At 44.1% G+C, this 66,405-nt stretch overlaps 2 protein-coding genes and 1 long non-coding RNA gene across 5 annotated transcripts; 1 reads left to right on the forward strand and 2 right to left on the reverse strand.

Annotated features, from left to right (window-relative positions):
- Positions 1–2,203: 2,203 nt before the first annotated feature.
- Positions 2,204–30,586, reverse strand: ASB7 (ankyrin repeat and SOCS box containing 7). The gene is made up of 4 exons (XM_081124520.1): positions 30,497–30,586; positions 28,059–28,320; positions 18,719–19,324; positions 2,204–5,463 (listed from the first exon to the last, which is right to left on the reverse strand). The coding sequence occupies exons 2-4, from the start codon at positions 28,267–28,269 to the stop codon at positions 5,324–5,326; spliced, it is 957 nt and encodes a 318-aa protein (XP_080980646.1). The 5' UTR covers positions 28,270–28,320; positions 30,497–30,586; the 3' UTR covers positions 2,204–5,323.
- Positions 30,587–30,593: 7 nt separating this feature from the next.
- LOC308550568 lies at positions 30,594–38,133 on the reverse strand. The gene is made up of 3 exons (XR_013997925.1): positions 38,047–38,133; positions 37,814–37,886; positions 30,594–30,618 (listed from the first exon to the last, which is right to left on the reverse strand). It is a non-coding gene; the product is annotated as an uncharacterized lncRNA (long non-coding RNA).
- A 754-nt stretch (positions 38,134–38,887) lies between these two features.
- On the forward strand, positions 38,888–55,700 carry LINS1 (lines homolog 1). Of its 3 annotated transcripts, none has more exons than XM_081124604.1 (7): positions 38,888–38,979; positions 47,297–47,779; positions 47,894–47,983; positions 48,764–48,905; positions 49,371–49,961; positions 51,146–51,317; positions 53,363–55,700. In XM_081124604.1, exons 2-7 carry the CDS (start codon positions 47,399–47,401, stop codon positions 54,246–54,248), a joined length of 2,262 nt encoding a protein of 753 aa, XP_080980730.1. In that variant the 5' UTR covers positions 38,888–38,979; positions 47,297–47,398; the 3' UTR covers positions 54,249–55,700. The 3 variants fall into 3 exon arrangements, with proteins under 3 accessions (XP_080980730.1, XP_080980731.1, XP_080980732.1); XM_081124605.1 differs by having other exon boundaries at positions 38,918–39,677; XM_081124606.1 differs by lacking the exon at positions 38,888–38,979 and adding an exon at positions 46,138–46,244.
- The last annotated feature ends 10,705 nt before the right edge of the window (positions 55,701–66,405 follow it).

Here is a 66,405-nt window from a genome sequence, read left to right on the forward strand (position 1 = left end):
TTTTTTGGGTTTTTTTTTTTGTAAAGGAAAAGAAAACAGCAGTGACCTGACCCAAAACACTTAGAGGAGGAAGGAACATTAGCTCAAGACTGAGCAGCAAGGAAAATATAAGTCCCTTTGCCAGATAAAATAGGAAACCTCTGCAGCTGGCTACCTCCATGTCAGTCACGTCACCGCGTTTCTCAACTTCAACTGAGTCCCATTGTCCAAAGGAAGCCATCTCTTTTCTGATTCACAAAAGACTGTTTCACAGAGAGCTCAATCACTTCATCACAACTTAATGAAACACAATGAAAACGACATTTATATTCATTTAAAACCATTTCCCAAATAAAAGGAAACCTTAAGAAGGTTCTATGTGGGATGTTTAAGGTGCTGGGAGAAACCAATATTTAACTTAAGATACGTTTATAATAACTACAAAAGATTTCATGATTTTTTTTAAAAGGTCATCTGATTTTTTTTAGGGGTTTTACCTGCAACAGAAGAGAAACAATTTGCGTTACTCTGATTTTTTTCTCCTAATGGTTTAAGGGTCTTCAGAATTGATCGATCTGGACGTCCAGCAGGAGGCACTCTGGGCACCGCTGAATGAACGAACCTGCAGAACCCATCTCAGGACTTAGTGTAAGAAACCCCTTCAGGACAAGAGATCAGACAGGGTTTCATTAGCACCCTGATGATCCCTTATGGAACCTTCCAGAAATCCACTCCCTCTTTCCAAATAGGATTCAGAATATTAACTGTCACTCAGGAATCCGTGTTCTTTTGGAAGATCATGAGACAGCTATAAAACAGACCACGATCTTAGAGAAATATACTACAAAATTCTGAAGACAAGGAAAGGCATGAGATCATATACGGCCACATGATGGCTGGCCCTTTGTTTTGATTACCTAAGACTTAAGAGACCTTCCTAATGACAGCGTAGTGCTCAAGACCAATTACCTTTGCATCTGAGGAATCTGCATCAGCTCAGGCCTAAGTATCAGTACCTGGCAGTGGCTACTTAAAATCTTTATTGGTACTTAAGCTACTATAAACTGTAACATCAAAATTTGTAAGACCTGTTAAGAGAACACAGGGTAACATTGTTACATAAATACAGGCAGAGGATCCAGATCCATTTCCTTTCATCTTGGAAGCCCAACTACATGAGATGGGGAATTGTTTTCCTTTATCAAGTAGATAATCTGTTTTATCAATAGCTACTCAGCCACTTTTGTAAATTGTCTTTCAGCTGAAAAAACAATACCCTACTTACATCATATTGGAAAAGGAATGACCTCACGAGCTCCAAGCAACACAACTATTTTTCACATCTGAACTCCCCTGCTGATCATTAGGAATAGTTTCAAATGTCCCATTCTTGGCCTCCGCTTGTGCCAAACCCCGGACAAGTCTGCAACAAGATTAGAGTTGCAAAACATCGAATTTCTGCGTGAAGTGCTAAATCCTGTCTCCCTTTTCCTCGGCACGCCATCACTCATGTCAGTCTGAGGTCTCTCCTGAATCGAGCTATGCTGATGTTACACAGAGGAAGTGTGAAAGCAAAGTTGTTTTGCTTTTATCTCCTGCAGCCTAAGAAACGACCTCAAACTCACTGTTTTAGCTGCATTGCTGTTCTGTGCTTAGAAACGCTGTGGCCCAAACTCTGTCCTCAGTCAAGGTGTGGCAGGCACGGGCCAGAGGTGGGCGCAGCCCCAAAGGCTGGCCATTAGAGCAACACATTTAAGGATGTGATAGCCATTTGTTGGCTGATATTTGCAAAATGCATTAAAAAACAACAATAGTGGTGGTAAGCACCGCCTCATCTGATCTAAAATCGTTCTATTTTCTGTATTACATTCTTACACGGTTCCCAATTATCTAAAATGTTGATGAGCCCTGGCCAAGGGCTCAGTGGGTTGGGCATCACACTGTGCCCTGAAAGGTCGCTGGCTCGATTCCTGGTCAGGGCACATGCCCGGGTTTCGGGCTCAATCCCTGGTAGGGGGTGTGCAGGAGGCAGCCAGCCAATCAATGTTTCACTCTCACATTGATGTTTCTCTCTCTCCCTTCCTCTCTCTCTAAAAAATCAATTAAAAAATAAAAAAAAAATAAAAAAATAAAGCTGATGAAGATTAGATTTTTGTTCTCTTTCACCAAAGAGCAGGGAAATGTTAAATCATTAAGGCAGCCTAGAAATAAAACACGATTCCAGTAAGTTTTAAACCAGATTTAGTCTTTTTTTTTGTTGTTGTTTTTTTTTTAATTCAAATTGACCCAAAGCAAAACAAACTTACATTACAAAGAAAGAACAAAATACATTATGATAGAACACACTAGGAATTACAGGAAAGCTAAATTTGGGGGCAAAGGGCCTCATCCAGATCACATTCTGGCCTACTGAGCAATTCGGCAGGAAGGTTAGAATCTCGATTTTCATATGGTCCACTCTGATCGTTAAACTACACACTCTCGTCGCTTAGGGTGTGCGCCTGACAGACGGTGCTAGCTCCCTCGTGTTCCGCGTGTCCTCTGGCCACTGCCAGGACACTGAATTCTCTAGTGGAAATGCTGTTCCAAGCATGACTGATCATGAATTAAACGAAACGGTCAAGTCGTCCAAACGAACAAGCGCGGGGTTATTCTGTAGTAAATAGTTTAGAAATATGGGAATTAAATAATCTAAAAACCACTCTTGCTCTGCTGTACATTTATGAACACAAATATTTACACGGGGGGAAAAAAAAATCTTGGTTTCAAAAGATGAGGTTGGCAGTTCATGGATGATCATAATCTTTTAGGAGCTGGTCTCTTTGGTGTACTTGCCAAATATATTTTTATAAAGGTTTAGTCAGAGGCTTAAATAATAACTTTCGAAAGAAACAGGAAGGACCAGTAACAAATTTGATATGACTCTGAACATCTCAGTCAAGATTCTGGAAAAACCAAATAGTTGATTTTCTGAAAATACTTGTTTTCTCTACACATTATGTGGCCACGGGATGCTTCTCAGACAATTAGATTCAAATTCGGACCCGCACATTTATCCCTACATTCCACGGATTACCGATTTCGAGACATTTTAGTTACTGTGAAATATGATATGTGATTGGGATTTTTATTAACAAAAATAAAACATTCTCTTTAAGTGTCCAGATAAATCAAACCTCAAACAATAAATAATGGAATTATACACATCTTCATTAAATAGAAATTTCAATTCCGGAAGGAGCTCTCATAATTTTTTTTCTGAAGTCGCAGCAGCAATACAGAACGAAGAATTTACCTTAATCTGATCTTTGTACTTGGAATTCCCTGACTCAAACTCAGTGGCTTGGTTTGGACACCTTGGAATAGTTGGGGGAAGAAAATAATTTAAATTAACCGATTAAATTAATACAGGTATAGGAAGAAAACAGCCGTGTGGGAATTGTCACTGACATTCGCCCTCCCATGTCCTCACCTCCTGGGGGCTGGGGGAGAACTGAAGCTCAATTCATTCCTGGCTGTGACACGTCTGGGCTGCTGCTGCTGCTGCGTCTTAGCTCTGAACTGAGTATTAGTTTAGAGAATCAGAACACAGCTGGGCTCCCAATTTCACAGGGGACTCTCTCTCGGAAGCTAACTTTCTGGAGATGTTTTTGTGGGGAAAAGAACAGACCACCTATTTCTAGCCACCAGGCTGCGGTTACAGTTTGGGGATGGTGACAATGCTGGCCACACGCTCATTAGCTCCCTACAAAACATCCTATGTCCCCCATCGGTGACCCCCGAATCATCTTCTTCCCAAAGTGACAAGCGAGCAGATGCCCAATTCCGCTGTTAAACTCTTCAGGTGAAACAGTTTCATACTTAATGACATAGAACTAGCAACTCAGACAAGAGAAGCCCCTTTATTGCGGAAATTTATTACCAGTGCGTTAACTACTCTGAAATTTCCCAAAGCACTAAGAACAATCCTGGGATATTTGAAAAGGTTTTTGGGAAACTAAACGGTGACAATTCAAGCTCAGCACCCATTTCCAAGGGCACCACCACAGACCCTACAGCTTCCGGGAGCTTTTCCATCATTACAGACACATTATCAGATCCGTTTTTACGCTGCAAGCGTGGGCCCCATCAACCCTGAAAATCACTGTCCCGAGGAGCTTCCCTGTGTCTAGCCTTAAATTGGACAGGAAATGTTTCATTAGCATATTAGGCGTTAATCAGACCTACAAATGTGCACCCATTAGAAGTTTTACCCTTCGGAGGTTTTTCTTAACTGGGGAGGAAAAACCACCACCACCATGGAACCACCCCGTATTATTTAGCCTTTAGAGCCAAATGGTTTAACAATATTTGGGGCTATTTTTCGGGAATGTTCTACCACCAGGATATGAAATTTTCTGCTCCCAGTGGAGTCAAGGACGAAACTTAAAATGGAAATTGCAACCGAGATACTATGGTCCTGCAATGAAAATGAGAGTGGCAGTTCCTGTTCTCACGGGCATGTCAAAGCCGGCTGTGGAATGAGGACCATCACATGAAATAAGGTATAAAATACACCAGAAAAAGTATTGCACTGGAGGCGTTTTAAAAACAGAATACAGTGTGGCTTTAGAAAGTGATTTTCTTTCTCATTAAATTTTTTTAAAAGCACTATTCAAACAGAGACAAGTTGAGGCCCCCTGTCTCTGGGTAGTGTACTGCAGTTGCTAAAAAAAAAAAAAAAATTAAAAAAAATAAGTTAAAAACAAGAGCACGCCGATGGGAAAACAGAGGTACCGGATTTATGTCCCCCGAAAGCGACAGTAATTAGGAAAGGAACAGTTTGAAAACAGCCGATTTGTATTCATTAAAAATGAATGAGGTGACAGCAGGACTTAAAAAATTTCTTCGGGCATTTTCCAGTAGAGCCCAGGACCCCCCTGGGTGAGACTACGACCCCCAACTTCAACATGTGCTCTGCTGGATTATAGTAACATGCACGCCAATGAAACCGGACTTTTGCGAAGGGAAAAATTCTCCACTCCAAACCTGCCTGCATCGTTTTGGAAAAACAATTTTTTGTAAATGCAATATTGTATAGAAAGCTTGGACCTCTGAAACCTGGACCAAGAAACCAAATTAAGACCTTCAAGCATGTGGTGTGTTTATATATATATATATATAAAAAAAACCCTCCCCTACAATGAAAACCAAACAAACAAATGAACAAAAATAAACCTAAAAGTGTATACCTGCTTTCTGACCTCACAGCAAATCAGAAATTGCATAGGATATACTTTGTGCAAGGCCAAAAGCCTTTTAAGTATCTGGAATAGAACTCATCTTGCTCACAGTTCTGTGTCTATCAGATATCATCAAATTTGTGTTTTAAGTAGTCTTTTATGACCTTGGCAATTGGTAGTTCATCAAGTAGCTTTAGGTTTTGAAGGCCTATACATTGTCGAATTTTAATTCGGCACAGGTCCTGCAAGTTTCTGGGCTGCCCTAAAAAGACAGAAAAAAGAGAGTGTTACAAAGCTACAAAGCAGAATAGGTAAGGCAGGCTTTTCGGTTCTGAAAATCACTATTTCACTGGCAAGTGTCTCTCTATGGACTCAACATGCACATGAGTACAGAAACCTCTACTAAGAGACTGTTCCCTGGGCACCACCTTGAGATTTCTCATCCAATCGACCTTGGGATGGTCAATACTTTCACCTCCGTTTTAAATATCAGGGATTTCAGGACACGGATCAACGTTAGACGACCAATTCAGGCTTTCGGACCAAGACTGAAACTGGTCCTGATTCTGAGCCCGGTGTCCTTTCCATGACAAGTCAGAATGCCGGTTCTCATCCTGGCTGGGCCTCTAATGTGCTGGGGGAGCCTGTGTGAGCAAATCGCTCCCCGGGCTTCAGGTTCTCATTCGAAAAGCAAGGGGACCAAATGGGAGCCTAGACACATGACAGCTTCTGGGGAGGTTTCCCAAACACCACCAGCCCACCTGTCCACCGTGACCCTGAGCACAGCAGACCTTGGCTGCGGGGATAAGGTGTGGACTGGAAAGGCAGAGGGGGAGGTAGGGAAAGTACCCCAAGCAGTTCTGAATTTATGTCTCTTCCAACCTCACACTCGGACCACTGACCAATAAAGACCTCCGCTAAAACCCAACTCAGAAGAAAATGGCAAAACCCTATCTCTTTCCCTTCCGAATACTGTGTTTTACCAAAGCAATACGACCCCAAACGTAAGCAAAAATTCTTAGCTTCGGTAGTGGGTGGATTTCCCTAAATTCTGCTTTCACATTAAATGCTGATGATAATGGAAGCCGACACACGTAGCACTGCCTACTCTGTGCCATGGATTCTTATAAACCCACACACACCAGCTCCTTTAATCCTTTTATGAGGGAAGGACTCTGAACATCACCCCATTTTACAGACTCCTTGTGTCTGAGAGATTAAGTAACAAACTCCAAGTCAAGTAAAAAGCTCTATTTCAGGGGTTCTCAAAGTCCTCAGTCTCCATGTGCCTTTACACTTTTAAAAATGACCAGGGAATGAAAAGAACTGTTCTGACGTGGGTTATAGCCATCGATAATTACCATACAGAAGCTAAAAGAGAGATTTCAGAAGTACTTACTAATTCAGTAAGAAACAACAGAAAGAAACTTATTCCACGCTAACATAAATGACAATGTTATGAACATAATAAAATTTCCCAAAGCTTTGCAACGTCTGGCTGGACTCTCACCTACGCTTCTGCATCCAATCCGCTGGGATGAAATCACATCCTCCAGTCTCTCGAAAGGCCCCGTTACACGCACGAAAGAAGGAATGTGAAAAAGGCGAAGCATGACGTGGCGTTATTATGAACATCACTTTGACCTCAGATATCCTGGAAGGGTCTCGGGGAGGCCCAGAGGTCCCCAGGCCACACGTGGAGGACCAATGCCCTGCTTGGTACTTAAACCCTTACTTGAACTGAACTTGTTTGTCTTCAGTGATGAGCATTATTTGAAAGGAATCCTTCCTAAATAAAAAAGGCTCTTTAAAACTCAGACCTCTGCTCTGGGAGGCCTGTGGGAACAAGTGTTTTCCAAGAGTTACTTCATACATTTAAGGGCCCTTAAGAGAAACACAGCAGAAGCTACTGATTCCCTAGAAATGTCTGCAAATGAGGAGCATGAGCGTGTCCAGAGGTCTGCACGAGGATCTGAGCGTGGCTGTGGCCCTCACGCCCACGCGTCTCCCGGATCCCTGCTCAAAGGGCTCCATCAGGGGAGAGGAGGTCAGGCTCCCCAGCAGACACTCTCGGAGCGCCTTTGGTGTTTAACGAGGCTGTGATCTGACAGCAGCTGGCATGACCCACCAATGCCCATCTTCCTCACTCCACGACATGCTCCGCGAGGACCGCTCTGGCTGCCCGTGTAAGCCCAACGCCCGGCGCAGTACGCCACAAATACCAACAGAATGAATGAATGCTCAACAGGCTTGTCCGTAAAGCAGAAACCAGCCAGCTCATTGCGAAACACACCCGTGTCAACAGCAAATCATTTTCTAAGCTGTTCTGAGTGATTTTTCATCGCCATTCAGCGGTGACCGCTAGGAAGAGACAAAGTGATCACTGTCATTTTTTGATAAATGCTTCTACGACATTTGATCTGCACGTGCAAACCAGAATATGAATTAGATGGGAAGCTCCTTTTTTTGAAAGCAAAGAATCTGATTTTCCTAATAGATGGCAGGTTCTTTTCAAAGTACAATATTAATAAAAAAAATAACCTCAATGTATTCAGGCAAAAAGCTGACATATAGAGGTCTGCATGCATACTTAAATGAAGACATGCCATCCAACCAAGTGGAAAAACTATAGTATTGGAACTGCTAAATTACTGGCAATAAAGAAGAGATTGAGACAAAAGGTTCTGTAATGGGACACCTTCAGATCGTCTCATATTGCAGCACACGGCACTCTCCAACGATGACCACAGTATGTCCTATGCCCCATGCTGTTTCTACAGTGTGACTGAATGAGCCCATGAGTAAGAGAGGGGAGTCCAGGTGCCCTCTCCTTGAGACTGGGTGGGCTTGTGACGATAGTGGAAGGGACGCCATGGGACGTCTATGGCTAAGTCATAAGAGGAGACATGGCTTTCACCTCGCCTTGGGACACTCACTCTTAGAACACAGCCACCACCACGCCACAAAGCAGTCTGGGCAGTCTATAAAAAGGTCAGGGCCTGATGGTCCTGGGTGAGCTCCCAGGCACCTGAGTGAGCGGCTTTGGAAAGAAAAGGCCCCAGCCGAGGGACACCAGGTGACACTGTGTGGAGCAGAGAAGTAAAATCATCGACGATCGCTGTTTTAAGCCTCTCCATTTCTCAGCATTAGATGACCCTGTGAGATTCTGGGCCCTGGAAGTAGGGGGCTACCATAAAAAAATCTCAGATCTCAAAGTTTGTGTCATGGGGCTTCAAGGAGGCCAGGATCAGGGCTGAAAGGAAAATTTGGAGACACTGTCACATGCGGTAATGTAGCAAACAGGAAACAGCCTAATGACCTAGTTAAGAAGACTCCCCAGGCAGAACACTGGAAGTGTCGTGGCTCTCTTCTCATCTATGATAAATGCTAGAGGGCAAAGATGAGCTAGCAACTCTCGATCAAGGGACACAGCTACACAAACACTACCGTCCTCAGGAGTTAGCTCCGTGTGGGCCTTTCCAAGGGAAAAAGGAACTTTCTGTGCGTAAATATGGGAAAGCTTTGCTCAGTTTGCCACTGATTTTTCTTTATTGTAAGCAGCAGGTTGTGGCAACCTTTTACTATTTTGGGAGAATCTCATTTAAAAAATATATATTTTTATTGACTTTTCAGAGAGGAAGGGAGAGGGAGAGAGAGAAACATTGATGTGAGAGCATAACATCAACAGCCTGCCTCCTGCACGCCCCCTACTGGGGATTGAGCCCCAAACCCGGGCACGTGCCCTGACCAGGAATTCAACTGGCAACTCTTGCGTGCACCGATGATGCTCAACCAACTGAGCGACACCAGCCAGGGAGAGAATCTGATTTTTTAAGGATTTCCTGACCATGTGTGATTCCTGTCTGCAGAATGACCTTTATGACAGAGGCACACACACCCTGGGTAGTGGCTAAGGCATCAAGGCCAGAGCCAGACTCCCTGGGTTGGACTCCTGGCTCACCACTTGCAGCCTGTGTGTCTTAGGTGAGTCACTCAGCCTTCGGCCTCAGCGTCCTCACCTATGAACTGAGGACACCACCGCCTACGTCACAGGCTTGACAGGCGTAAAAAGAGTTAATTTTGGTCAAGTGCTTAGAATAGAACTAGGCACACAGGAAGAGCTATATAAGTATTAAGTAAATAGAAGTTAAAATAGTAATATTTAAGTACTTGTAAAAATAATGTTTGCTTCTCCTTCCTGGAAAAGGAGACGGCTCCTTCTTGGGAGCTGAAGTGCCTGTCCTCCTGGTGTTAAGGGTAAGAAAACTAGTCAATGGCTCACAGTAAAGGAGCCATGGGTAATCCACTGCTGGGAACCAGTCCTGGGCAAATGGATGGAGATCACTGGAAATCGCCACATGGCTGGGTCAGGGAGAGACGTGAGAACGCTCACTGTATAAAAGGATGTGCAGGGTCCGGCCGGTGTGGCTCAGCGGTTGAGCACTGACCTAAGATCCAGGCGATCACGGTTTGATTCCCGGTCAGGGCACAGGCCTGGGGTGTGGGCTCGATCCCCAGCAGCGGGTGTGCGGGAGGCAGCCGACCAATGACTCTCTCTCATTGATGTCTCTCTCTCCCCCTCTCTCTGAAATCAATAAAGATATATTTTAATAAATAAATAAAAGAATGCACCGTGACCAAGTGAGGCGTATCGGTACCCCGCCGCTCCATGTGCGCAGACATTACCCACCTTGCCAGGTAGTAGCCCTGGGGTATTTTTTCTTTTCGGGAATATCATTGTGGGAATAGAAGGTTATATGCTCAAAAACACACTGTCCCAAAGATTAAAGGGGGGGGGGAGGGAGGCAGTAGCAGAGGGAAAGAAAGCTGAAAAAAGAGAAAAAAGGGACGGAAGGAAAAAACTCGACACACACGTGCACAATGTTTACGAGGTGTCTTAGAAAATTATCCCTACCCTGTTATATAACAACATGGGTTTGCCACAGGGGGCTGTCTCTGGGGGGACATCACACAAAAGAGTGTAATTTAAGGAATTATAACACTTTGGGGATGCATAAAAACTACAAGGTATTCATACTAATGAACTACAATGGAATTACGTAACAGTTCAAAGGGTTGTTAGTCTTTCCATTTGGGAAAGAAGCCCATCATTAGTAATAATTGGGCTGGTATAAAATAGGAAATCGGCTTTTGAAGGGTCTCATCTAGTATAAATTACAAAACCAGGGCAGCAGCGTAATTTGGAAAATCAAACATCCTAAACTCCCTCCTTTTGACATCGCCATTATTGTAGTTAAGATTAGACTAAACTTATTTGGATACAATATTTGTAAAAGTACACAGAGAGGCAAAACATTTTTACATAACCAAATTGAACAAAATAAAAGTAAAATAGGTTTATCTTTGGAGAACAGGTGGGTAGAGACTGGAGGTGGAGGTGAGGGTGTAAAAAAAACCCACCAAAGAAAACCCAAAGAGAAAGACTTAGCCCCTCTGGATGGCTCCGCACGATCTGACTCTTCCTTCCAGCACCTCCCCGTCTTAGGTCAACATCTGGAGTGGGTTTCCAATACCTCTTTCTTTGTTTTATCTCAGCTTTCCATTTTAAAATCCCATTATAAGCACCTTTTCTTTTGTTCCTCTTGCCTCTGAATTCCCTTCACAGGGACTTAGTACAAAATTTGTGAAATAAGTCTTACTTTATAAAACAAAGGCAGTTTCTAGCTTGCCTTAAAATATAAATCATGGGCCTGGCTGCTGTGGTTCGGTTTGCTGGGCATGTCCCATGCACCCGGAGGTTGCTGGTTTGATTCCCGGTCAGGGCACATGCCAGGGTTGCAAGCTCGATCCCCAGTAGGGGGCACGCAGGAGGCAACCGATTGATGTTTCTCTCCCCCCCCTCCCTTCTTCTCTCTCTAAAACCAATAAAACATACTAAAAAACAACATTCAAATCAAAATACAACCCAGTCCTACCTTTTACACACTACTTGTCTTCAAAACCAATTTGAATAAATCTGTTTTACCCCCATAACATCTGATAGAACCACAATTATAGACACAACTCAGCAATTATGGATCTCTACAGATCCTAAGTAATAAATATGCTGGCACAGGGCAAGCAGCCATTTAAAATATTTCACTTTATCCACAGAATGCAACTACCAACAGAAATACATCACAGACTGATCAAATTCTAAAACACTCGGCTAACAGGGTGTCCTTAAAAATTTGAATGTAGAAATGGCACAACACCTGGTGACAACGTTTTAGTTTTGGGACCTCTTTGCATTCTTAAAATTAGAGGACCTCAAAGAATTTTGGTTTCTGTGGGTTTATATCTGTATTTACCATATTTAGAAATTTAAAAATATTAATTCATTGAAAAATAACAGTAGTAACAGCAGTTCAAATACACGTTTATGAAAATAAAAAAGCTGGTTTCCAAAACAAAAAGGATCTCAAGAGTGGCAATGTTTTATATTGTTTTGCAAATATCTCCTAAGGTCTGGATTCACAGATCTGCTTTTGTATCCCATCTGCTGCACTGGCTCTCTTGACTGAAATGTGGAGAAAATACAGCTTCACTTGCATTTATGTGGTTGGAAAAGGAAGGAATATTTTAATAGTCTTTTCAGATCATCGTGGATGTTCTTTGATACTCCACCAAAACTCGACAAGTAGTGTGTTTTTTAAAGGCTACTTGCCATATGGGATCTAAAACCAAGTCAGTGAACTTCCTGTTCTCTTTCATGTTAAAACCCTCTGGTCCACCTTGCCCTATGAACGGATGTTTTACCCATGTGTGATTTTGTGACATTGTGCATTGGTTGTCTGGTTCAGTGGGATACGCAGATCTTCCAAATGTTGAGCCATTTCTTTACGATATCAAAAAATCACTTTAATACCTCCACTGATCTCAAAAAAAGCCTACATACTGCGAAACTGTCAATGTCACAGTGGCAAATACAAGATGTTCAAAATTCTGACTTTCACTTGAAACCTCAAGTTTTATGACTTGCCATAAATACTCTCAGTTGTTTTCCTTAAGATGCCAAGTGAACTTTATTCATTTTTAGGAAAATGTATGCCAAACACCCAAGACTGAAGAGCTATGGTTTTACTGTCAATCCTTCAGGTAACAATGGTACCACGGAAGAAGCTGCTGGTTCAGCTCAAACAAATCGCAGGAGTGCTTTCCTCCATTCCGTCGCCTCAGTGTGCAGTAAGAACACTTTCAGATTCCATCCCACAGAATATTTAAAAAGATACACGTTCAAAGGGTAAAACCTAATGAAATTATTAGGAACCAGAATACTCTGTCTGGGATTGCCTGGTGGTGGAGAACAGGATGACTACTGTACCCTCTGGGGCCACAGCCCTGTTGATGCTGAGGGGCCACTGTCACCACCACTGCGCCTTTCAGCATCAGTGCAAATGTCAGGGCAGTGAAAAGGCAAATAAATCTTCATATAAATCAGTGTTGACCTCACGGGCACCTAAAACAGTCCTGAGAACCCTTAAGAGTCCATACTGAGAAAACCACTGTTTTACATGAATCCAAAACCATCAACTCCGATCACATCACAAAAGCAGGTAATTGTCCCCTGGAAGAGCAGTTATTGGTAAGTTTTACAAAGAGAGGGACCCCAGCGACTACAGTGTGACTCCCCATCTTTCAGAGGGGGAAACTGAGACCCACAGGGCAGGGTGAGGGGAAGCCGCCTGTCCAATTTATTAGGCAGGTCAGACACCGGGTCTAGAGCCCACTGGCCACTCTCTCCACCACCGGACTCAGCTGACTTGGCTGCACCTCTGGGCTCATCAGGATGTTGCACAGGGGATGTGTGCCTCTGAAGCCCAGTGGGCAAAAGGACCACAGAGGGGATGTTCTTCATATTTTAAATAAAATGATAGAGCTAACGAATAGACTTCCAGTTTCAGCTCCAGCACGTAAGACCTTGGAAGTCATCACTTCCATCCTTACAAAGAGAAAGAGCTGAACAGACTAAAAATCCCAGAGTGAGATTTAGTTAAGACTACAGATCACTGGCCTACCCCACACCTGACCAGCACACCAACAGGGCAACAGTGAGAGTGCTGTAGGGCACAGATCCGCTGAGGACTGAGGGAAGCCCAAGGTCAAGAGCCCACGACCAAGGCCACCGGAGGAGCCTGAAGGCTCTGGCACCTACGGCTACAGCAAACATGACACACACAGCCCAGCCCCAAGCCAGGTTAACATAAAACCTGACATTAAAGGCCTATTTATCTCAGTTCCTATTACCTAATACATGTCTGGCTTCAATAAAAAATTACAAGACATGCTAAAAGGCAAGAAAAAACACAGTCGGATGAGACAACGCAAGCATCGCACCAGACTTAGATACGACACAGATGTTGGAACGATCAGACAGGCAATTTAAAAGAACTAGGATTACCATGTTAAAACTAAGGAAAATATTAGACGGTAACAGTAATATCTTGCCCATCAGGTGCCTTAATGAAGTAGCTTCTACAGAGGCAGTTTCCATACACAGTGAGGACAGAGGAGGATGTCACTGGCAGAGGTGACAAGCCGATGCCTCCAACAGCCTTGGACCTGGCTGCTTGTACAAGGTCTTTGAGCCCACTTGGCCTTTAGGTCATTTTCCTCTCCCCCACAAAGGGCAAAGCCTCCCAGTGAAGGGATTTCCTAGGCGGGCAGCACAGCGCGGCACCTCTTCTGCAAATGAGCTCGCCCATCAAACGTGGAAGCGGCCTCCTCCCCAGCACCGTCCTCCAGCAGGAGAAGCTCTGACCTGTGTTCTCTAAAATTTTCCTCTGGCTCCCACACCACGTGCACGAGGCCCTGCAGGTAGCCTGCCGCGGGCACGCTTTGCGCATGAGCACTCGGAAGTGGGCTTCCTCCCCAACTGCAGGTTCGGCACCACTTCTCTCTGAACAAAACTCCAGGCATGCAGATGATTAAAATCTCCCCCTTTTTTTCTCTTTTCCCCATAAGGTGAAAAGTTCTTCCTAGTCAATGCCTGAGGTTCTGCTTTCTCTGGAATTTTTCTTTCTTTCTGAAAAGATTTCACATTCTGCGTAACTTCATCCATTGCTGACTAGGAGAGTTTACATTGTGGAGCAGAGAGATGGTAAGGGAAAAAGCACTAAATTATAATCTGAGTCCACAGGGTGAGTTCCATCATTAGTTTTTTAAACATATCTTTATTGATTTTTTTAGAGCGAGAAGAAGGGAGAGGGAGAGAAACATCAATGTGAGAGGGGAACATTCACTTCAGCTGCCTCCTGCAAGCTCCCTACTGGGGATCCAGCCCGAAACCCGGGCATGTGCCCTGACTGGGAATCGAACCTGCAACCTTTTGGTGCACAGGACAACCCAACCCACTGAGCCGCACCGGCCAGGGCAGAGTTCCATCGTCATTTCAACCATATCCTCGGGCTAAGCTGGATTTCTGGAACAGTCTACCAGGAATCCTTACTGTTTTCTTGCGCTTGCCTTTTTCTTGGGCACAAATGTAGACTTTCTCGTCTGAAACGGGCCCACATTCCTATGATCTTTTGCTCTTGACCTTCGCTAGAGAATGTGCACCCCAGCCCTACACGCCAGAGCGTCCGTGATCCTCTTAGCTCCGTGGTGGTGTGCGTGCAGAAGCTCTGTACAAATTACTCGGTTTTCATGAACCATGTGCACGTGCACAACCCTGAGAATAGCACCTCCTGAAATTGTGTGTCCTACACACCTCACCTGCCTCACCTGAGCCCTGGGCCTGGTGCAAGAAGCTGTTTACCTCCCGACCCGGAGCCTTGGCCCTCAATGGACCTCCATCAGAACGTCCGCTCCTGTGTCCTCACTGCCATTTCTGTCATCGATCAGGCCTTCGCTGTTCTCTGTTGTCTCTTTATTGTATTTGTTCCACTTTTTTTTTTTCCTTTCAAGGAAAACCACTAAAAGAACAGAAAGTGGCTTTTTATGGACGCCACCAACTAAGCAGGAAACATCTTCCCTTCTGCAGACAATCCTCATTCTTTGGGTATGATCCTTGGCTCAGTTAGCTGGGCTCATTGTTCCTGGGCACAAAGGAGCTGCTCCTCCACTTGGCCGGCTTGCTGGAGGAATTCCAGCCCTTCTGGAAGGCAGAGGTTGTCAGAAGTCTGGCTGTAGGTGAGCAGAGAGCAGCTCTTCATGGCTCCTCCCTCCGTTCACGATCAACAAGACACCAGAAGACACTACTTTATAACTAAGTCACTTGTTCTGCCCTTTTTATGCAATGTTTTTACAGCAAGTTTTCTAAAAACCCCCAGTAGCTTTTAAATTTCCGGATTATGATTTTCTTGGGCTCTTCCAATTTAAACAGCCTGCTTCTAGTTGAATGGTGCAATGAACAGCAAAATGGCCCTGAATAAAGTCCACTTCTGCCGTCCTTGTGCCTCCGGAGCTGGAGTCCTCAGATCAGAAGCCAAGAGCCTGGTGCCTGGAGCTTAGACCTCGGTGGTGTCGGAGGCTGGAGGGAGCTCACAGGTTGGACTAAATGCTCCGACTACCCTACCTTCCTCCACTCCGGCTTTCTGTAGACAGCTCTCCAAAGACAGCCAGCTACAGTGGGTCCTCCTAGCACGTAATTATTCACCAGCCAGAGAACTCGTAATAAATACTGCACCAGTGAAGCGGAAATACTTTGCTTTTGGCAAGAGACACCACCGGAGAGTCAAGGAGTAGTGAGTTATGCCGAGGCACCTGAAGATGGTGACTAACTGCAGCCTTCAAGAGACACAGGGTCCTTCTGCCACACGGGGTTTGCTTGGCTGCCACCTTTCTGAGATCCAGTCACTCAGCCAACCCACACTCACCAAGAGCAACACGGTGCCCGCTCCGTCTTGTGCAGGGGAGACCTCAAGCACCAAGAGACATCCCTGTTGGTTTTTCTACTTGCCCAGAATTTCAAAGGTCCATGTGAACCTCTTTTAAAAAAAGATTTTTTTATTGATTTTCAGAGCAAGAGGAAGGGAGAGGGAAAGAGAGAAACACTGATGTGAGAGGGAAACATCAATCAGCTGCCTCCTGCTCGCAGCCTACCGAGGATCAAACTTGCAACCTGGGCATGTGCCTTGACCGGGAATTAAACCAGCAACCTTTCGATGCCTGGGACGCTGCCCAACCAACCGAGCCGCACCAGCCGGGGCCATGTGAACTTGTTTTTTACCTCAACATTCTTGCTCTCCAGAATCATTGAGGACTGGGGACGAAGGGGCAGCTCCCACCTCCCCACTGGCTGTGTCTCCATACGCAGACTACACACAGTCTATAGAGTTGAAAATAAGAGGCCCGGGTAAAATGAGACCCAAAGGGGTTCACTCTGCTGGTAGCAGCTCTTGCTGTCCACCCAATCTCCTTTAATTAAATGTCTTATTTTAAAAAACCCCGACACATATAGCACTTAAAATGTACCGGGCCCTGTTTTAAGTGAATTATAAATACGAACTCGTTTAATCTTCACAGTAAGCCTATGTATAGATACAATTATCCTAATTTTAAGATGAGGGCACAGGCACAGAGCAGTCAGGTAACCTGCCCAAGGTCACGACTAATATGTGGCAGTTAGGGGCCTGAGCTTGCACGGCCTAGCTCTAGTCTATGCTGTTAACCAGGAAGCAAAATGGTTGTTTTTAATACATCTTTATTGATTTCAGAGAGAGGAAAGGAGAGGGGGAGAGAGAGAGAGAAATGTCAATGATGAGAGTCATTGATCGGCTGCCTCCTGCACGCCCCTGACTGGGGATCGAGCCCACAACCCGGGCATGTGCCCCGACTGGGAATCGAACCCTGATCGCCTGGATCCCAGGTTGATGCTCAACCGCTGAGCCACGCCCGGCCGGGCGAGGGAGCAAAATATTTAACAAAAGGGGTGGAGATGTTTACATACGTAGCATGCCTTCCCAAAGGCAGCCACACTAATTCAACCAAGCGTCTCTAGTGTAGAAGCTAAAACAACAACAAAAAGACACCCAGAACTTATAATGAAAGATACACTTCACAGGCTGTAATTCCACGGCAGAATCTGCACCTCAAGTTCAAGAGCAAAAATCTGATCCTTCACGGCACCAACACCCCTACCAGTCCATCACGAAGACTGCTAGAAAATGCATCGAGAATCAACACTTGAGATTTTACTGCGATCTCTTCCTAAAATGCAGCCTGGGTATTAACAGTCAGGGAGAGCTTTCTACAAGGAATCACCTACCCGACGGCCCAAAACACCTCCCCAGGCAGGCAGACCTGTGCCCCGCACTAGGCACCTGCAGCCACTTCAACTTCAACAGATACAGTGAAAATTCAGTCTCTTGGTGGCATGAACCACATAACAAGTGCTCAGCAGCCACACGGGGCTAGTGGCCACCATACTGGATGGCGCGGAGAGAGACCATCTCCAATAACACGAAGTTCTAGTGCCCGGGGCAAGCCGGGTCCTGAGTGTGACTTCTTGTATGCTTTAGTCTGGAGACACTTAGTCGTAATAATGTCACCTTTTCTTCCTTCTAAATACACAAAATTCAAACTAATTTCATTTCTTCGAAAGAGTTTTAGTCCCAAGTTCAGTTTCAAGGAAGAGAGCCGGTTATTTATAAACAGGTCAAGTATACCCCTTACCCCCAAGCACCTGGCATCCAGAGTGTGTTTCCTGAATGGTAAAAATCGGGAGGAAAGGGGGATTCAGTAACAAGCACAGCAGAGAGCAAACTCTAACATTTTTTTAAACAGACTTTGGCTTTATGTTGGATGTTAAGTTCGGAGACACGCACTCGCCTAGTCGCAAGGGAGCCGGGTAAGAGGATGGCTCCGTCCACACACACTAATGCCCCTATCAGGAGAGCATGACAGACCCGTGCACCGCGACACAGGTGGGGCAGACGCTTCCAGGCTTTTTAATGGAAAAACCAAAACAAGCACCTGCACAAAAACAGGTCGGGTACAATGGGAAGCCAGCACCGGATTTTCCACTGGTAGCGAATCTCTCCTCATGACAATTTCTAGCATCCTGCACCTGCTTTACTGGGCTACCTAGGAGAGTAACACTGCCGTCCCCTGCCACGTGGGTTCACACTGTGAACGGCAAATGTGAACAACAGCTTAGCAATAAAAAAGGCACAGAACCCAGGCGGCTTCCACAGGTAGGGCATCTAAGGTCCAAATGTCCCCTAATTGCTCCACCTGAAGTCCACCGCAGCCTGAAAATTGTGTTGATGCCCAGCAGGAACCACCCTGTTCTAACACAGATCTTCGTGGATGAAAAAAATCCTTTCTGTCTTTTTTTCAATTTCTTCTCACCCTGACTTCCTGCTCATATTACTTTCAGTAACACAACGGGGTTTCTACGCACTCTTGTGATGGCGAGCCCTCTTTTTATTTCCGACAACTGAGGTATTACTTACCAAGCAGGGCTAGTAGGAATCACGAATGCCTGGTTATTTTTAGTTGCAAAAAAACACCTTAAATCCCTCAGAAGGTGCGACTTTAAGAAATGCGATAATAGGAATAACTGTGTTACCTACTTGTGACTTCCTGTAAGAAATCCAAACACGGTCGACCATTTCCAGAAATACTTAATGAAACAGCCAATGGGGTCTGTCCTTCATAGTTCCTCGTGTTCGTGTCTGCTCCGTAATTATACAACATCCGTGCACACAGCACATCGTCTCTAAGGGCAGACAAATGCAAGGGAGTCTGTCCGTCTTCCAAGCGCCCCAAGTTGGTGTCCGCTCCCCTCTGCAGGAACATTCGGCAGTAGGAGTGGTTGCTCTTGATCACGGCGTAGCGCAGCAGGAAGCCGTTCTGGATGTCGATGTTGGCGTTGTGGTCCAGGAGGATCTTCACGCAGCTCGACCGCTCCCGGATGATGGCGAGCTGAAGCGGGGTCGTACCTTTGTCGCTGAGCGGGTCAACCTCGGCCTTGAACTCCAGCAGCAGCCGGACGAACGAGTCCCTGCCGTAGTGCGCAGCCACGTGCAGGGGAGTCCAGCCGTCATTGCTTTTCGCGTTGATGATGTCGCCCCTGTAGTCAGACTCGAGCATCAGGCGTGCGATGCGGGCCCGGCCGTGCATGGCCGCGTAGTGAAGAGCAGTGAAGCCTCCGATTAAGTCCTTAACCGTGGGGTCAGCTGGAGTGAAAACCAAAAGGGGACCGTGAGCAGGCTCTGAGACTAAAACGTCGAGCCCTTACCGCGGCACAGCACGCTTTAGCCAATTCTCATATAAAATGTGAAATGATTCAACACTGCAACGAACATCAAGCGCCTCTTTACTCAGTTGTACTGAAGTTTTAACGCAAAATGAAGTTTAGTAGAAAGCCGTGAACTCGGGCTAACAGAGTATTTAAAAGATAGACACGAAAAACAGAGTTGAGGCCACCACGTCCAGTCCTTGCTAACTGAACCAACTGCTTTGGCTGCTCAAGCCCCCCCATCTCTGTATTGTTTCGTGTTTCTCTTGGGCTTTAACTTTTTGTTTTATTTTCTCTTGTGCTTCTTGGTTTTAAGGAGAAGCATGTGTAGCAACATCTGCTGTTCTAAATTACGGATGTTCTGTGGTCTGGCAGACTGTGTTGTTTTAGGGTGTATTAAGGGAAAAAAAAAAAAAGGTTTCTCTGTGGTCTGTAAAAATTCCAAAGCATGTAAGATATATGTTAAGTGATCTGGATGAATCAGGTTTTCATAAGATAAAGGTCTATTCCGAATGCTGAGTTTTACAAGAACTTCAGAATCTATAAGAATTCAACAGTACGTTGTGTGAAAAATTGGAAGGAACCTCAGCACTGTGTAAATATTATTTTCTACAGCAGTTCCAAACCCTGTCCTAAACAGACTGATTTCGGGGGGGTGAAGGGGGAAGAGAAAGAAAGAAACAGAAACGACAGTGATTTCTCTGCTATGTCACTCCTCAGTCATGAACTTTGTCACCTGCCCCACCTCCTTCCTGAGCCATGGGGTAGGTTCTAAGTAGCTCTCATCCCACGGGCCTTCCCGGGCACTGTCTCCCATACTATGTAGGTCACTTCCTGGAGGCCTGCAATTCCTTGTGAAGATAAATCGGTCCGACCTAACTACCTAGGATTAAAAGGCTTTCTTCTTATAAAAGTCACGCTTAATTTCTGGTTTGGTCATGAAAGAGAAAAATTCATGAGTGTTTTTTTTCAAACAAATAAACAAAAGGCCTCCAAAGCTGTGTGATTAAACATTTGTGTATTGTTTAGTGAAATGTTATTTACTTCTAAAACGCGACAGCTGGGTCTTTCAGAAAAGTCTCTGAGGCAGAAAGCTCCATGTAAAATAATAATACTATGGACAATGAAAGTTTCAATTAGGAAGTAGCTGCTAACAAAATCTGTATAAAGTTAACATTTTAAAAAATAATCTACATCAATTAAATTTCTAAAATCATTAAATTTAAACTAACAGTACACAACAGAAATATTACTTGTATCTATTTAAAGAAAATAAGGGTATGATACCTACCTTGGTCTTTGCTAAAAGAAAACTATATAGTAACTATCTACTATGTGACTTAAAAAAAAAAAAAGAAAGAAAAGAAAAAGGCAAGAATATTTTAACAAAGCATTTTGCTGCCACCTGCTGGTACGTCCTGAACATGAGCTACTGACGCTCCCATTTTGACCGGATGCTGAGCCCTCCATCCTGTTCCTCACACCTCGCTTACCTAAAGCAGACTAAGCGAAAACAGGCATAAAATCAAAAAGAAGCCCTTCTATTCAAATGAAACAGTAAATGTTGCCAAGACGTCCGTTTCTAATCTATTCCTGACCAATCAACTGCTTGCAAACATTCTCTTGTGATCTGTTAAGTGAAACTTGAAGAATATCTGCTTTCACCTTTCCCACCGCTCATCCGCCAGGGTGGCTTTAAATTCCCAGCCAGCATTCTTATGTGCATCCATTTTCACTTTATTTAGTAAAATTAAAATCACATTACGTGAAACTGCACTTGCGTCCTGGTTTCCCCCTTTAGGTCTTTTCCAGGTTTTACTTACGCTTTGGTGTTACGCCGAGCTAGGAAAAACAATGATTAACGCATACGTGCAGCAATGATCCGCTGAGCCTCAGTCAAAAACATCAAAACACACTCGCTGCGCACACGCTGTGAGCAGCACAAAATAAAGAGCTTTAGGCACCAAGGCATAAAATCTGCAGAGTTACTGTCCTTGGGGAATTAACAAAGGGGATGGAGATCTAAGACAGAGGAAGATGTAAACAAAAATGAATTTAAGGATTATTAGCCAATGCAGTATGAAAAAGATCTCGTTTGTAAAAGCAACAGAAACTACAAGAACACCTAGATATAAATTCAGTAGGAAATGAGCAAGGCACAGAGGGAGACTTTTACCGAAGTGAACTCACTCCATCTGTGTCTGCTCAGATGTCCCTCATCAGAAAGGCTTTCTCTGAACACTAATGGCAACTCGCTGCTTTGTCCCATTAGCAAGCTTTTTTATTTCCATGGGGGCAAACTATTTCAAATGTAGCATAGTCTCAAGACACCCACTGAAATCTACTGAAAAATTTGAGAGTATACGTAAATAAAAGCAAGTAAACATCTCCTACCGATATGGTTTCTTTTCTTCTAACGGCTTTACTGAGGTGCAATAAAATTCACCGATTTTGAAGCGTACAGGTTGGTGAACTTGGACAAACTGTATACAGTCACATGTAACCACCACAATAAAAATACTCCAATCATCTCAAGAAGTTCCTTCCCGCCTCTTTATCGTCAATCCTCTGCCCAGACTCGGGGCCCCAGGCAGCCACTGAGGTTTCGGCCTTTCTAGAATTTCATTTAAATGAAATCAGAGTATGTTGAATTTGTGTCTTATTTCATTTAGCATGATGAATCTTAAAATCATCCATGATGTTGTGTGTGTTGAAAACTCATTCCCTTATATTATGGAGTTGTCCAATAATATGGATCTTCAATTATTTATCTATTCACCAGCAGCTAGGTTATTTCCAGTTTGAGGCCATTACCAACAAAGGTACTGTGAACATCCATATACAAGTCTACGTATAGGTATGTTTCCATCTCACTTGGGTAAATTACCTACAACTGTTTTGGGTTGTATGTTTTACGTACATTTAAGAAGCTGCCAAACTATTTTTTCTAGTGGCCACACAATTATTACATCCCCACCAGCAACACAGGGTGGGCAAAGGTAGGTTTACAGTAGTGAGTATGGGAGTTTATTCTCGTATTATTATTAAATTATTGCATTATTTTCCATACAAACAACTGGAAACCTCCTTTTGCCCCACCCTGTGGATGAATTTGTTTTCCCCAGTACACTTGGCATCGCTAGTCATTTTAACTTTACCCATTCTAGAGGATAAGTTATGGGAACTTAATTTTTATTTCCCTGATGAGTTAGTGATACTGAGCTTATTCATCTTTTGTTTTGTGAAGTGTCTGTTGAAATCACTAACCTATTTTTACTGGGTTGTTTTTCTCACTGAGTTTATGACTCAGTTGTGTATATATTATGGATACAAGCCCTTTGTCAGATGTGTTTTGTAAATACTTTCTCATCTGTCTCTGCCTTTTCATTTTCTATAGTGTCTTTTAAAGAAAAAAAAAATTGAATCTTGATGAGGTCAAATATTCTTTTCTTTCATGGTTTGTACTTTTCGTGTCCTGTTTAAGAAATCTTTGCCCAACGTGATGTCACGTGGATTTTCTGTTTTCTTCTAGAAGTTTTATACTTTTACCTCTTATGTTTGGAGCAATGATCCACAGCTAGTTAATTTCTGTGCCCAGTGTGAGGTCAGATCATTACATCCCATATAAATACCAGTTGTTCCAGCAAAATCTGTTGAAAACAGTGTCTTTTCCCCAGTTATTTATCCTGCTGTCTTTGTTAAAAATCAATTAACCACACAAGTGTGGGTCTATTTCTGAACTCTGTTCCATTCCATTGATCTAGAAGTCTATGCATGTCGTCGTGAGAGCAGGGACTGTATGTCCTTAACCTTCTTCCAGACTGTTCTGGCCAACAAATCAACTTGTCAATTTTTTCAAACAAGCCTCCTGGAATTTTAACTGTAACTCCGCCAACTCTGTTTGTTCCTCAGACTAGATAATGTCTGTTGCTCAACTTTCAAGGTCACTGATTCCATCTTCTGCCAGCTCAAATCTGCTATTAACCACTTTAGTAAATTCTTCATTATAGTTATTGTGCTTTTGAACTCTAAATTCATATTTGAGGATATATATTATAATATATGCATAAATTCTATTTCTTTATTGATAGTCTCTATTTGATGAGTCAGCGCCATGGTATTTTTAATTCTTTGACCATGGTTTCCTTAGTACTTTGAACACATTTATAATGGCTGCTCTGAAGTTTCATTCCTTTTGCTGGTATGGGTCTTGCCCCAGCAATATCAAAGATCACTGATCACAGATCACCATAACTATATTGAAAAAGTCTGAACTATCATGAGAATTACCAAAAGTGACACAGAGACACCAAGTGAGCCGATGCTATTGGAAAAATGGTGCTGACAGACTTGCTCCATGCGGGCTTGCCCTGAACCTTCAATTTGTAAAAAAACCCCATAATATTCGTGAAGTGCAATAAAATGAAGTGTGCTTGTATTTTTTTTTTTTTTAACTGGTTACTAAGGATTGGAATATACACAATATCCTGGTCAAAAACATTGCCAGGATTTGCACAGAGGTACTGTTATGTGCACCCCACTTGTGTTTAGAGCTTGGATGCTTTGGGCATTATAAACCCTAAAAGCAGGGAAGTAAGATTTTATAAAATATATGTATAAGAATTGTATCCTAGTATAAGTACATACTATACCTAGTATATAGAATACGTACGTATACTATACACTTACAAAAATGCATGTATAGTGAACTGCACCCTAGTTCACTTACTCAAGTGATTATAATAGTTTTTAAAGTTCTGGAAAGCACCAGCGCAATGAGCTAAGTTACACAGGCACTGCACAAGGCCTAAAATGCAGTTATACATTGTGCTATGAATATTCACATAGAAAAGACACGCAGCAATAAAAAAGGGGGGGAAATCTAGACGAATGTCTAAAAATGCTAATAATTCACCACAGAATAAAGAGCTGGGATGTCATATGGCATATAATATTTCCAAAAAGGATCTCCCCCAGATTTACTACTTTTTCATTAATGAAAAATTAGAAGTGTAGAAAAGCAGCAAGGCACGAGAAACTGCATTCCCTAGTAACTACTGTCAATATTGATGACACTTTCAGCTTCTCTTTTATACATTGTTAAAAATTATACCTCATTGCTCGGCCAGCGTAGCATCGACCTATGAACCAGGAGATGGGGTTCGATCCCCAGGCAGGGCACAGGCCTGGGTTGTGGGCTCGATCCCCAGGCAGGGACATGCAGGAGGCAGCCAATCAATGACTCTCTCATCATTGATGTTTTTCTCTCTCTCTCTCCCTCTTCCTTCCTCTCTCTGAAATCAATAAAGACATATTTAAAACAAGAGAAATTATATATCATTGTTATCATAGTCTAATTACTTAACCTTTTCTCCATATCTGGGCACTGAGAATGTCTCCATTTTTGGAATTATATGTAATGAGGGGTAAAATTTTCATACAGAAAAAATTCCTGCCTTCCAGACTGCTTCCTTGGGATGAATTTATAAAAGTCGACTTATTGGGCAAAAAGATCTCCCATTTCTGACGGTCTAATACATAGGACTAAACTGCTTGCCACAGTGCTTCAAAAATTCCTATAATCAATGACGGTCTCATCACATTTGGGATTATCACTTGCAAAATCCTTCATTTTTGAGGAGCTGAAAAGAATGTCTCACCCCTCTGCTATGGATTTCTTTAATTAATCCCTGATGTCACCCCTCATTTTCATGTTTCACCAAGAGGATTTTCCTGCCGTATCAAGAAAAGACCTGGGATGCTTTTCCAAGGCTCTTCTGGTAATTTGCTTTATGGATTTAACTTCTGGACCTTCAGCTGACTGCCCTCCAGGTCAGTTTGCATAAATACTGAGCCTGAAGATAAATAAATGCACTAAGATAGGGTATTTTAATGTTACTTTCATAAAATGCCCAGCATAGTCTTAGTACTTTTAGGAACATTCAAATGTGAAAATGAAAATAGTAATAATAATGGATTTCTTATCATTGCTGCACTTACAATACTCTTGCCCATAACTCCAACAGCACACTGACCTAGATTTGTACAGAGGTACCATTATATGCTTCACATATGCGTTCAGAAATGCTACTACTTTTCGATGTTATCAAACCCTAGGTATTCACCATTTCGAAGCTGGATGTTTGAAAGTAAAGCAGCTAAATGTCATTTATCTGCACAGGTCATTGGTTTAAGTCTCTGAAGTCCAATATGGTAGCTACTAGTCACACATGATTGTTGAGCATTTAAAACATACCTAGTGACAGCAATTTAATTTTCAATTTAACTTAAATGTAAATAGCCACAAGGGCTGTGGACAGCACAGGTTTAGATTAAACAAGAAATGGAGCCTCACTTTTTTTCCTTCTGGAATATTGACAGTATTGGTGACCCAAGTCCAACTTGCTTGTTTTCTCAATGAAACTAGGTTTCTCTCGCAGAAGCAGCAGCAGCAAGTATGGCTGCACAGAGCTGCTCCCGACTGGGCTTCCATCTGTGGTCGCAACACTGTCATCGCAGCCCAGTCACTGGCAGCCTCTCAGCTCTGAGATCACTCGCTGGTGGTCTTACTGTGCAGATGTACAGACTTAACAGTGGTAAGAGCTGATCCTTTAATATGCTTGAGGTAAAAAATTTCTCATCCAGTGAGTGGCTTGTATTAAACATCCATGTCCTGTTTTTATAAATTGCATTTGGCTAACCTTCCTCTGCTCGTTCAATAAATTGCAATTCTTTTCTTCCATAGCCTCAGGCCCAAAAGCCTAGTTATTCTGGATTTCTTTGACTTTCACCTCATATCCAATATATCAGCAGATCCTGTGGGCTCCACTTTCAAAAATATCCAGTATCTTACCATTTCTCAACACATCCAAAGCAATGCCAGAACTTTAAGTGTTCTGATCCTACACCCACCTTTCTGTTTGTCTCAGATCTTTCTCCTGGCATACCTATCCCCTTCATTAACAGGTCACGGGATGGCTGGGTTGTGTCAAGGGTTAACTATTTCAAGAATATAGTTCCTATTTCAGGGTCCATGGGATGTGAGACCACAGCTAGTGTCAGGTTTAGCACTGTCTTGCAATTAGTCCAGGCTCACAGTCTTCATATTCCTCTCTCGTTTTCTTTAAAAAGAGGAAAGGACAGGGGGGAGAGAGAACCATCGATGTGAGGGCGAAACATTGATGGTCTGCCTCCTGTGCATCCCCTACCGGAGATTGAGCCCACAATCCAGGAATGTGCCCTGAGCAGGAATCAAACAGGCAACCTTTCAGTGCACAGGACAACACCCAATCAACTGAGCCACACCGGCCGGGGCTATTCCTGGCTTCACAAAATTCCCTTGACCCTCATGAGAGCTGTGAGACTTCTGACATTTGCTGTATGTGAAGTAAGTTTGAAAATTTGACTAGTTTTGTAAGAAAGTATACCTTAAAAATGAAAAAAAATGCTGTTAATGAGCAACTCAGGCCCTAGAATGGCACATGTGGAACCTAAGTCCCAACCAAGCTATTTTACAAAGATAGTATGGGTACAAATGATAAAGTACACATAATCTACCTTTAGAAAAATAAAGTGGAAATTCAACTGGAGAAAAAAGTATATTAGTTGAGGACAATTATTAGTTATTATTAATAATAGGAATTATTAATTATGGTAATGGACAGTTTTTCAAAGCAAAAACAAAATGTCAAATGTAGTTTCCAACCGCATAGATTTATACAGAATTCTGGAAAAGGCAAGTAAGTGCTCTAAAACAGTAATAAAAGCATCCAAAAAACTTTTTTTTTTTTTAATTAATACATCTTTATTGATTTCAGAGAGAGGAAAGAAGAGGGAGAGAGATAGAAACATCAATGATGAGAGAGTCATTGATTGAGCCCACAACTTGGGCATGTGCCCTCACCAGGAATCGAACCCCGATCACCTGCATCCTAGGTCGACGCTCAGCTGCTGAGCCCCAACTGGCCGGGCGCAAAAAATTTTTAAAGAGGTAAATTCAAAACATAGGGTAGGTCTAGTTGGTGTGTATCAGCCTATGATCCAGGAGATCAAGGCTTGATTCTGGGTCAGGGCACATGCCTGGGTTGCTGGCTCAGAGGCAGCAAATCAATGACTCCCTCATCACTATGTTTCTCTCTCTCTCCCCCCCTTCTCTGAGATCAATAAAGACATATTTTAAAAAGAAAAAAATAATAAAGTTAGCCCTTTAAAAAACAAACAACTAAAAAACATAGGGTAGCATTAGGTAATGATATTTAAAGGGGCCTGTGCTGGGCATGTCTGCTTGAGCAATCGTCAACCGGGGAAGTGTGTGCAATGCTCTAGCTGCAGGTACATCAGCCACTTCCGCCCCTGAAACACGAGCCACTGGACAACGTGAAGAAGGTTTGCTTTTAGTTCAAATAACCTGCACAAACCTGGCTGTATATAAACTACAGTTACAGGGGGAAAAGCACATTCACCAAACTGATCTTTTAGACAATCTGGTTGTAAACAAAACTCAGCATAATTGTAACAGATCTTCACATAGGAGGGAAAATAAGAAGCTGAACATTTACAAAAGAGAGGCATTAAAAATTATATACACGTGCACTCAGATGTTTCAAATTAAATATAGTCTCATTTTTTAAGTTTCTCCTTTGGGAAAAGAGATTTGCTTCTACTAAACTCACCTCCGTGTTCTAGAAAGACACGAACACATCTTTCCTTTCCTCTTGCTGCTGAGAAGTGGAGCAGGGTCCAGCCATTCGCATCCCGGCCATTCGGAGAATAGCCTTGTTCTAGCATCTTCCGTACCGTGTGAACATCCCCGGCAGCCACCGCAGCCTGAATCTGCAACTCTTCCTGGAGCTCAGGATTCCTTCGACAATGGTGGTGTAACATCCTAGCTGAGTCCACTTGTTACAAAGGATTCATTAGGTCACAGGGATCAGCCTTTAAGGGTGGGCAGAAAACACGAAATTTAGGATTCTCGGCTCCTGACATTGGGGCCGTGAAATGTCACAGAATTTTCCTGTGCTAACTCAGCCGCACCTTAGTTGCTGACAGTTCATGCTACTACAACTGATTAACGCGTATCTGCTAAGACCAAAACTTACAGCGATTTTCCTAAGATGACAAAAGATTTCAAGAAGAAATCCAGAGAAAAGCCCTAAATGGCTGAAACAGGAAATTTCCTCTGCAGCCTTCTGAAAACTCAGAGCAAACATCCTATGATGGAACAGCAGGATTCTGGGTAAAATGGAAGGTGATGCTGGGCAGCCGGAAAACAGGAGCCAGATGAGCACTTGTCTTAGGAGTTCAGATTTACCTGATGCACGCGGAGGTGGTTTAAGTTAGGATCCATTCAAGGATTCCATCACAAACCGTGAGTAAATACAAAGTCTCAAACAGCCGATTCGTAGACCATGAAGGCTAAAGTACCTTTAATTATGAGAAGCAGTTAAAAAAAAAAAAAGTGCAAAAACCTTCAGGCTGGTTTTCTAAAGTATTTTAACACTATTTTCTTTTAGCCCCAAAAGATGGAAGGTTGGGGGGAAGGAGAAATGGGTGGGGTTAAGTGATTTAGAGTAAAATGTGTAGATTATATTTACTTCCCTTTGTTTATTTCTTTCTTTTCCTATCCTTCCCTCTTCATGTTACTTGATGCTCCTTTCTCTGCATATCCTTTACATTTTTCCTATTTCAGTTTTCCAGAAGTTTCATTCTATAAGTACTCCAAGTATCGAAGTCGTACAAAATATTTAAAAACCGCAAGAATCTAAACCACCTGTTTATTAACCAGATGAAAAAAATATTGTAAAAGAAAAGTAGTATACTGAATCCCCACACTCTCTAATAATCACAAATGTGAGTAGTCAAACTCAGTATACAATGAGAAACAGAAAAGTCCAAATTGAATTGGTGAAAAGTTGCATCTTATATGTGTGCGCGGAGAAACTTTTTTGGAGTATTTTTAAGCTTTTAAAAGACATACAGAAACTTAAACTAACATTCTTCTAGGAGGCCATTTCATCTGGGCTAGTTTTAAGGAATAGATCATAATAGTAGACTTCCATTTCTAAAAATAAAAAAATTATGTGATAAAGTTCTTTAAAGACACTTTGGTCTATTACGTAGGTTAGACACCTTGGGATAATCTTGTTGCCAGTAATAATTTATTGTGTAAAACTACTTATTATAACCCTGGCCAGTGCGGCTCAGTTGGTTGAGGTCGCTCCATGCACCAAAAGGTCGCTGGTTTGATTCCCAGTCAGGGCACCAGAAAAACCCCCCACAAAAACAAAACTTATTATAGATTGTACAAAGGTAAACTTAAGCCCAACTTAGGCAACATCACCACAACCTAAGAGTATAATCAAATATCCTATGTTATCTTATACGCAGAAAATGGTTTTTTACAAACTCCTAAGTATCGTTACTAAGTACTGTCATTTAAAAATATCAGGTTAGCGCAGCCGGGCATGGCTCAGCGGTTGAGCATCGACCTGGGATCCAGGCGATCGGGGTTCGATTCCCGGTCAGGGCACATGCCCAGTTGCAGGCTCAATCAATGACTCTCTCATCATTGATGTTTCTATCTCTCTCTCTCCCTCTCCTTTCCTCTCTCTGAAATCAATAAAGATATAAAATATATATATCAGGCTACTTCTACAAAGAGCCATTTCCTCAGGAAAACTGGAAATGAGAAATTTCAAGACAACTTATTTTCTTAAAAACACGATTTCCCTCCCACCTCTTCACTTAATTACTTTTTTCAACTGACGCTAAAATCAAGTCTCTTGTTTTAGAAATTTTAAAACCAAAAATCCTTTTCAAGTACGTTTTTGTGTGCTATTAGAGATTTAAGAGATGTTGAAAACCATGAATCTGTGCTCAAAACAACCATCTTTAACAGATTTAAAAAAAAAATTTTTTTATGGGATGATTACCTTGGCACTCAAGTGAGGGCTACTCTGCAAGAAAGTCAAACAATGTAAAAAAAAAACTTGGATTTTCTTGTGGCAAGTGCCGTGTTTAATATACACGAGCTGATTGGAGGGAGAAAAGTAAAAGCCAGAGGGGTTTCCCCCAGAACAGTATAGATGACCACTGACCTGCTGTCACTTACCTTCCAGAAGAATGTCCCTTTTCCTGATAGGTGGGTTGCCTAATAACCATTGTGCACATACAGCATCTTGGGGAGGGGACTCAGAGTGTGTCCAGATTATGGTGAGGATCAGCTTTCTTTACCTAAAAACAAATAACAATCATGGGGAAACCCCTAAAAATAATAAGGAATTATGGCTGCCTGCACCGTCTACCTTTTGATGAACTTAAAATTTCAACACTTTACAGAGTAGAGAACGAATGCAGGTCAAGCCTTGACAAAATGATTCTGAGACCTATATTCATCTCCACGGTGGCACAAAATAATTTATATGCAGGAAATTTTCCCTAAAAAGGCAGTTTTTAAATTTTTGCTTTAAAGAATAAAAAAAATAATAAAGCATGCATTTGGAATTGGGCTGCAAACGAAGGTTCTTCTTTTTCTCCATTCAGAATGCATTTTCAGACTTGCTTTATTTGAATTACTTTTTTAAAAAATCCCCACCCGAGAATATGTTTTTTATTGATTTTAGAGAGGAAGGGAGAGAGAGAGAGAAACATCAATCAGTTGCCTCCCGTACACCCTGGACCAAGGATCGAACCCGAAGCCTAGGAATGTGCCCTGACTGGGAATCAAACCCCAAACCTTTTTGGTGTCTAGGACGACGCTCCAACCAACTGAGCCACCTGGCTGGGGCTAAATTACTTTTTAGCTGACACTGTTAGTCACTCGTTTTTTCTAAACAGGACTAAAATGAGAGAATATGTGTATTCAATACAGTAGGTAGCAGAGCCAAAATGGAATTTATGACAAGTAAAAGGAGATCATGTCTTTAACTGCTGGTTCTTCTTACATCCAAAAGACATCATTTTGAGACTTACTCCTTTTTGCATGCACCGAAACAGGTAAACGATCAACAACAGTCTTGCTGGCTTCCTCATATGAATTCTGAAAAAATTCCCTCTGCAACTAAAAGAAAAGGGATCTTTCTCCACATCAATCAAATCCTAGGTCTGTGAATTCCACTAAGGTTCAGAACACATGCAAAGTGACTTCCACACTCTAGGCCAGAATCACTCCAGGAATTTCTCATTGGGAGAACTGCCACCCATCCCCGTGGGGTGAGTGTGCTAAAACCTTCTGTCACTTCAACATGAAAAGGCTGGGCCACCTGGGAAACTGATGTGCTTCAGCGAGAGGTGGTGGTCACAGGTGCTGCTGGCTGCCCACTACAATTGTCAAGCAATCCAAATGAGTCCAGTCCACTTGGACCCTTTCCTCTTTCCACACCTGGTTTTTTCTCGTTAAACATCTTCAAGGAAGACCAAAGACTGTGCCAACATGCACTTGGAAATCATATTTGATTTAAAACTCTGCCCATTATTTCTAAATGAATGATTTTTTTTTTTTTAGACATCAGAACAACTACAAGGAGTTGTAAAAAAATGCAGAACTATCCTTACACAAATGCTGATTCTGAGACTGGTGCAGGAAATATACAAGATGAGCCTCAAGCATCTTACAGGAAGGAAGTGATCAAAAACAGTGCAATGATGGGGGATGTCAAAGGGACACAGGAGACAACTAAAGAGCTCTCAATAGCCAAGATGGAACAAGAAAAAGGGCTACTGGATTCTAACCCAAAGTATAGAATAAATAACTGATTGACTCAATAAACAAAGGGGGGGGACCTCCTGTGCAAAAATCCAAATAATTTGTGTAGACTCTCCCCTTTCAAGAAGGTGGAGTGTCACCCCCTACTCCGTAAGTGTGTGCCATGCATATATGATGACTGCCTTCCAAAGAGGACAGTAGGGAATGGGGTAGGGTGGGGAATGCAAGAGAAAAACACTGCTTCATCCAGGTGTTCATGCTCAACATCAATGGCACCAAGTCATGTTAGCATGATGTGATACATGATATATGATATGCTAGAAACCTCACTCTAGTCATGAGAAAAACATCACACAAATTGCAAATGAGAGACATTCTACAAAATACCTGACCAATGCTCCCCCCATAATGTCAAGGTCATCAAAAGATAGGGAAGTCTGAGAAAGTGTCACAGCCAAGAGGAGCCTAAGGAGACAAGATGACTAAATGGAATGGGGTGTCCTGGATGGGATCCTGGGACAGAAAAAGGGTATTAGGTAAAATCTAACAAAATCTAAATACAGTATGGATTTTAGTTAATAATAATGGTCATTACTGGTTCATTCATTGTGACGAATGTATCTACTAATGTAAGGGGTTAACGGGAAATTGGGTGTGGAGCATGTGGGGATTCTGTACTACTTTACAAGTTTTCTGTAAACCTAAAACTATATTAAAATAAAAAATTTAGCTCTGGCCAGTGTGGCTCAGTTGGTTGGAGTGTCATTCCATACACCAAAGGTGGTATGTTCGATTCCTGATCAGGACACATATCCAGGTTGTGGGTTCGATCCCTGGTTGAGGTGTGTGTGGGAGGCAACTGATCGATGTTTCTCTCTCACACTGATGTCTCTCTCTCTCTCTCTCTCTCTTCCCCCTCCTCTCTCTAAAAAATCAATAAAATATAAATAAAATAAAATGGATTTATTTAAAAAATACAAACCAATGTCTCCAATAATAAGCCTCCACTATTTCCACAAATGAACAGGTAATTCTTTCCCCGGTGAGCTACACCTACATTTCAGCAATGAACAGCACTGGATGCCTCACTTCTAAGTAGGTCCTCGGCACATCCTGCCTCCCGAGGGAAGTGGAGGTGACCCTCCATTGTTTCCATCACTTAAGAATCCTTGCTACTGTTGTTGCCGCCCATCTATCCATCACCACTTCCATGGAGGCAGTGGGGGTAGTGGACATGAGGATGAGGGAGGTGCGAGTTAAGAACAGGAATTGATTGACTGATTGATTAAAATGATCAAGAAAAGCCTTTGTGTTAAAAGAGGAAGTAACTAAATTATTTCTCTCAATAAGAAAGGGGCCCAAACAACAATACCTTGTGATAATCCCATATGGGCTATTTCAATCAGACAACAAAGGTCTACTGAGTGCATGGCATGAACTTGGCCCACTATTAGGCCTTGGCCACTGGGACTACCCCTGGACAGAACTTTGATAGTTCTGCCTACTTAAAATGAAATCAGATGGTCTTAGAAACGTTATATTATTTTTCCCTTTTCTCACAATACCAATCACTATAAATAATAACCATAGGTTAAAACCCAAAAAGCACTCTTTAGGTGCACTGATTATCACATGGACACACATATCATGCACACATGATCCCTGGCAGCTGCATCCCTTAAATTATGAAGGACAGTGACTCATTACCAAATGTCCTAATAGTCTGAAGCATCAAACAAGCAATTAATTTTATCTTGGTGCTATTTTATGGGAGTTTGCACTTAACAGAGTACAGCTATCCATGTGTATATAAATAAAGAAAAAGAGAGGATTGAACTTAAAAAGTAAATACAATATCCAGTGGTAAAAGTGCCTATTAAAAACCACAGAGGAAGTACAGAAATGAGAAGGGGAAAAGAGTCTATTTCCCCTCAAGGAGTACAAGTTTGAAAATCTGACAGCTCATGGAAACCACCTATAAAATAAAAGAATATGGCATGGGAGGCAAGTTTCTAAATAAGTATACGTACAATGCAAGGTGTTTTAAACTAATAATGACTCAGAATGACTAAAACTCTGAGAGTGCAATCTCAGAAATTCTACTCGAGGTTTCAGTTAGAAAAAAAGAAAGAAAAACATACCAACAAGGAAGACTTCAGAATTACATACTAAATGAGCCACTTCCCGGATGTATCTTTTTATACAAGAGTTTGTTGCCCAAGGTTAATACTATGTTTAAATTTGATGAATTCATCTTTTCTATTCCACACGGGGTCAAAAGATAACAAAATAGGCCTCCAAGCTTTGATACTGTTGACCTTATTAGAAACTATAAATTTACAAATTAAATGTTACCATCTAATTTCCATATGGATGCCAAGTAAACTTCATTAAGTTAAAATCAAAACTTCTTGCTTTGTATAATTAAAAAAAAAAAGGTCTATATCCATAGAATGGCATGAAGAATAACTATAAAACAAAATATATTTAAGACCTGTCTAAAATTATATAACTTTCACATTTGCCCACATGTCCTCAATTTCCTTTCTCATACGTGATTAGTCATTAATGGCTTTTTGCATATTATTTTCACTGGAAGTCCACACATTTTTTGATTAAGTGACACAAATTAGAGCTGTGCTTTCAGATTTCACACAAGCTAGGAACAAGATAACAGCTTGCTACTCAAAAAAAGAAATGAGCCTTTCTTTGCAGAGTAAATAGAGACACAGGCTGGTAAGGAAATAAAATCAGCAACTCCAAAGATATTGGCTCTGAGAAAAAAAAAACAAACCACCAATGGCTCACAAGTCCTAAAAGGGGAGATGGACGCAGAAATCCTATAGGGCCCAAAGTGTGGAACATGGCTGAGATGTATGTTGGTGAGTTCAACTGATATGATCAAGAGCCTGGGACCCCAAATAAAGCAGAAGTGTGATGTTAGTATCACTCAACATAGCATGTTCTAAAACAAGTAAGGCCCAATTCCTGGACCTCCATATAACACAAGGATTTATTATCATGCCCAACTTGTCTATAACTCTCCTAAGTTCATGGAGAAACACCAACGATTTTCATGAAATGGGGATGAGGCACTAGAGGCAATGTGATAATTCACTTATGCAGATCCAACTCAAAGTTTAAATCGCAAGAATGAGAAATGATGAGGTCCTGTCGATACCATCTTAGGAGCCCATGCCTGGCATTATCATCTCAGTAGCCTCATGTCAGTACCTAGAAAGTTTGCAAGAAAGGAGATGAGTATTCTACTTAAGGATGCCTTCAGTTGAGAATAAAAAGAGAGGCCGAAAGTCAGGTATTAGATATGCTTATATAAACTTCATCTGACTTTAGACTTTTTAAGGAGAGTATGTACTTCTGTTACCAAAGTTAAATGTGAACAAAATAAAGAGATATTGTATGTGTCATAACATTAAATAACTGTGACTGGCATCACTTTAGGTATAAAGAAAAGAAGTACTGACCAGAGATACTCAAGGTGCATCACTGAATATTTTCAGTTAAAATCAGTTATTTCCCCTATGTGATTATGCATCTTTAGCGTGTCCCAATAAATGTATACGCACTTTGAATAATTATTAATTCCAGTGCGTTAAATCTGAAAAGAAAGAAACATCAACTGAGCTATCAGAAAAAAGTGTGTATATGTTTTTAGTTTATATTTGGTTATCAAATAAATCAGGTGTTTTTTGATTTCTTTTTCCTTTCAAAACCACGTAACTGGCAATAGAATACAAAATTAACTACCAGGCCGAAAAAATTAAACCACTTAACTGGTCATTTTGGTAAGTAAGTACCCAAATTAAACATTTCAAACATTTGGCATAACCTAGACCAACTACTTTCAATCATGCTAATTAATATTAGGAACAGATGCTGACCATTTCGACGTACTCTCTAATCTTAGAAAAACCATTAAAAGTCATGGGATCAATGAAATATCATTTAAAAAGCAATGAGAATGAACTGGCTGAGAAAAAGCAGTGTCCTCTCTTTACCTTATATGTCTGACTTATCTCAGGTGATCACACCTCTCAGAAAGGAAAACATGCTGGAGTTAAGTCTAAAGCAGAAAAAAATACTTAACTGAGAAGGCCTAAATAGAAAATACATAGTTCATTTTTACCTCAAAAACATACTTCAAGTATTTTAGCATTTTTTAGAAATCCTAATTACTAGGCATCTCTCTGGTGGTTCGCACACCTAAATAACAGAAATTGCCTCTAACTTCACAGACTTCTCGGCCCAGCTTTTACTGAAAAGAAGCGGAGCCTACACACTTAGACACACTTACAAAGGCTGCCCTAAATGCTCGCCACGGAACAGTCATCGGAAGAAACTGATTCTAAATCCCATTCTGTTGCGCACACTCTCCCTTGGTCTCACGGCTATGCAAACCCTCAGAGCCCCTTAAAATTCTCTCTAGCTACATCTTTAACAACTGAAGAACCAAGGAAGACATTAACTTCTTTTTGTGGAAGGGAGAAAGTCCCGCGGGACAGAGTAAATCAAAGACGTCCTAACAACTTTCTGCTATTTTAAGGACGTCTTCCTACCTAAAATTCCCTAGACAGTCTGAGACGTTAAAATAACTCCGAAATTAACACGTCGCTCGACGCTCACGTTCCTAAAGATGCTAGAAAAGTCATTCCCTTGGCTAATTTCTGAACTGACTCAGATGATTTCCCTGATCATAGCCACACACACGCACACACAGACTTTGGGAATGACACGGGGCGTCCTCAACATACCTTGAGCGCATTTTCCAGAGGCAGCAACAACCCAGAGCCGCAGAAATGCTCACGTTTCAATGTAACACATCGTCTGCGAGGGTTTCGGAAATGAATCTCATTCAGGGAGCGCGCGAAAATAATAATAATAATAAAATAAAAAGCCCTAGGTTCTAAACCTGCCAAAAGATGCCTTTGTTTTTAAGTCCTGGGGTGTCCAACGACTCACGAGACGTCAAGTTTTATAAGCTTGCAGAAAAGCCGAGGTGTAACAAGTGCTCGTGACTGTGTTCACAACAGGTTGGGGGGCCCGGGCACACCTGCCGCAGGGACACAGGCAGCAGCCTGCAGAGTTCACGCCGCCTTCACGTGGGTCCCTGCCCTGGGAGGCAGGCGCACGGGCTGGGCAACAGTCGCATTATTTTCTGAAACTGATACATTTCAAGCCACTACGGTAGGAGCTGCCCCTACAGCAAACCAAGGCACTCAAAAGCTTCTCTGATGGGAAAGTGGGAGAGAGGCGAGAGGGAGGCACGAAGGGAAAGCAGGTTTCATTAGGAAGAAGGCTCCTTGAGGATGAAACAAGCAATTCACAAGGAATTGAGGAATTCCTAGGAAATCAGGGGTGACGGGGTGAAGGGGGGACAGGGCTACAAAATAATAATAAAAAAAAAAGGTCTCCACGTCTCAGAGCAGGGTCAATGGCACAGTCACCAGAAGATAACGCACGACACGGAAACGCCAGGCGGAGAGGAGGGGAGGGGGGAGGGGGAGAGGCGTCCAGGGAGCAGGAAAAGTTGTTACAAATGTTAAGGAGCAGGGCAGGAGCAGGGTTTTCGTCTATGCTGGGGCACGGGGGAGGGGGGGGGTCCAAGGCAAGAGCTGCAGCCCCAGGCGGTCACCCCTGCAAAGGCCGGCGGTGCCCAGCCAGAGGGGCCGGAATCAACAATGGGGGAGGGGCGGCGGCTCGTACCTGCGCCGAGGATGCTGCTCCGGGCGCCCGGCGCTCCCAGGTGGGCGCGCAGGCCGCGTCCCGCTCCGCAGACCTGGAAACCAGAAGCCGGTGAGAGGCGCGGCGGGCCCGGGGCGAGCGGGGAAGGGGGCTCCGGCCGAGGGGGCAGCGGCGGGGCGGTGCAGGGATGCTGCTCCCCCCCCGGCGGGCCCCCCCCCGCCCCCGGCCCTTTCGGGGAAGGTAACCGACTTTACCTGTCTCCTCAGCTGCTGCCTCTCTGCCTCCTCTCAGCCTCCTCCACACTCACCAACTTCTCCATTGAAGAAAATACCTCAGGCAGGGCCGGCCGCGGGTGTTGGGGAGCCTCCTCGGAGCCTCCCGGCCCCGGCCCGGCGAGCATCCACCCCGCCGAGCAGACGCTGGGCGGCGGTCCTGGCCGCGGGGCAGCCTCGGGGCAAGGGGTGCAGGGAGGAAGTCCCGGCTCGGGGGCGGGAGGGGGGGCGGGGGAGTCCCGGTCTGAGGGCTCGGAGCAGGGGGGCTGCCGCGCGCCGGGCCGGAGGCTCCCAGCTGCGGGGCGGACGCGGGAGCTCTGGGGGCCGCGGGGGCTCGGGGCGCCTGGGGTCCTAAGTGCCAGCCGCCGGGGCTCCAGTCAGGGGGCTTTCTGGATGCACTTTGCACTGGGCCACCCCCGCCCCCTCCCTCCAGCACTTTGGGGTCACTGGGATGGGACCAAGCCTTCAGCAGCCAATCAGCGGCCGCACTCGAGCCCGAGCCCGGAGCCGTAAACCAGGTCCGGGGTGGGTGGCGGTGGGGGGTGGGGGCGACTTGGTTGGCTGGTGGCTTCCTTCTCTCCTCCTCAGCCCCAGCAGCCCCACCCCTTGCCTGCCGTAAAGCCGACTGCGCACTCGCGACAGTTAGAGGAGGCGGGGCGAGCGGAGCTGGGACTCGTCTCTGATTGGCCTTCGCTCGTTCACCCCGCGGCTTCCCCGCTGCGGCTTCCAATGCCCCGCCCCTAGCGCTGGGACTCAAAGCGGTTGCTAAGAGACACGGTACGCCGACTGGGGCCTCTGCGCATGCGGGAGGCGGGGCCGGCTTGGACTTTCTGTGAACTACGGTGGCCCGGAGGGGGCCGGGGTTCGCTGGAATGGCGATGCGGAGGCAGAGGGGCTGGAGCTGCATCCTGACAGGTACCTCAGAGCGGCCGCTGAGCGCGGCGGGCAGGGGAGCCGTGTGTGCGGCCGGCTGAGAGGCTGGCCCGAGGGGTTCAGGTGGGGGAGGCGGCAGTCCCCGGAAGCGAAGAGGGGGGCGCCTTTCGGCCTCGAGCGCCTCGTCCCCTAGGCCCCGTTAGCTCCAGGCTGAGCCTAATGGCGGTGACGCGTCCAGGGCTTTTTCCCACAAGGAGAGCGAGCCTTACGATTGCCGTGAACGAAGGAGAGAAGAGACTAGAAAACGTGCGAGAGGGACGTGTTTGTTTAAAGTGCATGTGTTCATTGAGCGAGTGTTTCCTGGCCGGGCGCTGTTCCCGCCGTTAAGAGAAACTGCGGTGAACCCGACAGACGCGTCGACCTGCCCCCTCCCCCGGCGCTTTCCCTTCAGCGGCGGAGACAGAAAGGCGCGAAACGGACCGACTCCGGGAGAATATGTGAAAGAAAACCCAGCCGGATAACGGCGTGGCGTTGGACCGGCGCGGGATGGGTCTTTTCGATAGGTCGTCGGGAAAGGCCTCTGAGGAGGTGGCGCTGGAGCTGCGGCCTGAATGAGGGGCGCCTGCCTGGCCCAGACCCGGGGGCAGGCGGAGGACCCACCTGCAAAGCCTCTGACGCTGGGAGGCAAAGCCTTGGCCGTTTATACGAACTGCAGGAAAAGACCAGCGTGGTCGAGCAGAGTAAGGGGGAGATTGGTTAACGAGGTTGGGGGTGTGGGACGGGCTGCAGATCTTGCAGGACCTTGTCTGTCGGCCACGGTAGGGAAGTTCCTGTATCGTATTTATTATTTGTTTTGTTGTTTTAAGTTTTATTTTTTACTTTTTTTGTTTTTGTTTTTTAATTCTGTTTTTGTTTAAGATATTACAGATGTCCCTTTTTTCTCCCCAATAGCACATGGTCTCGCTTACGCGTGGAATCTAAAGAACTTAATAAACTGATGAGCAGAATAGATTCAGTGACGTGGAAGCATAGAGGAGACTGACGAATGTCAGAGGGATGGAGGAGGGCGGGTGGGTGGAGGGGGAGAGAGTAACCAAAGAATTTATATGCATATGTGCACGACCCAAGGACATGGACAATCGTATTTATTATTTGGAAAGATCACTGACTGCCCGAAGGAGAAGACGAGCTGGGAGCTATTGTCCTGCAAATAGGGAAGGCTATCGTCCAGGCAGGAGTGGACATTATTTTTATTTTTTATTTATTTATTTATTTAGTTTTTAAATATATCTTTATTGATCTCAGAGAGAGGAAGGGAAAGGGAGAGAGAGAGAGATAGAAACATCAATGATGAGAAAGTCATTGATCGAGCCCGCAACCCAGGCATGTGCCCTGACCGGGAATCGAACCCGGATCGCCTGGATCCCAGGTCCACGCTCAACCGCTGAGCCACGCCCGGCCGGGCTGGACATTATTTTTAAACTGTCACCCGATACACCAGGCATTTGACTACCACCAGGGTCCTCCTAGAAAGGCCTACCGAGTTGTATAAAAGAAGTAATTTCAATATGTCAGCTTCTTTTATGTAGCAAAATATATTAAGATGTTTTGTGGCAGATGGCGGCCAGTGCAGACACTTTCAGTTTGCCCTGGTATTTTCTTGTACATTTTCGTTTACTCAAGAATACTCATTTTGGTGCCTTTCTAATGAGCTACCTATTGTCCTTATGTAGGAGAGATATGGGAGAGAAACATCCATCAGTTGCCTCCCATATGCACACAGACTGGGGATCCGACGCTCAACCTAGGTATGTGCCCTGACTGGGAATTGATCCCGCAGCCTTTTGGTGTACGGGACGGTGCTCCAACCTACTGAGCCACCCAGCCAGGGCTAGTTTCCTTTTCTTGTGGTAGCCTTGCCTGCTTTTGGTATCAGGGTAATGCTGACCCTGTAAAATGAGTTTAGAAGTGTTCCCCCCTCTTCTGTTTTTTTTTTTTTTTTGGAAGAGTTTGTGAAGGATTGGTATCAATTCGTTAATGTTTGGTAGGATTCACACTGAAGCCATCTTGTCCTGGACTTTTGAGTGTTGGGAGGTTTTTTTATTTTTTATTGTTGATTTAATCTCTTAAGTAGCAATCTGTTCAGATTTTCTATTTCTTCATGATTCAGTCATGGTAGATTATATGTTTCTAGGAATTTATTTCTTCTAAGTGGTCCAGTTTGTTGGCATAGAAAATTATATTCAAGCTTAACACAAAAGGAAAAGTGGAAGAGCTTTCTAGGCAGAGGGAACAGCATTTTATCAAGATCCAGAGTCAGATCCTGTACTTTCTTAATTCTTTGAGCATGTACTACTTTGCTGTGGTGGGGGAGGTAACCTTATTTTTTCAACTGGAAATCAAATCTTATTTGTGTGCACAGGATTCAGGAGTTCAGAATCTAGGTAGTGCTGTTGTCACATTGATAGTCAGTCCTTAAACTGTATGCTGCCCCTGGTGCTGGGTTTTGGGGGGGGAGGAAGGACTAGGGAAAGGGGTATAGATTGGTAAAGGGGAATGAGTGAAGAAACATTTCATTCTGAGCATCACTTAAAATGTAGGACATATTCTAGCAACTAAGGGTAGAAAAGTCTTGTTTCTTATATTGATATTTAGAGCTGGGTTGGGGAACCTTTTTTTCTAACAAGGGCCATTGGATATTTATAACATCATTCGCTGGCCATACAAAATTATCAACTTAAAAATTAGCCTGCTATGTTTGGTCAAACATTTAATTAACTCACCCCTAATGTGATGGCTGGAACTGCTTCTCTTTGGTGAGGCCTTGGTAGGGCCAGACCAAACGATTTCGCAGGGGCTGGATGTTCCCCACCCATGCACTAGAGGTTTTCCATTAAAAAAAGCAAAACACTGCATAGCATTACCATGATATAATAGATATCTAATGTGTTCAGATTCCTTATCAGTAAAAACGAGTAGCTTGGTCATTGCTTATCTAAGTATAGTCCCTAGTCCAATTCCTGGGCCATCCCCAGACCCATTGAATCACAACTGCTGGGGCTGGGCCCAGCTATATCATGTTTTAACAAGCCTTCCAGGGGATTTGGAAGCCAGAGTTTGAGAACCACTGGTTTAGATAATCTCTGAGATTTTTTTTGGTACTAAACTCTCAAATTCTAACATCCAGCACCAATCTGCACTGGTGCAAAAAAATTTGCCTTTGGGGAGGGGTCAGTTTAATAGCTCTATATGGGAAAGATACAAGTGGTTATTTTTTGTTGATCAAGTTTATATTAAATGTTGCCATCCCTCTATTATTGCAGGCTTCTGCGAACAAAACTGCTTCATTACTTGTCTAAAGCCAATACAGGCTTTTCATGAATGTATCCAGCAGGTGAACTAGGATCCTAGAGGAGTTGTCAGGTTATTGAGATGATATGACCTCTTTCTTTTGCATGGCTTCCCATCTTTGAGACTGTGCCCTGCCCCCCTTTCAGAGGTCCCATTATCTGTTAGCAGGTGCTTAGTGCATTTCTTAAGAAGAATCTGGCGTTCCAGCATTATTTATAGTAGCCAAGATGTGGAAACAACCTAAGTGTCCATCCATGCAGGAATGGGTAAAGAAACAAAAAATCCCACCAAGCTTATAGATATGGCATAGATTGGTGTTTGTCAGAGATGGGGGCAGGAGGAAGGGGAACAAATGGGTGAAGGGGTGGGAAAGGTACAGATTTCTAGTTATAATGTAAATAAGTCCTGGGGACGTAATGTACAGCATGGTGACTATAGTTACTAATACTAATTGCATGTTTGAAAGCTGCTGAGAGAAAAGTTCTCATTACAAAACTATGTATGTTTAAGGATATTACTAGACTTACTGGTTTTTTTTTAATATATTTTTATTGATTTCAAAGAGAGGAAGGGAGAGGGGGAGAGAGAGAGAAACATCAATGATGAGAGAGAGTCATTGATCGGCTGCCTCCTGCCCGCCCACAACCTGGGGCACGTGCCCTCACCGGGAATCGAACAGCGATCTCCTGGATCCTCAGTCAGTGGTCAACCGCTGAGCCACTCTGGCTGGGCACTAGACTGTGATAATCATTTACAGTATATATACACACCTGAACGAAGATACATGTTGAACACCTGAAACTAATATAATGTTATAAGTCAGTTATATCTCAATAAAAAACAAGAGGAAGAATCTGGTAAGCAGTGTTTTATATTTGTGCCTGTCTTAACTTGCTGCCTCTTAAAAATGGGGGAGGAGTATTTTTTTTCTCTCAGAATGAACTGTGTTCATTTATTTTTTAGAAGCAACTTGGCACCATAAATAGAAATGCAAAGGAAGTAAAAGGAAGCAGTGGCAGTGCAGCCAGTCCCGCCAAGTGTTGTCCTGTTGGGGCGTGGGGAATGCTGGCAGACGTGCACTGGGGATTGTTACAGGAACAGTCTCATTTAATCGAGCCCTGCCAGCACCGTGACCTGGGTGCCCTCATTGTGCCCCTGGAACGAGAAGGAGACTGAGGGTTAGAGGATTACGTGCCCCCTGGTGACCCTGATGTGGTAGAACCATTTGACTCTTGGTCCCAGATCTCAGGCAGATGCAGGGCAGGTATTAAGTGTTCTCAGTGATTCAGCAGGAACCTGGAAACTGGTTAGAAATAAAAGTTATTGGGTCCCATCCCAGGACTACCCTGTCTGGAATTCCTGGGGTGAGGCCCTACACTCTTCCAAGTGCTTCTGAGGCAACTGAAACCTGAGTACCATTGTTTCAAGGAAATGAGCAAGGAGGGATGGTCTACCCCCGGGGCTAGTAACTGCCAGTACCTGCTCTAGGCCCCTAAGGGTAAATCGGAGCAGTTCCTGAAACTAGAAGGAGCTGCCCCCCCCCCCAAATCTCCTGTTGAAGCCTGTTGGGGCAGGGAGAAAGGGGAAGGGAAGGTACCCAGCACAGGGCATGCTGTTTGGAAGACATCCCTTCCCCGCTCCTTTCAATAGGGGAGGGATGGGCTCTTGAAGTCATACTTGACCAGTTCTGATGGCCCTGGTGGTAGATGCAGATGCTGGGAACCCCTGTGCTTTCGGTTTTTGGGCCTTCTCAGTGCTGCCATAACTTTGGCACTGATATCCAGGCCTCCCCCACCTCCCTAAACTTTCTGTAGAGCCAACCAGACCCATTTTATTTCTTCTGACAAAAGTGAATGCTGTCTCATTTGGGGGGATCAGAATCCTAGGAGACAGCTTCGTGTAGAGTACCTCAACTTCTGCCTGGAGAATCTCAGCCTCCTCATTAATGGAGCGTTATAGAGTCAGTAGCCACAGGCCCTGAAATTAGACTTTCTGGGTTCAAATCCTGACTCTGCCACTTAACTTGCTCTATGTTCTAATCTCTGTGTGCCTTAGTTCCCTTATCTGTAAAATGGGTATGATAAGTAAGTATCTGTCCACCTCATGTGGTTGTTGTGAAACAAATAATCACTTAGAATAGTGTCTCATACATAATCGGCACTCAATAAAGTTTAGGAATTATTATCTGAAGGTGGTTGGGAAATATATTCTTTTTATATTAAGACAAGACACACGGGGTTTCCCTGGCCTGTGTGGCTCAGAGCATCATCCTGTACACCAAAGGTGGCGAGTTTGATTCCCCATCAGGGTACATACCCAAGTTGTGGGTTCAATCCTAAGTCGTGGCTTGTGAGAAATACGGATGTTTCTCTTCCTGTCTCTAAAAATTAATTTAAACAATGAAAATAAAAATAAAATTTTCAAAAAAGATACACAGGGTTCTCTTCATAGTAGAGTGCAGTAGTTTATAGTACTTAAACAATACAAGAGAGACTTCAAATTTTTATGCTTGTAATGGGCACCCTGTTGGCCACCTGGTGTGGGAGTGCCCCCTCTTCTGCCAAGAGGCATTTTCTGAAAAAACTCGGAGCCGCACTCACTTGTCCTACTTAGGCTTCTCCTAATACTTGCTTCCTTTCCATGCCGGACAGATCGCTCTCGTTCATGTATTCCAGCTGGTTTTAGAGCCTCTCGGCATTCTGAGCACCCTTCCTTGCACACTTCGCTTTGTTAGTGTCTCTGAAAAACTTGGTGCCTGAGGGGACACCGTCCTCCAGAGCAGTATGGTAATACAGCTAGGGACTACCAGCCTTGTCGTTAAATCCCTAGCTTGTTTTCTCAGAATTTGTCCTTCCCTTTAATGCTATAGTTGGTTGGTTCTGTGTTGTTTTTTTAAGGAGAAAAACAAACACTAAAAAGAAACAACTGCAGTTCTCTATTCTCAGTCGGCTGCCTGTAGCCATTTGTTTTGGTGCAGGTGTCGGTGGCTGGGTTACTATTTTAAAAGACTGTAATTAGGGGGTTTACGCTGAGTCACAATGAGGCAGCCTAACACCTACTGTCCTTTGTCATTTGTTACCTGCCTGGCATCGGGACCCCTATGGATACTTTGTTTTTCCCCTCTGTCTTATAAAAGGTCATTGTGTACATCTTCATTTAAAGTTTCTAACTTTTCTGTTTGGTTTCTCGCAACCACCCTTGGCCAAGAACCTGGCTCCGACCATGATAGGAAAGAGCTTATTTCCCCCATCTCCCAAAATGCTTGCTTGATTATCTGTTTATTTATTGGCATCTACTTTCATTTTGTGCTCTGAAATGATGGTTGGGTCATTTGAAATGGCCCTTTTTGTAGGTTGAAATGGTTGAATAGCAGCGATTTTATTCTCATTTGTGGTCAAATTTAGGCACTTCAGATTTATAGAAATCTTACTGCTATAGCATTGAAATGAAAGAAACTCCATTCGTGGCTGTTGAGGGAAAGCCCCAAAGGTCTAAATTCAGGATCAAGTCCCAAGAACTGACAGGTAGCCTTACTCAGACTCATAGGAGCTTTAATAGGAGAAACTTACATACACGGAGCAGGCAGCGGTCAGTGGTGGCCGGGAATAAGTCCACCCCCTCCCAGGACAGGGTCTCTGTTTATAGGGGGTTAACAGGAAAAGCATGTGGTGGGTAGTCACGTAGACCGCCAGCAAGAACAGTGTATTTCTAAGTAAGAGAGAACATCAGGCAGTTATCCTGATGGATATCTGCACTCTCTACAGTCATTAACCTCCTTCCTGGGGGCTTGACTTTTATCTTTGGGCAGCATTTCAGCTTTCTGAGTAGCCAGCCAAACCTGAGGCTACAGAGAGTCAGACGGTCGCAGAAGGTTAAACAGAGCCCAGCATTTCCCAGGCGCCTCTGCTGCTGCAGACATACTGCATCTCTGAGCTCTACAGTGGCTGGAAATGATGGTAATGCAAGTTCAGAATGTGACATTAATTAAAATCGTCTATTGTCACAGAGTATGTGACATATAAAAATGTCAGTAGTTTTATTGGGAAGAAATGTTATAAGTAAAATAGTGGAGTATGAATACTAATTTCTGGTGTGCGGCAAACAAAAGAAACAAGACAGTCAAGGAGATGGTTTTGTCTAGGCTGTTGTAACAGGAAGATGTTCATCATTGGGAAACCTCTCAGAGGAGAAAATGTGGGGTTTTGTGAAACAAGGGAGTCAGTGAGGAAGGGTGGACATGGGTCCTATCTGAGAATAATACAGTCCTTCCTGGGTGGCCCTTTCTTGGAACGCCTGTGCTCCTCAACCGTTTCTGATTTCTGGAAGCACAGGGCTCAGGTTTAACAGTGTCAAATGGAACAAGGTTGCTGATGCTTAGTTACGTTTATAAGTCACATGGAATGTACTCAATGGATTGAAAATAGGATTCAGAGGAAACTTACCAAAAGTTTTATTCATAACTTTAAATAACATGTAATTTTAAGTTAGAAATTAATCAGCCCTAACCATATACTGTTTGACCATATAGCTATCTAACTTTAGATTTTCATCTGTAAGTTGAAGGTGGAGGAGTTTAATGAATTTGAGTTAGCTCAGTGGTTTTCCATCTGGAGGCTTCTGTCCCACAGGGGAGTGCTGCCTAGTGGGTAAAAGCCAGGGATCCTACTTAAACCTCCTACAATGCACAAGGCAGCTCCCTCACCACAAAATTATCCACTCCCAACGTTAATAGCATGAAGGCTGAGAAACCCTGATAGCCCATTGAAAAATGTTAGAGGAAAGCTGTGATCAAATTAAAAATAATTCTATGGTTTAAATCTGTATGGAAAACATACATTTTGTTTTTATGGCCTTAAAATAATGTTCTTGTTACCAACATTCCATTTTAGAATCAAGCAATCAGTGTTACCTTTAATTTAAGAGACTAAATGACTGAGTGGAAACAGATGCCTTTCCCTTGTAATATATGTAACACTTAACAATTTAAAATTTTTCTTTCCTGTTTTAGGTTTTACCAAAGACACACCTTAGGGATTTGTCGCATTTCTAAGACTCATATTTACCACTGGGAATTGTCAAACTTCTTAGAAGATATATTTTGGCGAACAAAATGAAAGATTTCTTTGAAGTTTTAGAACAATTATATAAGAAGGTACTTCTTGGAGTCCCACTTGAAAACGACAACCAGTATTACATCTCTTATCTCAACCCAGCATTTTCAGATCAAGATGGCTCCGCATCCACTTCCTCAGAATTTGAAAACACCCTTCATGTCCGGGGCAAGTGCCAGCCATCCCCTGTCAATCCGTCCACCACTTCTGTAGCTCCTGTGTATCTGAACAGTGCCCGAGAAATAACACTCCTTCAGTTAACGGTGATCAAAGTGATGGTAACCAGAATACTGTCTGTCGAGACCGAGCTACAGGCAAAGGAGAAATACAGAGAAATCATTAAAATCCTCTTAAAATCATCTGACTTCAATTCTGAATTAGTAAGCCATTTGTTTTTTTGTAGGTTATATATATTTCTTAAGATCTAGATTTTTTTTAAAAAAAGTTTTAAAAACATTCAACAATAATAGGTAAATATATTTGTTTTCCTACAGACCTGTATGTTCCAAAACTTGGATAAACTGTTATCTCACATGGCTGCAAAATGCCTTGCACTGCTTTTGTATTTCCAATTGAAAGAAAAGGTAAGTCATCAAACTATGTCATTACTTTTCTAGTTTCTTTAAAATTGCTCTTTGGCATCTAGTTTCATCCTTCAAATATTTGTGTCAATAACCTGTTTGCTACCATAATAAACTGACTTGTATCAAGGATTAGAGTCTTAAATGTGTTGTAACTCATTGGAAATCAGACTCTTAACGGGGGTGAGGAGGTGTCAGGTCAGCGAGTCTGTAACTTCAGATTCTCAAAGGAGCAGGTGGGCTTCCTTCCTCCCCTCCAAAAAAAGGTTTAGGAACCCCTGCTTGAGACCAAGACTGTTTTAGTATAAATTAATTCTAAGAATGGTCCTCAGCATAATGGAAAAAAAAGAAATTGAGCATCAGATTTTTCTTTTATCTCTGAATTAACTAATAACCAAACCTAAGCACCTACTGACTTTCAGTGATAAATGCTTGTTCCTCCCTGAAAATAACATTTTTTTCCTGAATACAAAAAGGTGGTATCTGCAGTAGAAGATTTGGAAAATGAGAAAAAGTATAAAGAACAAAATAAAATTTACATCTTTCACCACCTAGAGATAAGCACTGCTGATGTTTAAATGTTCCCTTTTGGTCCTTCTATGACATATTAAGACTTTTGGCTTAAAGAGTATTAGGATATTTGTGTCTTTGTTTTAACAACTAGTACCATACTTTTAAAAAACAATGTTGTCTAGAGTTGTAGGGTATATAATAGGTGATTTGTAATCATAAAGAAAATACTGTATCATAACTTACCACTTTTTAAAATTCTCTCACTTGTAGATAACATTTAGTAATTCCTGGATTGCTTTTTGCCAAGAAAATCTTTCTGAATACTCTGAAAGTGATACGGTATTATACTGCCTCTGGACTCTTACTGCTGTAATGAAGGAAATCCTTAAAGATACATCTTCGCAAAAAACAGGTACGAATTTGAGTGCCCCATAAACGGCTGTCATTACCTTGCTCCCAAGGAGAATCGTATTTATAACAAAAAGTAAAATTTACTTTACAACATCTCATCTGTCTTGAAGTATGAAAAACTTAAAGCATCTCGCCCTATATTTTTTGACTGAGGATATCTTTTTAAGAGAAAAAAAGTTAAAAGCTTTTTATTGATATTAAAACTTAAAATTAAGGCTTTTCATTATTATATATCCCCGGCATGGTCTGATGCTATGGTTATTTGTGAAGCGGATGTTAACCAAAGTTATTGGCTGTTAGCCTGTGTATCTTCCTTCAGTAAAAAGTTCACATTAGAGCTGAAAAATGGAAATCCATTTTTTTATCTTGTAAAGTGGTAACATTTATAAAAATTGATTTGTAAAAGTGTGTTTTAAGAGGGCTCTGTTTTTCCTGTTGTTTATAATTACTTTTTTTATAATTGCAGAAATTCTAAAGCAGTTCCTGACTCCTTTTGACACTCTTTTTGAAGACTTTTACAATTCCTTATTTTCTCAGCATTTTGCAAACCTCCAAGACACTTCTAAAATAGTAAACAGCTTGCTGTGTTTTCTGGAATTGCTCGAACTTCTTATAGCTTCCAGAATCCACCAGGAATTAGATTTCACCTGCCAGCGGATTTTATTTCTGAAACCCTCTTGTGTGCTAGATGTGATTACATGGCCTGTTCAGGCTTTCGTCAAAAGGAAATTCCTCATATTCCTTAAAAAATGCCTTCTCTGGAAAGTGGGCGAAGACCTTCGTTGGGGATCTGTCGCTGCCTTAAAATCACCAAATCATCACTTAGATGTGGACACGCTGGCTTTAGCTGATGCTGTTTTGCAGGCTGTGGATTCGGGCTTATTGAGGACATTGTCTGTCCGTGGAAAACCTTCCTGCTTTGGAGGCAGTGATGTTCCACCTGGATGTGAGCATCCTTCTGGTCCAGATCATGTGATCCTTAGAGCAGCGAGCTTGCTTATCCTTAAATCCTTAGAAATCAAGTTTCAAAATTGTACTTCAGCCAAGGAAATGAAAGGTAACTCTCCCAGCTCCTTTTGTATTCCAAGTAATGGTAATTACTTAAGTAAAATTATTCATAATTATCAAGTCTCAGAACTATAATTCTGCTAATTTAAGCTACATGTATTCCTAGTAATAATGTATCAGATTTTCTTCAAAAAAAGAAAGAATTCCTTTAAGAAACATCAATTTTTTGTGGTCTAAAGTGAATTTGCATAATTAATGACTAAGGTTAAAAAAATAAGTAGGTGCTGTTAAGTCACTGCCAAGTAGGTGATATAAATCAATTCATAGGTATTTCATATTTTCATATTTTCCTTCATAAAATTGATATAGCTACTGATGTAGATTATTGATAAGTAGGAATTGAATTGATACTAATATGTGAAATGTTATATTGATGAAAAGAAATTATTGCATATAATTTCCAGGGTGTTAATTCAGAGTCCAAGGACAGCCATTTAAAGTGTGATATTCAGTTTAGGTGTTGGGAAGACATGTCCTCCTTTTCACCTGAGAAAAATGAAGAATTAACGTAGCTAAACAAGCAGCATATAGTTTCAGTGAAAGGTCTCATCTATAAGCAGTGACTTCACTGAATTGCTTTGGGCATCATTTAGCTGGTAATAACTATATATTAGATATCGTTCTGTGCAGTTATAATTTACAACACTAGGTGGCATGTGTTATATAATTCAGAGTTCTAAATTGCAGTTAAAGCTTCCCAAAACCTGTTTGATTTTTGTGCTTAAGAGTAGTACTTTCTTTTAATGCTTTAAACAAACAAAAAATTTTGATATTTTGAAAGAAAAATGATTTCTGTTGTGTTGCATTGTTGCTACTAGTAACACATAGCTGTGGCATCCAGTGATTTCTGTTGTCTACTGCTCACTCATTTATATGCTTTTTGCAAGAATTCTAAGCAAACATAAGTAGCTAGTTGTCAGGTGTAGCAAACAGACAGTCTGACTGTACATTTTAACGGTATTCTGTTGAGTGAGTCACTTTTTTCTCTCTCCAGCTCAGTTTCCTAATTTGCAAAGTAGAGATGATCCCTAACTTGCAGACATTTTGAAAGTGTGAATTATAACAATGCATTTTTAAAGTATTTCAGATACTATCATGTACGCAGGCAGGCAGGCAAGATACGAGTATGTTCATACACTGTTGCCTGTGCTTTGAAACTTTCATGTTTTGAAGTTGATTTACAGAGGTTCATGTCGGAGTTACTGACCTTCTTAAAGCCTCGCCTTCAGCCCTCTCTGCAGTCACACAATCCATGTGAGTGGCTGTCTAGGGTCTTCATAGAACAAGATGATGACATGCTGGAAGCCGCCAAAGCATCATTGGGCATCTACCTAAAGTTGACCAGGTTCGTATATTTTGAAGTCATTGCAGTTAACTACATGCCAGGAAAGCAGAAAACATTTTTAATACTGTTCTGGACCTGTTATTTACTTTCCATCATTAGGAGAGAAAAAAATCCCTAACAATCTTGTGGCTTCCTTAGAAGTTTCAGTTCCTTTCTTTAACTCTGCCCTACGTGAAAATGAGATGACATTCGAGTTCCCATTGGAACACGTGGTTGGCTGGCGAGGCAGACCCGGGGCAGCACAACTATCCTGGGATTAGCAAGCACGGGCTCTGGTTGCGTCTCCATCTCTGTGCTTCCCATGTGATACGGAGCAAGTTAATGCCCTTGTCTAAATCTTAATCAAACTGATGCTTAAGAACTCTTTACCTCTGAGACTAACTTCTGTATATGGAGCTTCTACAAGGTGATGTTTGCCTTTGTAAAGGTGACTACACACTTGTAAGTCATCAAAGGAGCTGCTGTTCTAAGTTTTCATTTTAATACACAGTTGAACTCGGGCCGATACCATCTCGAGACAACTGCCTGAAATTGATTATGAAGTTACGTTACCGATGACATTTTATACTGATCCTATTTCTGCTTTATGAAAACAGCTGTACTTGGGGCAATATCTTCTTGTGGCGAAAATCTGTAATTGGTTATGAAGTTAATAACTGATGACCTTGTACACTATTTCTGCTTCTGCTTTATTGAAGCCCTAAAGTATGTGCTTTGTTTCCATTTCTTTCTTGGCTTCAGAGAAGGGCCTTTCTTCCTAATGATCGTCGGTGCAGTGCTGCGCTGCCAGCTCTCACTTGTGTTATGACACTGCTGGCAGGGACTGCTTTCAGACTGGAAGTGTTTGGGGCCAATTTTCGAAAGGTTCTAATCAAGAGCACAGAATTCCTGCATGTGATTTGAATTAGGCTCAGAAACGGTCAACTACAAATTCAGGCTGAATGCACATGCCTTTTAGAATAATCTTACTTGTGCTCAAAGCCGACTGCTAACTCCTCGGGAAAGAGGAAGCCTCTGAATTAAATTCACTCTGTGTGTGAACTTTTTTTTTTAATATGTCTTTATTGATTTCAGAGAGAGGAAAGGAGAGGGAAAGAGAAACATCAAATGATGAGAGAGAGTCATTGATCGGCTGCCTCCTGCCTGCCCGGCACTGGGGATCCAGCCCACAGCCCGGGCATGTGCCCTGAACGGGAATTGAACCCTGATCGCCTGGATCATAGGCCAGTGCTCAGCCGCTGAGCCAGGGCTGGCTGGGCTCTAACTTTCTTAACTTCAGTTCAGTGTGTCCAGAGAAGCAAGTGCATGTGTCATATGTATTATTTTAAAGGTGACTGTATTAGTTAAGACTGTTTGGCTCTAAAGGATAGAAACCAACACAAACTAGTCTAGGCAAAAAATGGAATTTATTGGTTCTTAATTGGGAATTCTAGAGGGTCAGGTTGGCATCAGGCATAACTGTACCTGTCGGGATTCAGGTCATGTCACTGATTATTGCATTTCTCTGTCTCACAACCCCGACTTCGTCTGCAGGCAGGACCCCCGGCGGGGCCAGCCCTGCTGCTGCCTCGCAGTTACCGCCTTTAATAGCTCCGCGGGAGTCCAGGAGAGAGCTGATTGGCTGCCTGGCTCACAGACTCCTGTCTGCACCAATCATGGTGGCCAGGCGCTCTGATTGGCCAGTGTGGGTCACGTGCCCACCCCTGACCAGGACGGGGGAGGGAGGCTAGGGCCCCCTGGACCCTGCCCCCCACCGGTGGCTTAGTGGTCACCGTAGGAATGAAGAAGTCTGACGTCAGGGGGGAAGACGAGTCCTGGGCAGACAAAAACGAAAACTACAAGTCAGGGGATTTTGTTTATTTTATTGAGTCAGATTAATAATAGAGTTTGTGGTGAAAGAGATTGGCTTGAAATTTTTTCTTTTAAATAATGCATAGATTAAAGAGGAACATGGTAGGCGAATTTATCGTGTGTGAATTATATCTGCCAAAACGTATTTTTGTAAAAAGTCATTAATTCGGGGTCTCCATTATCTTTATTTTCAGAGAACATGAAGCTGCTGACAGCTTGCCCCAAGAAAAAGAAACATGGGACCATCACACACATGAAAATGGCTATAACCCTCACTGTATTTTTTTATTCTTTTTGAAAAATATAGGATTTGATTCTATAGTTCTTCTTGACTTTTTGATTTCATCAGAAACTTGTTTTCTTGAATATTTTGTCAGATATTTAAAATTATTGCACAAAGACTGGGATACATTTTTTACCATTTGCAAATACTTTGATGTAACTGAATGTAACGATAGCATAAATATTTGTGGTCGTACCTCCTCATTTGTCCAAGACAGAAGCAGCAACCACAGAGAATCTAGGCCTTTGACTGCTCTTGGCAGTCACAGGAACTCTCATGCCTGTGTCTCCTGGGTGACGGCAGCTTCTTGTGAACCACTGAGCCAGGTCATGATGTCCCGGGAGAGCCACGCCACACCCCAGGCTAGTTGTCGGTCTTCCCTGCAAGCCCCTCGAAGTCTGGTAGATTATGACAGCTCTGATGATTCTGAAGTAGAATCCACAGACCCCTGTTTAGCAGATAATAAACAGACATCTTTATACCAAGAAGCAGCGAAGGAAATTCAGGACACAGTTGGAGCAAGTGGGGAGAAAAAAGAACTCAGCCTAGAGCTTCAGTCAACGCCTATGGTTCCAAAAGAATCTAATACTCCTTTCTCTGTTGACTGTGACATAGCCCCAAATAACATTGTCTGTGAAGTGGGAATATCTTACAGAACAGTAAAATGCTTTGAAGAGCTACAAGGTGCCATTTCCCGTTTTCAGAAGAAAAATCTTTTCCCGTATAACCCAACAGCACTTTTGAAGTTGTTAAAACAGATCGAGGCAGTATGTAAAAAAAGCATGAACCCTTTGTAAAACAGTGGCATTTTATTTCCAGGAACTGTGTTGCCTTAATGGGATAATAATAAAGAAGAAAACCTCCAAAGGGTTTTCTAAATTAAGTCATTCTTTTTGCCTATTGGAAGCAGCCTAGTGACTTAAAAAGATGTATGAAATGACCAATCACTTGCTATAGTTTTATACCACTTGAAATGGTTATTGTATTAGTTTGTTAGGGCTACTATAACAATTTACCACAAACTCGGAGGCTTAAAACAACAGAAATTGATTCTCTCATAGGTCTGGTGGCTAGAAGTCCAAAATCAAGGTATCAACATGGCCATGCTTTATCTCAAGACTCCAGGGAAGAATTTTCTTCCTCCTCTTAGCTTCTGGCAATGGCAGGCAGTCCTTGGTGTTCCCTGACTGGTAGCTGCATTAGTCCAATCTCTTCTGCCACTGTTGCATGTTTGTTTTCCCTGTGTATGTATTTGTATCCAATCTCCCTCTAATAAGGACACCAGGCATTGGATTAGGACCCAGTCTCATCCAGTATGGCTGCATCTTAACTTGATTACATCCACAAGGTACTTATTTCCAAATAAGGCCACATTTCCAGCTTCTGGGTGGACATGGATTTGGGGGGATGCTAACCCAGTACAGTTATTTCCTCCAGACTGTGATATGTAAAAAATAAATATTATCAGTGTTTTTTTAAAAAACGGTTAATCCCTTGGTAATTTTCCTATTTAAAAATCTGAAATGTCCTCAATTTTTTTAAAAATGATCATTTTGTAGAGAAATGTAAGGAAGACAACCTACTAGACATTAAGGACTAGTAATCAGAACAGATTCGCACTTATTTGGGTAGAAATGGGAAAATCAGTGGAACAAAATAGAGGGTTGCTAATTAAAATAACAATGAGATGCTGATGTCAACCAAATAGAAAATGCAGTCAAAGAGTTTGATAATGGTGTTGGGGTATATATTGGGGCAGTTTCTAAATAAATAAAAGAATGCAGTACTGTATATTCAGCTGTGGTCAATGCTACATTGTAGATGCAAAAGACTAGAAATATCTGGTTAAATAATTGGAATACTACATACTTGTGTAAAGAATGAGCTGTATTCATGTTTACAGATATGAAATGTGAAGTAAAAAATGAATATACTGGGCTTCCACTTATATAAAAAATAAGGTGGGGCAGGAGCAACATACACAGATTTATATATGTTTTTGTGTGTTTATAAAATATGTAAGAATATATAGGAAAGTTGTAACGGGTCGCCTTGGGAAATGTGAAGTAGAAGATTGGACTTCTCATTATATATCTTTGTTTACTCTTTATTTATTTTTAACTGTGTACATACTTTTTTTTTTTCAGTGAAAATAACTTTGTAACAAAAAAATGCCATGACCAACCTGATTCTTTATGTTTCCAAGAGTGCATAAGTGTTGAGTGCATTAAAAGTCATGCTTGTACAGATATGTTTTTGACACGTGTTTCTCTATAAGGTTAATAAGGAACCATGAGCCCCTTGTTATATCTAAAATGAGAAAAAGCCAATCTTATAGAGATGCCGAGTGTTGGTGTTTCAGAGTCTCCACATGTACAGCCTACCCTTGGGTGTAAGTCAGTTCACTGCACGCATGAACCCCACTATTGGTGAAGGTCACTGGCACTGGCTATGCTTTAACTCCCCTTAGCCACTCAGAGTATACAAGAGCTGTTCTGAGTTAGTCCCTAAAGGAACACAAAACCAGGGGTATTTTCCCAGTCTGTACCTCTACCTCAAGCTTATGTGCATCCAAGTGGGCACACAGTTAATGAGTCTGCTTTATTGTTTTAAAATACAGCAGATACAGCAACGTACACAAGTAAGTATACGACTTCCAGCTTGATGAGTTTTCACAGACAACACACCTATGGAACCAGTACCAGATCAAGAACAACGTTTCTGGCACCCCAGAAGTCCGCCTCGCATCTTCTAGTCACTATCCATCCGCCCATAAAGGTAACCCTATCCTGAATCAAGACAACATAGATAAATGTTGCCTGGTTTTGTCTTTTATATAAATGGAATCCTAGAGTATGTGGTTCTTTTGTGCCTGGCTTCTTTAACATTATTTGGGAGGGTGTTCTCATTTATTTTTCAAATGATTGTCAAGTCTGCTTTTCAGCTATTAAACTTACCAAAATTGTCTCCGGCACTCCCTGTGTGTTGGAATGGCGAGATTGACAAACAGGGCTTGAAACAAACTACAGACCCAAACAGGTTATGCAGGGTCTTGTGCAATGGGCCCCAACCTGCTCCTCTAGCCTGTGGCTCTCCCCACCCACTGTCTTAGCAGCACCACCTTGGGTTTCTCACCTGTTCTTTCATCAAACCCCGTCTTTCATGTTGGATCTGTAAAGCCTTCCCCGTCTGTTTTGAGGTATTAAGTCTTACTTACTGTGCTCTTTCCTGTATTGTAGCATTTGTCACATTGTATTTTAATCATCAGTCAACAGTCTCCATTTGCCAAGCTCTTTACATTGTCTCTTGTGAACAGCATCGTGTCTGTTCTAAGCACATGACAGATGCTGAGTAAATAAGAGTTCCCTTTCCATGGATTTTTCTTTCCTACTGGAGCACACAGGTATGCAGAGACTTAAACTCTTTAACCCCCACATTGCACGTCCTACGTGCCAGCCATTGTTCCAAGTGCTCTAACAATCCTCCCAATAATGCTGGAGGGCAAGGTCCTATTATGATCCCTGTTTCACAGATGAGGACATTAAGTAACTTGCCCAACATCACCCAACTGGTAACGTGGCTGAGACCAGAGAATGGGTCCAGGTAGTCAGGTTCCAGCCCCCTCTCCGTAATTGATTGTCCTCAAGACAGAGGGTGATGCACTATTAAAACTGAAATTACGGCAGCTTTGGGTGTGTGTGGCGGGTGGTATGAGAGGTCATACTAGAAAAGGTGTATTGGGGTCATCACCCAAGGCCTTGGGTATTATGTGAGGAGTTTTGACTGTTCTGTGGGCTGTGGAGAGCCAATGAGGTTTTTGAGTAAATGACTGGTTTTGTGTTGAAGTGACTTCAGTAGTAATACAGGGTGGGGCAGCCCGGCCGGTGCGGCTCAGTTGGTTGGGTGTCATCCTAGGCACCAAGCAGTCACTGGTTACATTCCCGGCTGGGGCACATGCCCAGATTTCGGGCTTGATCCCCAGTAGAGGGCATGTAGGAGGCAGCCAATTGATGTTTCTCACATCGATGTTTATCTCAGCCTCTCCCTCTAAAAAAATATACATATATATATCAATAAAAACATTTCAAAAAAATAGGGTGGGGCAAAAGTAGTTGTATGCAAAACAGTTTATTCTTGTATGATTATGTATTTATATATTGTTTTCCATATGAACAATTGTAAACCTATTCTTGCTCCACCCTGCAGATTGGCCAAGTAGACAAGTAGGAAGGTTAGGGTCCCGCAGAAGTCCCACTGGAGTCAGGGGCACTGGGAATGGAAGAGAGTTGTAGGGCCCTCTGGCCGAATGCCTGTACCAGGCTCTCCCTCCAGAGACCCACTATGGTGAGCAAAGGGGCCAAAATCAAGAGCAATGAGTCATCCAGGGACTGACTTAGCTGCCCAAGGAAGCCCTCAGCGGGGTTTGGACTGGGGGGCACCAGGCACAGCCAAGGACAGGCCTAGCACACTAAATATGGGGTTAAATCTCCACACTGTGAAACCCAGAGTGGCAGACCTCACCCCTGTGCATAGAGCTTCTAATTCTAATTGGCATTTTACGTGCCCAGCTCTTACACAGGAGTGAGCAGCTGGGGATCATCAGGCGTTTGGGGAAAGTCTCTAACATTTTACCGGCCAAAACAAATGAGAGATTAAGCAAGGAGGTTAATCTGTTAATACAATCAGAGATTGCTGGTTATAAAAGTTACATAAAAGAACATTCTGTGTGGAAAAGAAACCTCATAAGTGGATAATACGATAACAGAAACTAAACGGTCAATAGAAATGGAGTGAAATTAAGTTGAGGGAATCTAGAAAGTATAGCAACAGGACAAAGAAATTGGAACAGAAGAGAGAGAAATGATAAGAAAACTTGGGGACCAGTCCACAAGGTTCAGTAACTGAATAGTAGAAGTTTCACAACGAGAGAAAAGAGAAAATGCGGGAGAGAAAGTACTAAAGAAATTTAAGAAAATTTCCAGAACGGAAAGACTCTGAGTCTTTAAACATATAACCGAGAGGGGGAAAAACAAAACACCCTGCATTTTTTAAAAGAGGGAGAGGATCCTCTTTGAGTCATGTTTTCACTTTCGTGGCCGCTGCTGTGTAAGGAAACAGGCAGAAAGTCTCACGAGGAAGAAAACGAATTCAGCTTTCACCTGAGTGACCTCAGGCACTGTCATCAGGACTTGCTGACATCCAGCAGAGAGACAGGAATCCTATGTTGAAAATTAGGGCAGCGTTACAGCAAAACCTAGGAGTGATAGAAAATCGTGGGGGGCGGTATGGTGGCCCTGGGACTAGAGAGAGGAGGGGGAAAGGCCCCGAGAGGAGAAGGGACATGAAAGAAATTACACTGGTAGGAAAACAAGAAATGCTGGGAGGAAGCAGAGAGGTTCGGTAGGTAGGTAGGTAGGGCTTTGAGAAGGAAAGTGTGTGTGGAGTTTGGTATGTCTGGAAAGAAGCCCCTGGGCGCTTTGACCATTAGGAGGCAGTGGGTGACATCTGAGGGCAATTTTAGTTGGACCCAAGTGCGCGTGGGAGCCACAAAAGGACAGTGGTTTTCAATTTATTTGTGTTCCCTGTACCACCTGAATACTGGGAATTTTTGTGTGGCACCTTTGAAATGATAGAAAGGCTGAAAAAAACACACCATCACAGTCAGCAACAATCTGCACCCCGTCACCAAAGGCAGCATTCCTGACACCAGGCCTCAGGCTCTGGCCTGTCCTCCTGCGCCTCCCACCCCTTCTCCAAGCACACGGGGCCCACTGCGCCTTACACGCCCCACTTGGGCGGCAGTCAACAGGCCTGAGCTGCCCAGGTGTTTGGAAACTTGACCTAAATACTGAACTTGAATTGGTCGCCTCGCTCATGACAATGGATAAAATTGTGTCGCTTTGTTAGATAGAATACCTTTCTTGAAAATTGTGGTCGATAAAAATGCCTTTTCTGTTATTGTAGGTCAGCCTAACAAACCAATTCTAATTTTTTCTGGTCATTCTAAGGAAGATGGAGCTGAGCAAAGCTGTCGAAGCCTTTACAGTTAACACCATGCGCTCCCTTCTAATTACAAAGCTCACTAGTATATTATTTAAGATACGGGAAAAACAGTGATCTTCCTTCTCAATTTGCCATTGACATTGAGCTTTACTAAGTAGTCTGACTAGACCGTAGCACAGTTACTACACTGGATAGAATACGGGTGTGTGTCTACTCGGCATTGCATGCATTTTTCCTTTGGGGGGCTTTTCTTTGTTTCCAAAGGAAGCACAGTTCTCTGATAATTTAGAACTGGGAAATAAAATGTGATCAGAGTATGATTTCCTATTCAGTGAGAAAGGTTCAGGTGTTTCCATCTGGTTTGAGACAAGAGTTTACATTAGAGGTGTTTTCTAGGAGTGGTATTTGGGATTACCTGTGTCCTCATGCCAGTGTGTGTGTGTGTGTGTGTGTGTGTTAAGTGTCTTCTTCGGACATGTTTGTCCGTTGAGTCCCATAAAGTGAACACACCTCAACACATTCATGATCGCTTATGACTGTGTTTTTTAAATCGCTCAGTTATCATAAGGATGGGGAGGTTTCCTGCAGCTAAACTTTTTTCATTGGCTGAGACGAGTTTATATTCCGTTGTCTAAATTTCTGGGTATTTTTGTTTGTGTTTGCTCCTTTCTGTAAAACCTAAAACTGTAGTATAGCCTGCTAGTGTAAAATAGAATTGTTTTTTTTTGCCCTGGCCAGTGTGGTTCAGTGGTTGGATAAAGATACGTGTGTGTGTCCCATGCACCAGGTGGTCATGGGTTCGATTCCCAGTCAGCGCACATACCTAGGTTGCAGGTTTGTGTGGGAGGCAACCAGTTGATGTTTCTCTCTCACATCAGTGTTTCTCCCTCTCTAAACGCAGTTTAAAATATCTTAAAATAGAGTTGGAATTTTGACTGTCAGTTTTCCTGTCAATTTAAAAAAAAAAAAATTTTTTTCTGATTTTGCTTTTTCCCCCTCCCCACGATAAAGAGAAAAATCACTTTTGACGTCACTTACCGTTCTTTGCTTGGATGTGGCATATGCTCTCTTAATTGTATGTCACTTTTAATATGCAGAATGAATGATTTGATGATTACATGGAAGGGAAGATGAGTGGTGAACAGGAAAATAAAATTAATTGCCAATAACTTTCCCACTATATGGGTGAGTTTTATTACAAACTAAGTGTGGAATCAGAGTAACCTTTAGGAGTAACCACAGATAACCTGATTCTCTGGAAGGTCTGTACGGGTCAGAAAGCATGTCAGCGCATCCTCAGCTGGGGATCTGGAAATGGATCTTGGACAGTGTGCTGTGCTTCCTAGATTGGCATGGAGAGAGAAGCCATTGGAATCCTATCCGAAGCATTTCTTTTAACAGCACTGTAAAAAGTAAATTAACAGTACTGCTTATTTAGTTCCTTAATAGTCTGTTGTGGAGGATGGCAGAGGCTGGTCTTCAGGAAGATGTGTCATTCCAATTGTGGCAGGTCAGTGGTGACATACCCGCTGTGGGCGGCTGGACTTACAAACACAGCAGCATGCCATTTGCAATAGTGATATGTAGAACAGATGATGCTGGAATTCTTACACAGTCTGTATTGTCCATCCTGCCTGTTGTAAACAAGCTGTTAGGAAAAAACCACTGTGGTATCTAAAGAAAAGTACATTGGAACCATCCATGACCAGGGCTTGAGGTTCCCCAACCACGTTATGTGACTTTTAATCCAAACCTTTTGGAATGATTTCTTTGGTGTGATCCTGTATAAGCAGCAGATAATAAATAATTGGATTTTATATTATACACAATTGAAAGTTTCCCCTTTTTAAAAATCAAAAACTTACTCATTTTTATTGACATATAGCACATACAGTTATAACCTTATTAATGTTTGTTTTTTGGTACTACTTATTTGTCATTTTATAGTTTATTCTTTCTTGTTATTTCCTTTGCTTTCTCTTGGGTTACAGATGGGTGGTTTGTTATTTGTATTTGTGTTGGGTAGTTACTTGGAAAATACCTACTTTTTTTTTACCTATACAAGTCAGTACCTTTCTATGCTTTCAAAAAAAATGTTTGAAAATTTCTTTTCCTGGTTTTCAAAGCCAGGATGGAAGCCATCATGTGCAGAATCTGGTCCACTTTCACTTTCATGCCCCCTCCGATGTTAATCTCATCTGAATTCATCAACCAAATTGTTACTCCCAATAACTTTGTACATTGTATATCTTCGCCAAATTTTACTTTTATCCTTTATAGCCCATTGTATTATCACCATTGCATTCATTACTTAGTTTTAACTCTGTTTCCAATCAGAGTGTGTCCTTTGGTTGCCATTCCTTTTATTGAGCCAGTCCCAAGTCTGGGAATAGTTCTGATGTTATAACTTTCCTTAAACTGTTGCAGTTTTGTTCCACTGTTTTCTTACCCTTCCGCTGTTCCAGAGAATAAAGCGCAGACCACCCTCATTCGATTATTTTCAGGTTCACTGTGATTTTCCGACAGCTATGTGTCCCGAATAATTCCCGGTCCTTGAAGCTCACGGAACGCCCTGCGATCCGACGAGAATCCCTGCCAGGAGCAGGATGGGCCCTGACGCACCCGCCCAGGTGCTGCTTTCCTGCGCCCTCGCCATTCCGTCCACAGTGGCCACGCTTCTTGTCTTAGATCGTGTAGACTGAGTCCCGCCCCGCACTCTCATCCCTGCGCCTCCCTCCGCGCGTCCTGGGGCACTGTCAGGCTTTCCTCTCCTGCCTGCGGGTTATCCGCGGCGCTGCTGCCCGTCGCTTCCCCGCGCGGCTCCGCCCGCAGGTGTCCCCGCGCCTGGGTTTCACAGCATCCTGAGCTCAGCGCCCTTCTCTTTGTACCCACGGAGACCTCACCGAGACGTAGTGATTAAGTTGCTTGTTATTAAGAACATCCTCTAAAAATGTTGCGCGCTCAAACATTAAAAATAGCCTTTTCCGAGTGCTGATTTTTAATTTGTATTATTTTTTTACGCCAGGTATTATGCTCCATACCTTCTAGAAATTATCTCAGTCATTCCCACGGGCTCCCTGCGAGCGGGATGACTGTCCCCGGCTCCGGGAGGAAACGGGCTTTGAAAGGCTGTGAAAGAGCCTGAGGTCGCGCATCCCCAGGGCGCTGCATGGAAGGGTCGGGTTTGAACGCGGGCCGCGGGGCCCCGAAGCCGCCTCCCCTGTAAATGACGGTCACAGGTTTACTATCCGCGCGCTGGTTCTGAGAAGCGCGGCCCCGGCGCCCAACCGGCCCGGACAGGGCAGCTGCTGCCCGCGGGGTGCGGCTGTGGGCGCCGCCGGGCCCCACCCCGCGCCGGCGCCTCCCGGCATGCACCGCGCGGCCGCCTCGCTGCTGCCCGGCCTGCGCCTCGGCTCCCTCGGCCCTCAGGACGCTCGGCACCCTCAGGACGGTCGGCTCCCTTGGCACCCTCAGGACCCTCGGCACCCTCAGGACCCTCGGCCCGGAGGCGGAGGCAGCCCTGTCTGGAGTCCCGAGTGCAGGTCGTGTTCTAGGCCCTGTCCCCTCACGGGTCCCTGTCCCCTCATAGGGCGGTGCCGGGCCCCTGTCCCCGCGACAACCCAAGTTCGGGCCCTTGTCTCCTCACAGGCCGAGTCCGGGTCCCTGTCCCCTCATCCCCTGTCCCCTCACGGGCCGAGTCTGGGCCCCTGTCCCCTCACGGGCAGTTCCGCTCCCTGTCCCCTCAGCCCCGTCCCCTCACAGGCCGAGTCCGGTCCCTGTCCCCTCCCGGGCAGTTCGGGTCCCTGTCCCCTCACAGGCCGAGTCCGGTCCCTGTCCCCTCCCGGGCAGTTCCGCTCCCTGTCCCCTCAGCCCCGTCCCCTCACAGGCCGAGTCCGGTCCCTGTCCCCTCCCGGGCAGTTCGGGTCCCTGTCCCCTCACAGGCCGAGTCCGGTCCCTGTCCCCTCCCGAGCAGTTCCGCTCCCTGTCCCCTCAGCCCCGTCCCCTCACAGGCCGAGTCCGGTCCCTGTCCCCTCCCGGGCAGTTCGGGTCCCTGTCCCCTCACAGGCCGAGTCCGGTCCCTGTCCCCTCCCGGGCAGTTCCGGTCCCTGTCCCCTCAGCCCCATCCCCTCACAGGCCGAGTCCGGGCCCCCTGTCCCCTCCCGGGCAGTTGGGGTCCCTGTCCCCTCAGCCCCGTCCCCTCACAGGCCGAGTCCAGTCCCTGTCCCCTCCCGGGCAGTTGGGGTCCCTGTCCCCTCAGCGCCGTCCCCTCCCGGCCGAGGCGGTGAGCGGGGCGGAGCCGTGCGCAGTGGGCCTCGCACCGTCCACGAGGCGCGGCGCAGGGCCCAGGGTTTCCCTTGGCCCCGCGGGTCTGTGAATGGCCGGGTTGGCTCCACCCGCCCCGGACAGGAGCCCCGCTCGGGCGGGTTTCCGCTGGCTGCTGAGGGCGGGGGGAGCCCTGCAGCCTGGGGGGCGGAATGAGGGCCTGGGCTGCGGCCTCTGTCCCCGCGGGGCCGGGGCGGCTCCCTGAATGGGCTTTGTTTTTCTCAGCGAAAGTTACTATCCCCACGCCAGGGCTTTAAACACGAAGAACCTCCCTTTATTTACTCTAAAGTCCGACACAGTTCATCAGGGACCTGGTGTGGCTCAGACCCAGGGTCGGGGCGTCGGTACGGGGTCCCCCAAGGCGCGACGGGCCCCCGCGCTCCTCTCGTTGCGTTGTCTGGAGGCCTGAGTCACCCTCTGATATCTGACGCTCGCTCCTATGTTTGAATCCCATCGTAAGATGTCTTTAAATCAACTGGAAGGAGAAAGAAAAAAAAAAAAAAGAAACTAAGTAGCAGGCGGCCCGAGGCTGACCCGCGGGTGCCCTCCGGCCTCGGCGCTGGCCCGTGAACGGCTCAGTGGGTCCGGCCCCGCGCGTTTCGGTCTCCGTGAGGCTGGAACGGTGACATGGCGAGTCGCGTGGACAGGTATTGCTTTGGGACACTGTGGCCTTAGTTCCATGTGTTCGTGGGTGTAGTTGCGATGCGGAACATCCGCACTGCGGGTTACGTCGGAAAAGCCACGTTAACGGGTACGGCGCAGGGCGAGTGTGTCCCGGAGGCGGGAGGAACCCTCGCGGTGGCCGCGGTGGGTCGGTCACCGCTGGCTGCGGGGCTGACCCCGCAGAGGGGTCCCGAGGTGCTTCTGCCCTCATCGGGTGCACGCTTTGTGTTTGCTTTGACGTGACGCTCCGCGGCGACTGTGTGGGCGTCTGACCCGTCGGGGCCCGTGCGGGCGGCCGCCCACGCGTGAGGGGTGGGCGCGTGGAGTCGCTGCGACCGGGAGCTGTGTCGCTCTGATGGCGGCCGTTGTGGTCGCCGTAAAAAGACGCACGATTCGTAGGCCACGGCGGCTGCTGCTGCCGCGGGGGGGGGCGGGGGGGCTGTGCGGAACTTCGCGTTACACGGTCCCGGCTGAGACCCGGGAACAGCGTGCAGCAGGCTGAGAGCTTGCGGGCCGGTCCTGGTTACTACGTTACCGTCTGCGGAAGCCTGGCCTGTTTGCGGGCCTGTCCTGGTTACTATGTTACTGTCTGCAGAAGCCGGGCCTGTTTGCGGGCCTGTCCTGGCTACTATGTCACCGTCTGCGGGAGCCGGGCCTGCTCGTGGGTCTGTCCTGGTTACTACGTTACCGTCTGCAGAAGCCGGGCCTGCTTGCGTGCCGGTCCTGGTTACTACGTTACCGTCTGCGGGAGCGGGCCTGCTTGCGTGCCGGTCCCGGTTACTACGTTACCGTCTGCGGGAGCGGGCCTGCTTGCGGGCCGGTCCTGGTTACTACGTTACCGTCTGCGGAAGCCGGACCTGCTTGTGGGCCTGGCCTGGTTACTATGTTACCGTCTTCGGGAGCGGGCCTGCTTGCGGGCCGGTCCTGGTTACTACGTTACCGTCTGCGGGAGCGGGCCTGCTTGCGGGCCTGTCCTGGTTACTACGTTACCGTCTGCGGGAGCGGGCCTGCTTGCGGGCCGGTCCTGGTTACTATGTTACCGTCTGCGGGAGCGGGCCTGCTTGCGGGCCTGTCCTGGTTACTACGTTACCGTCTGCGGGAGCGGGCCTGCTTGCGGGCCTGTCCTGGTTACTACGTTACCATCTGCGGAGGCCGGGCCCCCTGCGCCGGGTGCCTGCGCCACAGCGCCTGCGCACTGAGCTGCCGGGCGCTGCCCTCGCAGCCTCGGCCCCAGGTCAGGGGCATTCGCTGAAGCCGAAGCCAGCCGTGCTCATCGCAGGAGTTGTTTTCATATTGTGTGTTTGTGTTTACTTGTCGAGTGGTTGGCTGGTTTTTATTTTAAGGGTTTAAATCGCTAAGAGTTTGGACTGTAGCTGTTGGAGGCCATGTCCCAGTGCGCAGTTCATTCTCCGGTGTCTACGGCCAGACGTTGCGTCGTAAACGGCTACAGGTCTGTGTTGCAGATGGGCCTTGCAGACAGACAGGCAAACTTTACCTTAACCATGCTCGCTGGGTCCTAACTGCTGTGATAAGAACTCCATAAACATTGAATGAATGAATGAATGAATGAACATTATAAGTTATTCATGTAAACGTTCAGTGATTCATATTATTAGTTTTTAGTAACACTTAATTTTTATACCTGGTTTCTTTTAAGATAAACTAATATTTGGCAGGCTTATTTCAGAGAAGTTACGACTTGGAACAGAGATAAGTGGATGGAAACTATTCCGTCTTATAGAACACTTTCAAGCAGCGCCCAGCAGTGAAACAAGTTGTGACGTCTCAACTTTTAATTCAAAACCAGCCTAATGTAAAAGAGGTTAAAAAAAAAAGAAAGTATTTTTCCTCATTTGCAATCTTAGTAGAAGCCAGGGAGGGACACTTTATAAACAGCTTTGCACCTGGCATGTTGCTCCTGTCCCCTTAGTGTCTCCCCGAGTGCTGGTCCCCACACTTGCTGTG

The sequence above is a fragment of the Miniopterus schreibersii genome (assembly GCF_964146895.1).
Source record: "Miniopterus schreibersii genome assembly, chromosome: 22".
NCBI lineage: Eukaryota > Metazoa > Chordata > Mammalia > Chiroptera > Miniopteridae > Miniopterus > Miniopterus schreibersii.

Coding starts and splice junctions, on each gene's coding strand:
- LINS1 (XM_081124604.1), top strand. CDS start 47,399: ATGAAAGATTTCTTTGAAGTTTTAGAACAATTATATAAGAAGGTACTT. Junction 47,780..47,893: donor CTGACTTCAATTCTGAATTA/GTAAGCCATTTG, acceptor GTTTTCCTACAG/ACCTGTATGTTCCAAAACTT. Junction 51,318..53,362: donor ATCTACCTAAAGTTGACCAG/GTTCGTATATTT, acceptor CTTTATTTTCAG/AGAACATGAAGCTGCTGACA.
- ASB7 (XM_081124520.1), bottom strand. CDS start 28,269: ATGTTACACCACCATTGTCGAAGGAATCCTGAGCTCCAGGAAGAGTTG. Junction 19,325..28,058: donor TGTCTTTCTAGAACACGGAG/GTGAGTTTAGTA, acceptor TTTTCACTCCAG/CTGACCCCACGGTTAAGGAC. Junction 5,464..18,718: donor TTTCTTACAGGAAGTCACAA/GTAGGTAACACA, acceptor CTGTCTTTTTAG/GGCAGCCCAGAAACTTGCAG.